A 72,089-nucleotide genomic window follows, 5' to 3' on the forward strand; every position below is an offset into this window, starting at 1 on the left:
AGGACCATGTTATCTTTTGCGAAATTACCACTCTACTTCTGGGCAGAAGCCATCGAAACTACATGTTTCATTCAAAATTGATCTCTCATTAATAAACGATTTTCAATAACTCCCTAATAGATTCTGAATAAATGAAAACCTAATGTCAAGTTCTTTCATGTCTTTGGTTCCAGGTGTTTCATCCACAATTCTAAAGAACAAAGAAACAAATTTGATGTAAAGGCTGACGAGGGAATTTTCTGGGCTATTATCGGACTTCTAAGGCATATAGGGTTCTCAACAAGAAATCTAAAAGGATTGAAGAAACCTATTATGTCACGTTCGATGATGACTATCTAAAGAAGTATCAGACGTCAGATCGTCAATCTGAGGAGATCTTTCCTGTGACAAATCCAATAGCGATTCCTCTCTCAAATCTCTGCGAGGAATTAATTAACCTGTTTGACGAGCCAGAAAAGGCGATCTTTTCAGAATCAAAAGCAGCAGATAATAAGGAAGATGAACTAAAGAATATTTTTGTTAACGCTACGAAAGATCTTGGCAACGAGCCACCCAGTCCGAAGGCCTCTGACATTCCATCTCCACCACTAGATACGATTGCTACAGTTCAGGGGGAGTGTTCCACATCTACCTCAACATCTAGTACACCTATTTAGGGAGAGTATTCAACTCCTCAAGTCAACCACGAAAGTCCGATCCAGGGGTAGAATCCAATTTTGAATGAAGAGCCTCATGCACCATTCCAGGGGGAGAATGAGAACGAAAATAATGATTCAGATGCTCAGTCGGAATTTGAACATGTAAATGCAGAACTGGATCCATCCTATGTTCTGAACTACCCTCCACTGGCTAAATGGACCAAGGATCATCCCAAAACTCAAGTAATCGGGGCGGCTTCTTTAGCAGTTCTAACAAAAGCTCGGCAAAAGGCGAATCAAACTACATTATTTTCAAAAAATGGAACTTTGCATGTTTAATTCATTTATATCCAAAATTGAGCCCAAGATTGTAAAGGTTGCTCTTGATCACTCAGATTGGGTGCAAGCTATGTAAGAAGAGCTTAATGAATTCGAACGTTACAAGGTATGAAGATTGATTCCAACTCCGAAGGATGCTTTTGTGGTCAGTTTAAATGGGTGGTTTGGAACAAGCTTGACAAGGAAAGGAATGTTATCCAGAACAAAGCTAGGTTTGTTGTGAAAGGATACAACCAGGAAGAAGGCATAGACTACGAAGAGACATTCACACCAGTTGCAAGGCTTAAATTTGTTTGCATTTTCCTCGCCTATGCATCTCACAAAAATGTTCAAGTCTATCAGATGGATGTAAAATGTGCTTTTGTGAATGGTGAGTTAGAAGAAATGCTCTACGTAGATCAACCACTAGGTTTCGTGAATGAGAAATATCCATACCATTGCTACATTTTGGATAAGGCTGTGTACGGTTTAAAACAAACTCCTCGAGCATGGTATGAAACCCTTACTCGATTCTTAAAAAAATCAAAGTTTAAACAAGGATTGGTCGACCCAACCTTCTTTCGTAAGAAAAATGGTGACCATCTGATGATTTTCCAAATCTATGTGTATGATATCATTTTTGGGTCAACCAATCCTATATTGACTGCTAAATTCTGAAAGTTGATGGAGACTACATTTGAGATGAGCTCAAGGTCCTAATAATTTTTTCCTTGGTTTAAATATTAGATAGAGTTTGGTGGCGATTTTTATCAACCAGGAAGCCTACACCAACTCATTACTTGCGAAATTCAAAATGGTTGGAGATTCAAGAGTCAAGGTACTGATGGCATTTAGAACGAGGCTAACATCGTACTTGGACCAGCCTGCAACGGATATTACTCTCTATCGGAAAATGAATGGATCTTTAATGTATCTGACATCCATTCGACCAGACATAATGTTTTTTGTTTGTTATTGTGCTAGGTTTGAGGTGAATCCTCGTGAGCTACACATGACTGTTGTGAAGAATATTCTGAGATATCTTAAAAGATCATCTTCTCTCAGAATATGGTATCCTTCAAACTCCAAATTTTTTGTGTAAGCTTTTTTGGATACTGATCTAGGTGGATGCAGTCTCGATCGTAAAAGTACTTCTGGAGGATGTCAGTTTCTAGATGGAAAACTAGTCAGTTGGCAATCAAAGTAACAAACTTGTGTATCCCTATCAACTGCAGAAGCTGAATACATCGCAGCTGCATCATGCACTTCGCAATTCGTCTGGATAAAAAGCCAACTTTGAGACTATAGTATAAACATGAAGAGGAATCCACTATATTGTGATTCAGAAAGTGCTATTCGGATTTGTCACAACCCAGTGCAACATTCCAAGATGAAAAATATAGCACTGAGGTATCATTTTATAAAGGATCACGTAGAAGATGGGAACGTTGAAGTATATTTCGTAAGATCCTCTGATCAACTTGATGATATATTCACAAAATCCTTACCTAAAACAACTTTTAATAGATTTCTACAAGGTTTACGAATGATAGAAGCAGAATCTGTTCCAAAACCATCTTCGTAATCCGAATGCATCTCTTAAGTTCTGAACCGGTCCGAACCCTCAGAGGTACTCATAACTCACTGTTCACATTTCCGAACGGGTCCGAGTGCTCACAACGCCTCAGAGTCTACTGTTCATCTAGGACTTGGAACTTCATGTATCCTTTGTACATTATGTATTTTTGGGATTTTATTTTCTGTTTTTATTTCTTTTTCAAAAAAAATTCAAAATAAAAAAATATTTTCTTTTCTTTTTTTTTTCTTTTTCAGAAAAATTTCAAAATACAAAAATATTTTTCTTTTCTGTTTTTATTTCTTTTTCAAGAAAATCCAAAATATTTTCTTTCTTGTTTATATTTTATCTTTTCAGAAAATCAAAAACTCCAAAAATATTTTTGTGTTATTTTCAAAATTCATTTTATCCTAGGTACTATTTCGTCACCATAATTCAAAATAATGGGGCTGGTATATAACTCTGATTCTATGTGCTCGCTAAGTGTCCCTAGAAGCATGTTGATGCATGTTGACTAAAGCCTCTGAGACTCTATGTTGAAGCCTTAATGAAACTTTCACTCCGAATGTTTCTTCCCAATCAGGCTAATATTTACATAAGTCATTGAGCTACCTTACTCTTCTTATATTGAGTTAAGAGTTGACTACTTAGTCATTCACAATATAGCATAGGTACATTTTTATCTTCGAAACCACCTAATCGTTTCTCCATCACCTTCACTTTCACATTTGTAACCTTTAAGACTCTCAGCAATTACCACTGAGGTTTATGGTTACACAAATTCTGTGTTAATGATCTTCAAATTGTTTTCACCGCGATTTGAGTGAAACCCATAATCTGAATCCGATTTATGTATTGACGGTGAACATTTAATAAGTTCTAGATTTTTCACTATGGAATTGACGACATTCAAACCTCGTGGTTTGCACCTTGAAATCTCATTATTTATATTTGTGTGAGATCTTAATGGAATGCTCTCAACCTAAGACATTCCTTCCCAATAGATCCAATTTTTATTTTTTTGAGATTTCGATTTTTTCTAGCTTCCTAAATGAATCCTAAGCATATTTATTATTATGGCTGCACTATTCAGATAAGTACTTCTTCCATTCTTTCGGACTTATTTTGAGTTCCAGAATTTGGTTGAAGATGAAACCACCCTTAAGCCTAAACGAAAAGAAACCTTTCACTTTTTCTCAACAAACAGATGATCGTAATTCAACGAGAAGTCATGCAAGCACTTTCGGGTCTCTTTTGATTCCGAAGGAAGAGATCGTTGCCCGTGATCCATCTGCTTTTATGTTAATTTTATATTGACATGATATAACCCTATATACATATTTGTTTTATTTCTTTATCTTTGCCACCCTCTTTCACGAAAACCCTTGTGATTTTCTAAAAGTCTGGTTTCAGTTATTCTGAATAGTTACTTTCAACTTCGGAGAACAGGTATTGGTAAGCTATTACGAATGTGTAGAACTGAAACGACGGTTTTCAAGGGATAAAAATTTGATTTGGGCATGTGAAATGTTCAATCTGTTCTTGACATCACGCCTGTCAGTTACAACGCCTGACACACCCAAGTTGTCATATCTTTTTAGGCTACTTTTATGGGATTTGGAAGCGCCAAATGTCGGATTTATCTCACCAGTCACACCATGTAAAAGGGAAATCAATTTCTTGATTATCATTTACCACTTTCAAAGCTTTTTAAATTCTCCGGCAAGAAAAACACCCTTTCTCTCAAACACTGTTCATCTTTTCCATCTTCCTTCATGACCAATTCTTCTGAAACTCCATCTGTAGCTGAATAGACTGCTTCATCGATGCTACTGAACATCAAAGCCAACCAAAACATCATCTTGGATCTCGACTCATCCAAATATGTTGTCTCTCTCCCACCGATGATTAAGTGCCTTCGCCACTCTTCTTTGGCTCCGACCCTTACCATGGTAGAAAATGTCCCCTCGGTTCATCTCTCCAAGTCATACTCACCTGCAAGTTATCAGGAAGGTGAGTCTATGATTAATTTTGAAATCGATTTCCAAAAAACCTTCATCACCAAGTCTCAGTTCAGCCGTTTGCTCCGGTTTTCTCAAGCCAGGGATCTTGTTGATCTGGAAACAATATCATCCACTGCAATTCTGGAGATGTTTTTCCAGATGGGGTATTTGGACAACCTTACCATTCTCTCCAAGTTTAAGAAACCCAACCTTCTTCCTATGTGGAATGGTCTCTTCACTCTTCTTTTCAAAAGCTTCTCAGAGTGGGCCACAGGCTCAAACAGTGCAAGTAAGATTTTCTGCACTATTATCTATGGATTATACCATGGAATCAACCTAGATTATGCTTCCATTCTTTGGGCACAACTGGTTTAGAGTACTCTTTCCACAACACGACACCCATAAATTTTGTGTGCTCGATTCTAGTTCGTCATCATCCAGAGAGCCATCACTCGACTCAGCATTCTGGTGACTGAGCGATGTATAATAGCAGCTATCCCAATCTTTCATACTTTGAAATTCATCGTATCTGATCCTACGAAGTTTGCATCTATTGGATCCATTCCAGAGGCTATGCTTAACTGTGTTCCAACAGACAACGAGCTAATCAACGAGTACTGGAAGAAACCTGCATCAGGTCCTCGCCCTTTAACACTTGAGATGCGAAAGGATTTGGAGGAACCGAATAAGCCTAAAAGGGTAGGTAAGCGAAAGGCGAAGGCCGGTCCTTTCGAACTAGCTCAAACTCCAATGAAGAAAGTTAAGAAGGCCGCTCGCAATCTGAGATCACCTTCTTTAGTTGTCGAGGAGGATTCGAAGTCTCACACTATTTCTGAAGTTCATAGAACTGAGCAAGTCCAACACGAAACTGAACATACAAATGTGGCTTTGCAACCAATGGTCTCGGAACCCTCTTCTACTCACTCTATTCTAAAGGTATCGTCTCTGATTCCTACTTTTGTTCCTTCTCCTCCAACATCTCCTACTGCTACTTCTATGCCTATTTCCACACCAATCACAATCACTCCTTGTCCTAATGTACTTGTTGGTGTTTCGCAACCACAAATTTTAGTTGCTCAAACAACTCCCCTTTACACCAAATACACTGCAACAACCACCACCACCACGAGTTCACCACCAGTAAAAGTCAACCTATTTAATACAGGGGCAGGTGCTTCTAGTGTTACGATCGGTCCTAGCCTTACCCCAATCTCACCTATATGCAATGATGATCCTGATACGGCTTTTGGTGACGATCAGGATGATTTCCAAGACTTCCACTACAACCCATTCACTTTTCACGAGGAAATTCATAATGATGCATTGATGAAGAAAGGGAAGTTCAAGGCCCTTAACGAAAAGTTGGACACTCTACTTGAGTCTTTTAAAACATCGTCAAGCAATGAATACTCATGTGAGTCTGTCAAAGCCTTAATTGTCACACCAACAAACCGAAACGGCGAGAACCGTTCAGGGGTAAAGGACGTTAAGTATAATATCAAAACAATTGCATCATAGTAATCAAGGTAAACACAACCATTACATTAAATATATATAAGATATTTACATTAGTTTGATACATAATTTGTATACATCAAAAGTATAGCAAAATATAAAAGACGTAACTCTATACGCTCTGTCTCTCAAAAACCTGCGGAAGTACTTGTCTACTAATCCCATGAGAATACAAGTGGTTTTGAAAAGAATATCAGCATTAAAGTTGGTGAGTTCATAAGCATGTTTTTGTAATGAAAACCTGTTGATGAATTTGTGAAAAATGTTTGTATGTTTCCAAGAAAATCCAATATTTTCTTTAGTAAAAAGGTAGTCTTAAACCCTAAGACCAATTGTAAGTTCGTTATTGAATTCTGTTTTTGTGTATGAAAGTACTTGTATGAAATCCCTGGCTACCACCATTAATGTAAGTAATGAATCGTATGAAAACCTGGCTAACACCAATATGTATAGTATGTTCTGTATAAAAACCCTGGCTAGCACCAGTATGTATAGTAGTTTTATTAGTTAAAATAAAACTATTGAAGAATGAAATCCCGTCAACAAAAAGTTAGTTTATACTGTTGTGAGTTCGTATAACCATACTTGATATGACCTAGTGACCTCTATGACGTTCTTCAGGCGTCAGACGTTATGGCATTTGTCACCCCAGGCATGACTTCCTAACTGTAGCTAGCAGTTTAGGTGTGGGATAGTCAGTTCCGAATAAATCTATTCACAAATCTCACGCTCTCCCTCCAGGAGACTCTAGTTATACTATGATAGGATTTTGCCTGCACCCCGAAGGGTACAATTGAAGTGATGTCTCACAACCCTTATTAACTAGTTTACGTGTAATGTAATGTTCTCTTGTACTTGAATCTATAGTTATGTCTTGTAGAGTAAAAATAATTATACTTAAATAATTATTTAGTACAGTACTCTTGTGTTCAAAAAATAGTATTGTATACCATAAACTAGTTTCACCATAAATTAAATTTTTGTTATGATGTACGGTTCTTGAATTTGTAAAACGGTGTATTGAACTCCAAACTATACATATTATAGTTTTGTATATATGTTTACTTGTATGTCTTAAATTCTATAAAAGTTCAGTGATGTATAACATGTATGGCACTGAAAACCTTGCAATTTGTATATTATAAACTACCTGCATGCTCAACATGTTACATAAGGGATTTAAATATTTGAATATTTATAAAATGTAGTGATTTCTCGGTTTGTATCGATTGAAAAGGTTTTAAATCTGTATATTTGAATATTTTTATAAAATGTAGTGATTTCTCGGTTTGTATCGATTGCAAAGGTTTTAAATCCGTTTGAAATCATTTTGTATAAAAGCAGAAAATTCTAATATTTTACTTGTATTCTCCCCTGAAAACATTAAAAGTAGTTAAAATCTAGGGGTATGAACTCACAGTGGATTGTGTGTATGTTCCGGACAACGAGACTGAAAATGAGGACCCTCGAGTTGATGTACGTGGCAATTAATGGAATCCTAATAATAATTAAACACATATTTGTATTTAAATTAGCGAATCCATTAGTTAAAGTGTTAGAAAACACTTGTTTTTGGTTAAGGAATGTTACCGAGACTCGATTGAAGAGTAAAAAGTGGGTTTACAGCCAAGATTTCGATTGGGGTTGATTGCGGCCGTGAAAGGTTTTTGGCGGTGAACTGTTCTCGGCCGTGAACTGAGTTCGGCCCTTGAATGGTTTGCAGCCTTCGAATGGTTTGCGGCATGTTCTTGGTGTTCTTGGTGAAATATGAATATTTGAGGGGTTCATGACTGTAAATCCTTCAACGAAGGTTGTTTGATTGTTGAAAAGGTGAACTATTGAGACTTCACAACAACATCTAAAGATGGATTAGATGATTTTTGGAGGATAGATTGAGTTTTTGGTTGGTGGGTTTAGAGAGAGAAAGTAGTGTTTCCAGCCAGACTTGAAGAAATGAGGGTCAAATATATATATATATATATATATATATATATATATATAGACTGGGTTCACGGTCGGAGGTGGGGTCCTCAGGCCGTGAATGGTTTACAGCCGTAAAATTGGAATGCACGAGACTTGGCTGATTTTCGATGAAAAACTTGATTTTTCACATGATTTTAGTCCCAACACTTATATAAATTTAATTTATACAATCTAATTCATTCTCAACCCTTACGAGCTTGACAAAATTGGCAAAATAAATAAAATTCGAAACTTTTATTTAACAGGATTTGACTTTCGTTGACTGAAAAAGGTTTGGGTTGTCACATTAATCGAGACTTTTACCAAGGAGGATGCCAAAAGCCTCGATGCTTCCAAAAAAGCCTGTGAAAACTCCGTGAAAACTGTTCGTGAAACGACCGAAAAAGTCGATAAACAATTTTCGGATGTAAGACAATTTATGGAAGAACTCCGAACCTTTTCGGAGCAAAGCACAACCAATGCGAATAAGGTGATTAGGAGTCTCGGCGACACTCTTCAAAACGAGAAAGTAGCTCTTTAAAAGATTCGCACTGAGATTCAGGCTGATAATGCTGACTTGTAATCATCTATCTCTTTCAAAATTAAGAAGCTCCAGGAGGACTTAGCCATCAAAAACAAGCTTATGGATCAGCTGGCTATCAAAACATATAAAACGAAATCTTTCCATGCAACTGTCGCATGCGAAATAGCACATTAATGAGCTTAAGTCTAAAAGGGTCGTGTTAAAAAGTTGTGCTGGCGAGGTTAATCAATATTTTCTAAATCTTGTTGAAACTCATGAGTCTTTACTCATGGTTTCAGTACGACAACATCTGGCTGACAAAATCAAACCTGTTTTTTCAATGCTAAATTGGATAGAGGGTGTTTCAGAGTCTAGCTCTTTGCCGAAACAAAGGGAGAAGTCAAGAAAACAGCTACTGGTGATTCAAGTGCACATGAACAAAAATCACAGTCGAAAGCAAACGACAATCAGAAGGGTAATGAAGCTTCTGGATCGAAAGAAAAAGGAAAATTGGTGGATGATGATGATGAAGAAGAGGATGAAGAGTTGAAGCTTAAAAGAAAGAAACGTGACCAAGAGCTTGACAAGAATTTGCAAATTGCAAAAGAAGCTGAAGTAGCTGAAAAAAAGGTTGGTGAAGGATAGGTTACTCTTGAGACTCAGAAGGCCCTTTTCCTTCCTTGGAACTTGGAATGGATTCTACATGAAGCTGTTGACAATCCAAGTGTTTATTGGTTGGAGCCTATTGTATCATTTGATTTGAACAACTATTTGGATTCGCAGCTTGACTTTCTAATTACTTTGAAGGCTTTTCTGTTTTGCAGTTTTGACAAGATTGAGAAAGCTCCCATTACAGACTACAATGTTAACCATTCGCTTTTCTCTTTCTACCTTAATCACGAGAAGCCTCTGTATCAAACGTGGAGTTCAATGAAAATTACAACTGTGGAAGTCATCGGGCCAATTGAAACATAAAGCTTAATCAATGCTCGATTAAAGTTTATCCGTGGAGCAAAGAGTTTAGTTTTTGAATTCACTTTAGCAGACTTGTCGTTCCTTAACCCATATGATTGGATTTCCTTGGTCCATCTCTTGTTAAAGGATAAACTGTTGGATTGGTGTCTAAGTCCATAACTATATTTGGTATGTACTTGACCCAACTTGGCATGGTCCATTTGGGTTGCATGGCATCGTGACAATTGGATAGACAAGATGAGGAAAAAAAGGATACTAGTGATTTATATTAATATATTATAAGTTATAATATATTAATATATAATCATATTATTTAATTAGTATTGATCAAGGGTTAATTTATAATTAATTAAGTGATCAAAAGGAACTAATTAAATATGGACTCTTAGATATATATATATATATATATATATATATATATATGTGTGTGTGTGTATGTGTGTGTCTGTATGTGTGTGTGTGTAGTGGGCCAAGTTCATTTAGGTTGGGCTAAGCTTTCATGGATAGTCCTTGGAGCTTTAACCCATGGATCCTATGGAAATCAAAGGTCATGGATATTAGGGTTTAACCCTAATCCTCCACACTGTATAAAGAGTCCAATGGTGCATAAAATTAGGGCGAAAAAGATGACTAGTTCATAGTAGTGACGGCATAACCGATTTTATGAGATGTAAACCATGTATCCTTTACCCTTACAAATGTTCATGGTATGTCTTCTAACTTGTTTTTATTACCCAAGTATCAAATATTGTATGCTATATAGGGTAATACCTAGGAATATTCATATTTGTATGTATAATAGAGAAAACATAGATTCAAGGTATTTGGGGTTGCATGTACACCATAAGAGACTTAGAATGCTCAAAACCCATTAGTGGTATCAGATTCTAGGCTTGTTTTCTTGTTATACTTGCAAAATTGGCTGAAAATCGAAGTTTGTATGGTGTCTGGACAGCAGACTCGCCGAGTCCATGAAGGGACTCGACGAGTCCAAGGCAAAACTCATCCAACTCGCCGAGTTGGTTCATGCACTCGACGAGTTGGATCCCTAGACAGCATATCTTCGACTGTTTTGGCTGGAATTGGACTAGGAACATTACCCTATGCTTTTTTTCAACTTATAAACCTGGTTTTGATGTTGTAATGTTCATGCTAATCCAATTCCAAAGATAATTATCATTAGATTCATGTTTTGTATTAGTTTAATGGATAGGGTAATTACATGAAAAAGTTTGATTGAAGTATCTTGTTCTTATGAGTTGCTTAGATTAATAGGAATGTTATGTGAAATTGTAGTTTTCAATCCAAATTAATCTAAGAGTTGATTCTAAAATGTGTGTTTGTAACTTTTCCTTAAGTTATATGAAAAGTCACATTTAAGATTCATAAAACTCATAAATACTTCAATAGGTTATGAATAAAGAAAATTCATATTCTTTTAATAGTTTAAAGTCTTCCATAACTTGTCCGGAAGTCATGGAACTTGAAGAGTTTTTTGAATTAAAACTATTTTAAACACATAAGTTATGGAATTGAAAAGTTTTTGAATAGCTCAAAACTTGCCTTCAAGTTTTGGAATTTGAAAATTTTTCTTTCATGAATACTTTAATTACAAATTAAGCCCTTAGGATTTTGAAAGTTAAAATTCAACCGTTATACTGGTGGAGGGTCGTTAGCCACCGTTTCCTTTACTGGTGGAGGGTCATTAGCCGGTCTATAAGGGGGTATAAGGTTACTACCTATAAAATGGCAGTTTAATGGGTGTCCACTCTCACCCACCGCTTCCTTGACTGGTGGAGGGTCGTTAGCCGAATGGGTAGGACAAGGACTATAATTCTCCTTTCATTACAAGTATAATGATAAATACTAAGTAACTAAACACTTATAAATTCCCAATGTTAGTTACTTTGGAAAATGTGAATAAGGTGCTAATCCATGAAATTACACTTTGCACTTTGTTTGAGCTGTTAGTGGAGCGTGTGTGGTTAACCAGCACACTAACTGGTTTTAACAAAGTAGGCAAAGGGTTTCTTAAAGTTAACTGGCACATCGGTTGAGTGATAAACATTTCAGAGTACCAAGTAATTTGCATGGTTACTTCACACCTTGTTTTATGATCATCAACATCCCAGTCACAAAACCTGAAGGGCACAATCGAGATTGAAACACGCCATTGAAAATTTCAATGAATCTCAAAAGAATCTACGAGTTTCAAAACCAATTAAAACCTAATAAATTATTTCATTTTTAATGGTAAAAATTGGTGAATCGTCATTCACTTACCTTCAAATATTTTATAGCCTGGATTACGACACCCCTCTTCCAAGTTATAAAATATTGTGTTGGGTCCTAGCCTTAATATTTCATATTGGGTTTTATATTAAGGACATAAATCAACTTACTTGAATATCTCCTATATTAGATGTCTGGTTTAGACATCTATGATCATCCCAAATATCTTGGAACAAGCTTTCCTAATGAAGATGATGTCCCATGGTTGGTTCATGGAAATCATACTTCTTTTCTATCACCTCCTCCAATTATTCTCCCTAACCCACAAGTTCTTGAAAAGCTTAAGGTCACTCAGGCCCTATTGGCAAGCAAAGTCTATGTGTGCTCAGATCTTGGAGATAAAGTCACATATTGACAAGCCAGGAGAGTTGGGTGTCAAAGTCTTGAGGAAGTTGGATGTTCAATCACTTTGTAAGTCACATAACAAGTTCCTTTGGGACCACTATGAAACAGACTATGACATGACCCTTAATTATCTTATCTATTTGCTTGGTGCTGTTGAATCGGAAATGATTTGAGGAACAGTAAAGCGAATTTGATTAGAAGATCAACTTCCCAAAGGTTTAATGGACATTGACAATGGTAACATTGGATACCCAGTAAAAGCTTTCTCTTCCCAATGGAAAGGGATCGCCCATAGTCAGCTCGGTTGACCAAATGGTGAAGAGAAAGGCTAAGTTTGAGATAGTCCCATGTATCATTACCAAAAAGTCCATATGTTTCTATTGCCAAAGGAAGGGAAATTGGTTGCGAAGCTGCCAAATTTACCTTAAAGATCATAAGGATGCTAAAGTCAAAAGTTTGACTTTACTTCAGGTAAAGTCCACAATCTAACTCTGTTAAGTTCCCAGTTGATGATTCTTAATACAAAAATGTGACTCGGTTGCATTTTGATATTTAGCAGGATCAATCAAAGTGAAGGAAACTTTAAGAAAAAGTATGCTGAATCTGATCGCGTAGATGGATTTCTATCGCATGGTTTGAAGATCGGATTCTTGAGCTACTTCTTAGGAGTTATGATAGATTGCTAGGAAACATGTAATAGCATAGTTTTCTTTTCAAGTTGCATTGTAAGGAAAAAGTCCGCATTTTTATAAATTAAATAAAAGTTTTACTATATTTTATATCTCCTTGCAACGGAATTTATGAAAACTTGATGTTTGTATGTTTCTAGCAATATTGGAAATATGAATTTGATTCTTTCATCTGTGGTAGTGTATAAATTTAGCAGGTAAGGAAAGAGTCTCATCACCCAAGGTTCAATTGGACCGAAGCTTGGAATCATGCAAGTTTTATAGTATGATGAATGAGAATTTTCATCTTTGGAAAATTAAGATTAATTCCTTGTTCACATGTATATGTGAGTCAAGTGAAGGAATAAGGGATCAAGCACACATTCGTGTGCATTGGTTAGGTCCACTACAAAAGATTGATAAAAATATTCGTCATGATTTACTAAAGTTTAGTAAATATGGTTATACTTACAAGTTTAAGTATAATTTTGAAACATTGGAAAGTTCGATGTATGGCAGAACGAATGAGAAGAATAAAATTAGGCAGAAAAATAAAAGTTTCTCAAATCTGAAAAAAATGGGAGAGTACTTTAGTATCATGTTTTGTGATCATGTTAATGATTAAGAAACCATATCACAATTGGTCCTCTAAGGATATCTTAGTACATTCCTATGGCTAAGAAGTGGAATCAAGAATTGCTGAAATGGTTAAATCAAGAAGATGATTCATACTTCATTCCAAAAACAAGTCTTGAGTCATACTCCAAGATTGTAATTTGAGTGACAGTACTAACACTTTTCAAATGTAAGAGTAGCATGTGTCTTACTCTTGTACATTTGAAATTGGTAAGTTGTGATGTTTTGGATAAAACAAAGACCAACTAAGGCCAAGTGTTTGTCTTGATAAAGAATTTGCACTATCTATTGAATATTTGGCAAGATAGTCTTATATGTCAAGAGGATAGTGGGAATCTTAAAGATCCTGAAAGAATTGCAAGTTCTAATAAAAAATAAAAACATGTAGTTAGACACTAGCACACGAGGTGATGTTTATAACCTATCATGTTGACATATTGACATTTATGTGCCCATTCCAGTAAAGTTGACTATACATTTGAGTTGTACATGTTCTCAATTGCTTGCATAATTACTTGGAAGTAATGGCAGGCCCTGTACTGCCAGGTGGCGAGAAGTTAAGATTGCACAAGTTCAATCCATATGAGTTTGGATTTGTCACTAACCTAGTCTTGTGATTATCGTTGTGACAAATTCATGTGGATAAGAACACATACACCAGAAAAACTAAGGGTCATAAGGTTTCTCTCCGATTCATGAAAATGATGGTAAGGAAACACTTCCACCAAGTAGATTTTAAGTAAGATAGCAATTGTGATCTTTGCATTCTCAAAGTCATTAGTGGAGCGTGCGTGGTTAACCGGCACACTAACATGGACTTATAAGAAATTGCAAAAGTCTAAACAATCGAGACTATGATTACAACATCCTTTTTCATAGTTCTAAAATTATTTAGACACACCTGTGAGCTTTCTAAGATAAGGTGTATGATTTTGATAAAGTCTTATCAAAGAAATCTCGTATTAGAAATCTAAACTTTCGTAAGAAAGTCAATAAAGTATTGATTTCTAAAAGTCCAACTAATTTCTGGATAAATGTCAAAGCTAGTGGGATCATAAGTATTATGCTAATAATCATCATGTTAATGGGAGCATGATAAGTATGACAAGTATTGCAAGTTAGCAATGTTAATTATAGAAAACAAAAGCTTTAATTCATGAAGTTGTTGGGGTTGAAAAATGTGTTTTGTTAAAATTAAGGGAGAGGAAATTATACCTCATTTTAATTCTAAAAGGCTTAGATTGAGATTTTAATCATCTTTAGTCGAGGATATATATATATATATATATATATATATATATATATATATATATATATATATATATATATGTGAATTTTATGTTCGAGTGGCTCAACACAAGGAAATTCTATATATGGGTCCATTATATGCGTTCTAAAATTCGATTATGATTAAGGCATCGCTTTTCATAATCTAAATTATGAGAACTTGGAAAATAGACATAGAAATATTATAGCAAAAAGACTGGTCTAGTATCATGTCTTTATGTGAGACATCATGAATCGTGTCCCATATGCTTCGGATATAGGATCGTTTGCATGTGCTATAATATTCATCCTTTCTAAATTTTCAAAAATGCTTTGGGCATTAAGTGGGAAAAATATAGAATTGGATATGACTAAAATGATTAAGCAATTGTTGAGGACAATCTAAGGTTTACCAAAGATTGTTTGCTCAAGGACAATTGGAAGTATGGTGTAAATTTTGGAGAGGACCATATTGAAATAGTCTGGAAAGAGGCAACTCTTGTTTAAGAAGTGATAGTCAAAATGGGAATATGGAGTTGTCTCCATAGGTGGAAGCAATCTGTGTAAGATTAGAAAAACTTAATGCAAGAAGCATGTTCAAAGAAATGTACTTTGAATATGAGACTTTGTTTCCTTGGAGTTGATCTCCATTGGAATACCCTGTAATGATTGTTGACAAGTCTTTGTGACTTTGTACATATTCATTACAAGAGGGTCAATGCATATAAGTTTAAAATCTAATAGATTTCGATAAATGATAGGAATTTGGAATTCTCACATTTACGATAAAGATTTGGGAGTGTGAAATTAGAATCATTGAAATTATATTCAATTGGTCTATTTCACAAAGTAAAGATCATAGACAAACATATAGTGCATACTTAGTGTATGGAAAAGCTATTGTTTAGAAAAACATAGTGTACATGCTTGGACCATGGGACAACTAGTGTTTTTAATTCAAGTATAAAGTTGATAAAACCGAAACAATGAATAATGAAGTAATCAGTATGGTGATAAATAAAAAGTTTTCTATTTATATTCATAGGTTTTGATACCATATTGGATTCAATTATTCTTGTGTTTCATTTTGCATGTTTTTAACTTCCAGAATAAACTAGGTCATTCTTCCCGAATGACTAAGTTATTCAAACCATCGACAATCGGTCATTTGTTGGAAGTAGATATGAATCAAGACTTTCATGAGTTGGATTGTACATGTCTAAGATGTTGGACATAGCAAAGAGGTGCTACAACACTCATGAGTACTCATAAGTTCTGAGTATTGGATTCAACCCGCGCTCATTTGAATCGCTTCATGGATTTTATCATGAGTGATCATGAGACGATAATATCTTATATTCTTCAAACCTAGAGATATGAGTTGTTACTATGAGTTGGTTATACATTGATTTCTCGAAAACGCATTGGTAACTCAATGTTATAAAACGTGCATTTGTGTATGATTCAACAAGTAGTAGAACAAGCCATATAAGTCCAAGTTTATACATTCCTTTTATCTTTGGGATAAAAGAGATGTATGTGGGCCCCTCAATGATTTAGCGATGACACATGTGAGTGCTTGGCCAAGCCAGGAGTGATTTGATATGTTCAATCAGTCAGTCATCATAAATCAGAAATTGGGAAACAACAAATGGACTGAGAGAATGATTTATAATCCATGTCTCAGTCCATATGATATCTAGAATGGAGGAATATACGATCTCTTATCTAATGGACAAGTCATTGACGAGATCAGAGTTCAGTTACAACGTCAGAGTTCGACAGCGGCTTAAACAACTATGATTGCCAGTCGGTTTTTAAAGTCATACTCAATAATAGTTTTAGACATATCCAAGTGGGAGACTTTTCAATTAGTGTCTAAGTCTATAACTATATTTGATATGTACTTGACCCGACTTGGCATGGACCATTTTGGGTTGCATGGCATTGGGATAATTGGATAGACAAAATGTGGAAAAAAAAGGATACTAGTGATTTATATTATTATATTATAAGTTCTAATATATTAATATATAATCATATTATTTAATTAGTATTGATCAAAGATTAATTTATAATTAATTAAGTGATCAAAAGGAACTAATTAAATATGGACTCTTATACATACATATATATATATATATATATATATATATATATATATATATATATATGTGTGTGTGTGTGTGTAGTGGGCCAAGTTCATTTAGGTTGGGCTAAGCTTTCATGGATAGTCCATGGAGCTTTAACCCATGGATCCTATGGAAATCAAAGGTCATGGGTATTAGTATTTAATCATAATCCTCCACACTATATAAAGAGTCCAATGGTGCATAAAATTGGGGCGAAAAAGATGACTAGTTCATAGTAGTGAGGGCATAACCAATTTTATGAGATGTAAACCAAGTATCCTTTATTCCTTAGTTATTCCAAATGTTCATGGTGTTGTGTGAACCATTTGAGGTGTCACACCCCCAAACCAAGGATGGCGGAAACGTCCGGGGGTGGAGGACTTCATGTAGAGTATCACAACAATGAATATAATAGTGCTCAAAGTAAATACAACCAACACAAATATAATTGGAAACGTTACATCAAAGCACATGTTTACATGATTCACATCAATTACATTATAATACAAAATGAACTATTTGACGATTTATCGTCCCATCCTCAAAACGTTGTTGATTTCCTGTTTTCATTGAATTCTTGAGAATACAAGTAGTTTTGAAAAGTGTCAACACAAAGGTTGGTGAGTTCATAAGAGATTTCGTTGGAAAAGTAAATCGTTTTCCTTGTAAAAGCGTTAGAATATGTATCCAGAAAATCCGATATTTTCTTTAAAATCTGCGTAATGTAGTCTTATGACTGAAGACCAAAATGTATAAGTAACCTTTCTTATCAATAGAAAATGTTATGCACTTAAATGGACATGAACGCATTTGAATTAAATGAAATTTCTGTATGTTCTCATGTTCGTTAATACTTTATATATATGTAGTCCTAAATTAGAGGACCGAGAAATAACAAGTATTGACCATACTTAAAAGTATAAATGTGGTTTCAAATGATGTGTAGTCGTAACTACCAAACCAAAAGTGTACAGTAATATATGTACTCATAGAGATAAAAGTGATTTTAAATCGACATAAAACTCATTTAGGTTTTAAAAATAAAATCCCGTAAACTTATGGATTGTTATATCCCTATGTGAGTCGCTATAATCATACTATGACTATGTGAACCTGCCACGACGTTCTCAGGTGTCGCGAAAAATAAAATGACATTTGTCACCCGTAGACCTGCAGGTCCAACTGTAGCTAGCAGCAAGGTGTGGGGTGTCAAACCCAATATAGATCTATATACAAGTATCACGTTCTCCCTCAAGGAGATTCTGATTATAACTACCAGGAATTATATCCCGCACTCGGACGTACGGGGAGAGAGAGAGAGAGAGAGTCTCACAATATAGGTTAACAAGTTTACGTGAAATGTGTGTGAATATAAATCTTTCTTGTATGAATGTACCCTTTTTGTACGAGTGCGTTGAGTGATGTATCATAAACTATACCTATTATAGTTTATCTAAAATGTATGTAATATGTATGAACTCTTTTATGGAAATGTATTAGTGTTATGAATTTATCAAACTATAGATTAACAAATTTACGTGAAATGTGTGTGAATATAAATCTTTCTTGTATGAATGTACCCTTTTTGTACGAGTGCGTTGAGTGATGTATCATAAACTATACCTATTGTAGTTTATCTAAAATGTATGTAATATGTATGAACTCTTTTATGGAAATGTATTAGTGTTATGAATTTATCAAACTATACTTGTTATAGTTTAATATACGTGTTCTAAAATGAATGAATAATATTTATTATGAATGAATTAGTTTCAGTTCATGATGATAAACTAACAAAGAAACACATTCAATAATTAGAACTTATGATTATACACTTTGCTCAACATATTACAAAGTGTTATGATATTTACATGCTGTTGGCTAAATTTAGTCATTCTGCCCTGTTTTGGAAAACTCATAGAAAAATCATACGAAGTCGAAAACTAGATCCGTAAGTTCTGAGAGTTCACAAAATGTGTCTAGTTTACTCATAATTTTTATCACGATTTTTAATGACCTCCAACTTGGGTGAAAAAGTCTATAATCACAGACTGGTCCGGATTGTTGTTTGAAATGATAGGCAGTTTTGTAAAAATCACCATAAATTGTAGAAAAATCGTATGGAGATGTGCAAGTAGTCATTTTAAAGCTAAAAACTTGAACTATTTTCACCTTGTACAGTTTTGAAAACAAAATTGTTTAAGATGCCCAAAACAGTCCGTGAATGGAGTTGAACTTTTCTGATGAAGGCTGTTAGAAAATTTTAGTTATGTTCTTAGTGTTTTAACTTGTATTCCCCCCCCCCCCCCTGAAAACTTGAGAAAACATGAAAATGTAGGGGTATGAACTCACCTTGAGTGATTTCAGTAGATAAGTGTTGAAGAAGAGAAGTGTTTAACCCAAGAACACTTGAAGAATCACTTGAAGATTCGAAGCTCTAACGCTAATATGATGGAGTTTGTGTAAGATATTCATGATTTGAGTAGAATGAAGTGAAATAATCATAAGGAGGATGATTTATACTTACTAGGAGTGGAAGAACACTTGAAAATCAGCCTTGAATCTCGAAATTGGAGTGGGAAAAGTTTGAGAGAAAAGTGGTGTTTGATACTTAGTGAAATGAGGGCAAATGAGAGAAATGAGGAGAGAGGATGTTTGTTCCAGCTCTAAAAACGTGGGAATGAGTGTAAATTGAGTGTAAGGGACATTGAAGTGACTTAGGTAAGGTGAGGAGGTGTGGTTAGTCAAAGAGTGGGTGTGGGGTGGTTGCTTGTGACATTGGATAAGACAAAGTCAACACTCCACCTTTAATAATTCACCCATTTGATTTTTATTATTTAGATAATGATTTTCACCAAAATATGTTTAAATTATGAATATTTAGAGTTTATTATGTTAAAATATAATTTCTGGAGAAAATCCCGCTTTAAAATCACGAAAAACAGGCTTAAAATGTTAAAAATATCAAAAATGGGCTAAAAGTGACAAATTTCCGAATTTTGGCCGAGGTTCGGCCTTCTGATGCTGAACCGAGAGAGAGGGAGGCAGAAACCGAGAGGGAAGAAGAGGGAGAGGGTAGGAACCGAGAGGGGAGAAAGGAGAGAGAGGGAACCGAGAGAGGAGAAGAGAGACTGAGAGAAGAGAAGAGAGAGCAGAGACCGAGAGGAGGGAAGAGACAGAGAGGCGCGGGAAGACAGAGAGGAGAGAAAGAAGCAGAGACCGAGAAGCGAACAGAGGAAGCGAACAGAGAGTGAGAAGCGACAGAGGCAGAGGCTCGGTCTCAGCTACAGTGGCTCGGTCCTCCGGATTTAGCCAACAGAGGCTCGGTCCTCGCGTGTCTTAGCCAACAGAGGCTCGGTCCTCGCGTGTTAGCCAACAGAGGCTCGGTCTTCGGTGTCTTAGCCAACAGAGGCTCAGTCTTCGGTCCTAGGGCCTTTTTTGGGTTCTTAGTCTCGGCCTTAAGGAGCTTCGGCTCCTTAAGAAGGGTTTCGGTTCCTAAGGTCCCGTTTTCTCGTTTTTACCCCGTTTTAAGCCGTTTTTGACCCGGTTAAGGGTCGGAATGACCCGAATGATTCCAAAAAGTTACGGGAAACTTTTGAGAGAGATTTGGGAGAGATTTCTCACACTTGGAGAGATTTGGGAGAGATTTGACATTCTTGGAGAGATTTCTCATACACAAAGATATTTGCGAGAGTTTTCACATACTTGGAGAGATTTGGGAGATATTTGACATTCTTGGAGAGATTTCTCATACAGAGAGATATTTGAGAGAGATTTCACATACTTGGAGAGATTTGGGAGAGATTTGACATTCTTGGAGAGATTTCTCATACAGAGAGATATTTGAGAGAGATTTCACATACTTGGAGAGATTTGGGAGAGATTTGACATTCTTGGAGAGATTTCTCATACAGAGAGATATTTGAGAGAGATTTCACATACTTAGAGGGATTTGGGAGAGATTCGACATTCTTGGAGAGATTTCTAATACAGAGAGATATTTGAGAGAGATTTCACATACTTGGAGAGATTTGGGAGAGATTTGACATAGAGAGAGATAGAGTGAAAACGATTGAGAGAGGATCCATGTGTGACAATTGTGAGTGTCCGGCATCGCAATGCATGGTTCGTAAACCCTGTTAAGCCTTGTTTAAGGATCTTACACATTCCCGATGAGTATGCATCATTGTTTTATCAGTTTGGCTCGCCACGTACTACAGTTTTAGGTTAAGGAGATCTAGATGTTCGCACTTTTTGCTTTATGATTTCTCATTAGAATAGAAGTTATGTAGAAGTTTCATAGTGTGAATTTTAGTACTCATGGGCAAATTGAGTCAAACGGTTTGACTTGCTGACTTTAGTTGACTTTGACTTGACCGAAATTTGACGGTTGTCACATGAGGTGTCACACTTGGGGCACTCGGCTCTTAAGCATCAAGGAATCAAGCTATATAAAAAGGTATGCCTTCTAACTTGTTTTTATTAGCCAAGTATCAAAGATTGTATGCTAGATAAGGTAATACCTTGAAATATTCATATTTGTATGCATAATAGAGAAAACATAGATCCAAGGTATTTAGGGTTTCATGTACTCCATAGGAGTGTTAGAATGCTCAAAACCCATCAAAATATAAATTCAAACCCATCGTGGCACATCTGAAAAGGATGTTGGTCTCTTACATTCAAGAAGTTGGGAAAATGGATGTAGAGATCGCGGGTGTGATCTGAAAGAAACCCACTGTGCTGCCTAAAGAAGCATTGAATGATATCAGCAAGATGAGGCTGAGAAAAATTGAGAAATATAATTTTAGTGTGGCGTTTCAACAAAGTTCTAGAGATGGTACAAACATTCAGAGGTGTTTATTCTACATACTAGACAAGCATCTTTATTCCACATCCTGTCTAAACTATGTATTGGGAATAACTTAATAGTACAAAGCGAACAATGCTTCCGCCAAGAAATGCGTCGTAGACATTATAAAATGGTAAATTCAGGTTCACAACACCTTGCTTGGTCTAATGCCAAAACTATTCAAGGTTCAGAAGCGCCAACAGAACTAAAGAATTTCCTTTCTTAATTGACACAAAGGGGGAGATTGTTGGGATATTTTATGTTGTGTCAGTTGTTTTGAATACTATAATAGTACATTTTGTAATGGGTTGGGCCTGTCTACCTGATTATTTGTGATTCTAGGGTTATACTATTAATGGTACATGCGTACACCATATTAGGGTTATCAATTGTATTTTCCATACATTGCCTTTACAAAGAAGTTCTCATCGAGCTCTTCTAAGGCATTGATTTATAATCATTCAACACAACTTTGATCGTTTCTTTTGTTGTTTTAATTCATATTACTATTTAGAATCTGTCGATCTATTATTTATTGTCTCAACATATTCCCGATGATTAGGTTCAATCTTCCATCATCAACATCCTCACTCCTTCTTAAACCCTTCATGTCAATGCAAATGTGAAAACCACATCCCGTATCAAGGACCCCAAGAATTATCAAGTTGTGTGCTATTGATTTGAATAGCGTAAATACATGATGAAGAACCAAATGGCTTGATCTTTCCTTCCTTTCAACTCTTGTAGGTATTTCAGGCAGCTTCTCTTCTAATGCCCCTTTTCGCCACAGTGAAAGCAAGTGGCCTATTTAGGATCACGGACAACTGGAACATCAAATTTGGCTTTTCCCTTTGACTCGCTATTAGACGTTCCAACGTGGGCTTCCCTTTCCAATTTGGTTAGGCCTTTGCCTTCTTTTCCTTTCCTTTTCCATGATTGACGTCTAAAAAGAGTAGTTGTTGCACTAGGGATATGAGACTTTTTCCTTCCGACTTCATTAGTTTGCAACAAGTTGTGGAGTTAAGTCAATTTCATTTCAGTGTTGTTCAGGTGATAGGTCAAGATTAACGGAGCTTAACCAGTCAACAAAGAGTTTAAGACCATATCAATGGCCAATTCCTTATCAAATTTCACATAGAACTTCTCTAGTATTTCCACATGTCCCTATATCATTTATACGTGAGAACACATAGATTCTCCTTCCTCAAGCTTACATGCCATTAGGGACTTGACAATCTCATATCGTTATTGTCTTCCCTTTTTATGAAACAATTCAACAAGAGCGAAGTTCGTCTCGTGTGGCCAATAGTCGTCATAGGAATTTTGTAGGTCGGATACCATAGTTGCAATCATAATGCAAGCTAACTTTTTGGCATCGTCAACATGTTGTTTATGAAGAGCAAGTTCTTTAGGAGCAGCGATCAATTCATCAATCTCAGGAATAACGTTATCGAAAACATGTTCGTTATTCTTATAATATAGATTTGTTTTCATGTTACACATCCAGTCCATATAGTTTGGACCAGAGACTTTTCCTTTGATATAATTGATAGGAGAGTTAAATTTGAATTTGGAGTAGAGCTTTAAGTAGCAGGAGCATCACCATTTCCAGTTATCTATAGTAAGAGAAACATTTTACTTAGTTGATTAATCCTTAATAGTTAACCCAAATTAATATTCAATGCTAGGATCCTAAATACAATTTGAAATGAGAAGAGGGATGTCGTGTATGAATTTATTAACGTAGGTAAGACATATTACCAATTTCAATCTAATATGAAATTCCTAGATCTTTTGAGATTCATTAAATCTTATCAATGGCATGTTTAATCTTTGATTATCCTCTTCTATTTGCGACTGGGATACCAAGGATCACAAACAAGATGTGAATAACCATGCAGACCCGCATGACATACTCGAGGTCGTTTATGATATCACATTGATGTGTTGATTAATCACACACACTCCATTAATAATCGTAAATTCGAGTACTTCATCATTTCATCTTTATAGTCCAAAATTAGTATGTAGGTTACCCACACACTCTCCATTGACAATCGTAAATTTGAGTACTTCATCATTTCATTTTTATAGTCCCATTGACAATCGTAAATTTGAGTACTTCATCATTACATAAATGATGTACGTTTTCAATGATTGGCATACATTTCTCAATTTTTCTAAAGTAACCAGAGTAAGATTTTGTAAAAGGTTCTATTACTTTATATATTATGCTTTCAATATTTTTTATGTCCTATCAAATTCATTCGACTAACGACCCTCCACCACACAATGAAGCGGTGGATGAAAATGACACTGATTCAACAGTTATTTTATAGATCGTTTCCTTATACCTCTCTTATAGCATGACTTTGTGAATAAGATGTACTAGAGATTCGACTGACTTTTAATGATAAATATAGTAATAAAGTCTTAAATATATGTATAGAGTGTATTTTAAACATTTTAAAATTTCAAGTTTACATTTTAATTATCTAAATTAACTATTAGTTAATCAATCTTTTAACCATTTATATGATTTATCTTTATCTTTTAATTAACAAGTTAATTAAATTAATTAAATCATATAATCCAATTATGGATTTAATATTTATCTTTTGATTAACTATTAACTAATTTAATATTAAAATCCATAATGGATAATTGTATTCAATTATCTTATAATTAAAATTAGGTTTCCATATTTAATGCCTTAAAACTAGGATTAGGGTTTTAATTTTACCAAACATTATCGAAATTGGATTTTAATATTTAAAATATTAAATAATGACCAAATTAAACCCTATAATCGAATTAGGCAACCCAAACACAAAAAACAGTACTTTTCAGAACGCGACGTGACCTTCAAATTTTTTTTTAAGTTTCATCTATTATGCACTCTTAATTACAAGACATGACACTAATATCAGTGATGGAATTTATAGGTTACAAATTCAATGTACATGCGGAAAAATTCACTTAAACACTTAAGGTACATACAACCTAGAGGATCTATGTCTTTATAACTAATACCAACATACTATGAAACTGCAACAACCCTATGTTATAATCAAAAATTAAAAGTTAGGGTTACATACATTTGATATTGTTGTAGAAAAAAATACCCTTGATTTTCCTTGTAGAACTTCAAAAAGCTTAGCACCAAAAGTATAATGCCTCTAATGGCTCACACCCAAACCCTAGAAACTAGAAGACAATTGAGGAGAAATGAGATAAGATAGAAATTTTGGCTAAGGCTTCACAAGAGAAAGATATGGTTGAAAATACAAGGTTTAAAACCCTTTACATAGTTGCATGGAACTCTCTTATGGACCCCCAAAACCATCCAACCTTGTAAGCTTCTGGAATCCTTCCTTTTGTTCAACCATTAAACAACTACAACTCGATACTTGTGCCTTTAATTAGTTCCAATTAACCCAAAATTATTTCCTAATTAACTCTTAATTAATTATTATAATTTCTAATTAATTTATTATTTGCATAAAAAAGTTAATAAATTATTTACTCTTTCTCTAAATGTCATTCTACACCATTTCTAGCTATCAGGGCGACCCAAAAAGGACTTTGATTTTAATTACAAGAATATACCAATTTAGTTATGATCTTAGACACTTTAATCCAAAATTGACAACATTATATTATATTTTATTTACAACTAGCTTATGAACAATACAATTTTTACTTTTGACTTTGGATTATAATTTCTTTTTCATAAATCTTTTGGATATTGATACATTTAATCCTTATAACTTTTTAGATTACATAAAAGGTCACTACGAGGCTTTTTTATAGAAATAGTCCATATGTTTAAGATTTTCGTATGTTGGTAGGTTTGACTACTGTTTAGAAATTAATTTATTAACATTGTATACATTAATTTACAAAAAAATGTCCATGTGCATTTTTTTACAAACACTACCAATGTGTTTAAAAAACTATATAAAAATAGTTTGTACCTAATAGAAAATTTGCAGATTACTCCTCCTGCACCCCACAACATATTATCATGTTTCTGTTGGATTTAGTATCTAAGCCCATAACTATAATTTGTATGTACTTGACCAGAGAGTAGCATGGTCCATTGGGTTGCATGGCACCGGAACAATCTGAAGGATGGACTTTTGAGAAGAGGATATTTATGATTTATTAGTATATTATAAGTTATAATATTTTAATATGAAATCATATTATTTTATTAGTATTGATCAAGAATTAGTTTGGAATTAATTTTGTGATCAAAAGAGACTAATTAAATAAATGGGGATTGATTGTGTAAATCATTCATTCTTATATAATGGGCTTATGATCCATAATCCTTTATGTTGGGCTAAACCCATTTGGTGACACATGGGTACTCCATTGAGGTTAAAACCCATGGATCATGAGGAATGTGGAAAGTCATGCACATTAGGGTTTACATGGTGTAATCCTAGTTGTGTCACACTATATAAAGGACCCCAAAGCTACCAAAATTGACACTTAAGTGAAAGGAAAGAGGGCTAGCCGATCTTGTGCGCAAAGTATACTTTTTTGAATTTGTTCCAATTGCTGGTGGTGTTGTGTGAATCATTTGAGGCACCACACTTGGGGTGCTAGGCTCTTAAAGGCTTAAGGAATCAAGCAACAAGAAAGGTATGTCATTCTACTAGTTTTTTATTACATATACTTCATAGTATGCTAGTTAGGATGAAACCTTGGAAAAATGAAAGTTTGCATGTATAGTAGAGAAAACATATATCCAAGGTTTCTAGGGTTGCATGCACACCTTAGGAGTGTTAGAATGCTCAAAAACCCTTCAGTTTCGTCCCTACATTGTTTTGTTTCCGCACTTTGACTACATGAGTTTTGTATATTTGTAGGTTTACTACATATACATTCATAGTTATGCAATTTCAACTCCACAAAATAGGATTTATAACTTACTAGTTCAAAAACTTATTTAGAATAGTATTAAGTTAAAATTTAAAAAGATTCATCCAAGATTTGTTTGAAGAGGCAAATTAAAATGATGCAAAAAATATATTAATATGTATTTTATATATGTTAATGGTATCTATGTAGAGCATTATGGTAAAATTTAACGTTTTACAGTTAGCCCTCGAAAGGTTGTAGAGGCTTTAATATTTTTTTTCTAGCGGTAATATATATATATATATATATATATATATATATATATATATATATATATATATATATATGGTGAAGGTGGGTTACACCTGATCCCATATCAACTTGGGAGGAGAATGAAACATTTTCTTGTAAGGGGTGTTGATACCTTCATTGTTTTAACATGTTCTAAAGTCGTGAGGGAAACATATCCCATAAGAGCTCTACAATTAAGCGTGTCCGGGCGAGAACAACCAAGAGATAGGTAACCACTTAGGAAGTTTTTTGTGCCGAGAGTCTAAAGCGGACAATATTGTGACGCGTGCCATAGGGGGATATTATAAATGGTATCATTGCTAGGGCATGAGTTGATGTGTTCGACATGGACGATGAACCCTATAAGGAGGGTGAAGGTGGGTTACACCTGATCCCACATCATATAGGAAGGAAACCGAATGCTTTCTAATAAGCGTGTGGATACCTTCCTTATCACAACACATTTTAAATTCGTGAGGGCAACAGATCCCATAAGAACTCTACAGTTAAGCATGCCAAGGCGAGAACAATTCAGGGATGGGTGACCCCCTTGGAATTTTACATGTTGGGAGTCCAAAGAAAACAATATTGTGATACATCCCAAATGGGGATGTTAAAAACGGTATCAGAGTGAGGGCATAGGTCGATGTGTTCGATAGGGACATCAAAACCTATAAAGAGGGTGAATGTGAGTTGCACCTTATCCCAAATAGGCTTAAAAGAAGAACGAAACATTTCATTATAGGGGTGTGGATACCTTCCTTGTCACAACGCGTTTTAAATTTGTGAGAGAAACAAATCTCATAAGAACTCAGCAGTTAAACATGCCCGGGTGAGAATATACATACATATATATATATATATATATATATATATATATATGAAGAGAGAGAGAGGAGGAGAGAGAGAGAGGATCATTTGAGAAGTCATAGTTGTTGGGTTTTGAGCAATCTAACACTCCTAAGTGTACATGCAACCCTAAATACCTTGGATCTATGTTTTCTCTATTATACATGCAAATATCAACTTTCCAAGGTATTATACTATTCTAGCATACAAAACTTTGAATAACACAAGTTAGAATAACATACCTTTTGTTGGTGCTTGTCTTCATGGAGCTTGAGTGCCTAGTGCCCCAAGTGTGACACCTCAAATGGTTCACACAACACCATAAGCACTTGGAATAACTTAGAGAGAAATTAGAATACTTCATGAAATCGTTTTGCCCTCACCCTCACACATAGTGTACGATTTCTTGAGCCATGGGATTCTTTTATATGGTGGATATTAGGGTTACACCATGTAACTCGTGACTTTACCCATTCCTTATGCTCCATGGATTTTAACCTCCATGGAGCATCCATGGGTCACCCCATGGACTTAGTCCAACATAAGGAATCTTGGATCACAAGCCCACATATATAAGAATGAATAATTTACACAATCAACCCATATATTTAATTAGTCTCCTTTTGATCACTTAATTAATTCCAAATTAATTCTTGATCAATACTAATTAAATAACCTCATTAATATATTAGAACTTATAATATATTAATAAACCTTAAGTGTTATTTCTCTCATTTTAGTCTATCCAAGTGCATGATGCCATGCAACCCAAATAGACCATGCCGGGTCTGGTCAAGTTTTACCAATTATAGTTATGGACTTAGACATTAATCCAACAGTCTCCCACTTGGATAAGTCTAAAACTATTATTGCAAGTATGACTTCAAAACCCGACTAGCAATCGTAGCTCTCAAAAGCTTCTGTCGAACTCTGACCTTGTAGATGAACTCTGACCTTTGTCAATACTTGTCCATTAGATAAGGGATCATATATTCCTCCCTTCTAGATATTATATGGACTGAGACATGGATTATAATCATTCTCTTTGTCCATTCGTTGTTTCCCGATTTCTGATTTATGACGACTGACTAATTGAACAAATCAAATCAGTCCTGGCCCGGCCGAGCACTTCCATTTGTCATCATCAAATCATCGAGGGGCCCACAGATATCGCTTTTATCCCGAAGGTAAAAGGAATGGATAAACTTCGACTCATATGCTTGTACTAACTATTTGTTGAATCATACACAAAGGCACATTTTATAACATCGAGTTACAAATGCGTTTACGTGCAATCAATGTATAACCAACTCATAGTCAACAACTCATATCTCTAGGTTTGAAGAATATAAGATATTATCGTCTCATGATTCACTCGTGATAAAATCCATGAAGTGAATCCAAATGAGCGTGGGTTGAATCCAATACTCAGCCCTTATGAGTACTCATGAATGTTGTAGCAACTATTGAATTGTCTAAAGCACTTTAGACAAATCATACAAGCCAAATTCACGACAGTCTTGATTCATATCTACTTCCAACATATGACCGACTGTGGATGGTTTGAATAACTTGGTCATTCGGGAGAATGATCTAGTTATTCTGGAAGTCAAAACATGCAAAGTGAAACACAAAATAATACTAGTCCTATATGGCCTCAACACTTTGAGCGTAAATAAAACACCTTTTATCTAAGCACCATATTGATCACTCATTATTCATGTTTCGATTATTCAACTTAATACTTGAATTGAAACAGTAGTGATGCCATGCTCCAAGCATGCATACTATGTTTCTCTAAACAATAGCTATGCCATACTCCAAGTATGCACACTATGTTTACATATGGTCATCTCTTTGAGAAATGTATATCAATTGAACATGACTTCTATGATTCTCATTTCACAATCCCAATCCTTATTGTAAATGTAAGAATACCAAGTTCTTGTCATTTACCGTAATCTATGCAATGATCCTCTTGTAATGATATTCACACAAGTCACAAAGACTTGGCAACAAACATTACAAAGTATTCCAATGGAAAGCAATTCCATGGAGATGAAGTCTCAAATTCAAAGTACATTCCTTTGAACATCCTTCTTTGCATAGATTCAAAGAATAACTTCCACCTATGGAAACAATTCCATATTCCCATCTTGACCATCACTTTTGAACAAGAGTTGCCTCTTTCCAAAATATGTCAATAAGATCCTTACTCTATACTTCCAATTGTCCATGAGTAACCAAACTTTTGAAAACCCCAAATTGTTCTCGACAATTGCTTAATCATCTTAGTCATATCTAGTTCTAATCCCTTTTCCCTTCTTAACGCACTAAGCATTAGGAAAATTTAGAATGGATGAATATTATAACACATGTAATCGATCCTATATCCGAAGCATATGGGATACGATTCATGCTATAATATTTTTATTTGCCATGTTCTCATAATTCGAACTATGAAGTGGGATGTCGTAATCATAATCGAATTTTGAGAAAGCAACATATATAGAAATTCCTTATGTTGAACCATTTCAACATAACATTCATATATATTCTTGACTAAAGTTGATTAAAATCTCAATCTAAGCTTGTAGAATTGAAATGAAGTATAAATTTCTCTCCCTTAATTATAGTAAAACAACTTTTTCAAAGCGAGTTGAAACTTTTTGTTCTCTATAATTAACATTGCTAACTTTCAACATAATCATCATGCTCCCACTAGCATAATGATTATTATCTAACTAGCATAACACTTTATGCTCCCACTAGCTTTGACATGTACCTAGAAATCAGTCAGACTTTAGATACTAGATTGCCCTGATAAGACTTTATCAAATCATACACCTGGAGTCTAACCCTTTCCTTAGATAGCTCACATGTGAGTCTAAACTTTTTCCATTCTCATTAGTTAGTGTGTCGGTTAACCACACACGCTCCACTAACGACATGAGAATGCAAACTTCACACTTGCTATCCACTTAAATCTACTTAGTGAAAGAGTTTCCTCACTATCATTTTCATGAATCGGAGAGAAACCTTATGACACTTAGATTTAATGGTGTATGTGTTCTTATTCATGTGAATTGTCAAAACCATAGTCACAAGACAAGGATAATGACAAATCCAAACTCATATGGACTGAACTCAATCTAATTTCTTGCCACCTGGCAGCTCAAGGGCCTGCTATTGCTTCCAAGTTGTTATGCAACCAGTTGAGAACTCTTAGAACTCCAATCCAAAACCAAATTTAACTGGAATGGGCACAGAATATGTCAACACGATAGGTTACAAACCTCAAGTCGTGGTCTAGTGATTAATAAAACTCTTGATTAGTTCTTGGATCTATCTTAAGATCCTTTTAAGACTCCCACTGACCTCTTGACATATAAGATTCTCTTTGTCAAGAACCATTCCTTGACAAAAAGAATATTCAAGAGTTAGTGCAGATTCTTATCAAGTTAAACACTTCTCACAATTGGTCTTAGTTGGTCTTTGTTTTATCCAAAACATCACAACTTACCAATTTCAAATGTACAAGAGTAAGAACACATTTTACTCTACATTTAACAAGAGTTTTAAACCTTTCTTAAGATTATGTCACTCAAGGCTTAATCATGGAGTATGACTCTAAGATTTAATTTTGGAACGAAGTATAATTTATCTTTTGATCTAACCATTTCAACAATTCACGATTCCTCTCCTTAGTCAAATAAAATGAACTAAGGTGTCCTCAGAGGATCAATTGTGACATGGTTTCATAATCACTAAGATAATCATAACACAAAATACACAAGTACTCTCCTATCTCTTCAGATTGGAGAAACTTTTATCTTTCTGCCTTATTTGATTCTTCTTTTTCATTTTGCCATACATTTAAACTTTTCCAATGTTTCAGAATTACACTTAAACTTGTAAGCATAATCATATTTACTAAACTTTAGTAAATCTTATCAACCTTTGTGGTGGACCTGACCAGCACACAACCAAGTGTACCCAATCCTTTAGTCCTTCACTTGACTCACATGCGAATGTGAACAAGGAATTAGTCTTAATTTACCAAATATGAAAATTCTCATTCATCACACAATACAACTTGCATGATTCCAAGTTTCTATTCAACTGAAACTTGGGTGATGAGAATCTTTCCTTATTTGGTAAACTATGACACTACCACAAATGAAAGAATCAAATCCATTTCCTATATTGCTTATCAATGGAAACATATAATCAACAATTTTTCACAAATGCCATTGTAAGGATACTTAAAATAAATAAAATCAAAACCATTTTTCTTTTATTTTAAAACTTTGCGGAAAAATTAATCCTTACAATCCATATGGAAAACTTGTTGTTATCTATTCCTAAGCAATATATCATAACTCTTAAGTAATAGCTCAAAATTCTGATCACCGAACCATGCCATCGAAATCCATCTTCTCGATCAGAATCAGCATAAACTTCATTTAAGTTTCTTCACTTTTTCTTTGATTCTTAAAACATCAACATGTGACCTCGTCACATTATGCAATAAGAATCTCAGAATAGAAACTTAATAGAGTTAGACAATGGACTTTACCTGAAGTAGAGTCAAACCTATTGACTTTACCATCCTTAAGATGTTTCAGGTAAATTTAGCAACTTCGCAACCAAAATCTTTCCGTTGGCAACAAAATCATATGGACTCTTTGGAAACGTACATGGAACTATCACAGACTTAACCTTTCTCTTTACCATTTGGTCAACCGAGTTGACTTTGGCCGATCCCTTTCCATTGGGGAGAGAAAGTTTTTCCTGGACCTCCAATGTCACCATTTTCAATGTCCAAATAGGTTTGGAAAGTAGACCTTCCAATCCAATTTGCTTTACTAATGCTCCAAATCATTGTTGATTTAGCATCTTCGAGAAAATAGGTAATATCATTAAGGGTCTTGTCGCGACCTGTCATTAGGGAGTGACTGAAGAACCAAGTCAGCAGCCAGCTACCTCGAGACTTCGACACCCGACTCTCCCGACTTGTCAATATGTGGCTTAATCCCCAAGATCTAAGCACATATAAACTTTTCTTGCCAATAGGGATTGAGTGACTTAGAACTTATCAAGTCTTAAAACTTGTGGGATAGGGAGATTTATTGGAGGAGGTGGATTAAGTGAAGTATGATTTTTGGTCCCACAAATGCCCAACAAAGGGATTGGTCTTTCACCTTCATTGCCATTTGGGATATCATCTTCATTAGGAAGCTTGTTCCTAAAAATTTGGGAAGACCATAGCTGTCTAAACTAGACATCTATAATGGGAGAAATTCAAGTTAGTTGATTTAAAGTCCTTAATACAACACCCAATATGAAGTATTAAGGCTATGAACCAATAACCTATTTATAACTGGAAGAGGGATGCCGTAATCCAAGTTATAAAATAGTTAAAGGTAGGCAAATGACGATTTACCAATTTCCACCATGAAAACGAAATATTTTATTATTAGGTTTTATTGGTTTTGAAACTCCTAGATCTTTTGAGATACATTGAACTTTTCAATGGCATGTTTGAATCTCGATTGTGCCCCTTCAAATTTGTGACTGTGATGCTGGGGATCACAAACAAGGTGTGAATAACCATACAAATTGACTTGGTACCCTTAACAATATTACCTAATCGATGTGCCGGTTAACCACACACGCTCCACCGATCTATAATAAAGTCAAGTTACCCTTTTCCACTCTTACTAGTCCATATTAGTGTGCCGGTTAACCACACACGCTCCACTAACGACTTGGTAAGGTAAAAAGTGTAATTTTATGGGCTAGCACATTTTTCACATTTTCCTAAGTAACTAAGATTGGGAATTTATAAGTGTTTAGTTACTTAGTATTTTTCATTATACTTTTAATGAAGGGAAGATTATAGTCCATTCCTACCCGTTCGGCTAACGACCCTCCACCAGTCAAGGAAGCGGTGGGTGAGAGTGGACACCCATTAAACTGCCATTTTATAGGCAGTAACCTTATACCCCCCTTATAGATCGGCTTCGTGAATGAGGCCTACTAACGGTAAGATTGACTTCCTCTTATACATATCTATATAATTAAAATTATAATAATAGTATAAGGGTTGAATTTTAAACTTTTTTAAAATTTCAATGTTCAATTTTGGAATTAAAGTATACATGAGGAGTAACTTTCAAATTCCAAAACTTGAGGGAAAGTTTTGAAACTATTTCAAGACTCTTTAAATCATAACTTATGAGTTTAATGGCTCATTAAAATGAAGACTCTTCATTTTAATGTAACCCCTTATTCTTTAAAAACACTTTAAAGAAGTGTCTCTTCAACATCCATAACTCGAGGACAAGTTATGGAGTCATTAAAGTATTTAATGGAAAAAACTCTTACATTTTATGTAACCTACAAAACTTTTATGAGTTTTTAATATTCATAAATATGACTTTTCACATACCTTGAAGACAAGTTACGAAAACATATTTTATGAACTTCTTTTAGACTAATATGGATTAAAAACAACTAAAACATAATTTTTCATTATCAATCTAAACTAACTCATAAATCAAGGAAACATAAAATTCTTGAAAATTCATAACTTGAGGACAAGTTATGAACTCCATAAAATTTTCAACAAGATCATGAATTATATCAACAAACTATTTGCACACAATTCCTATGATCTAACAAAACTCATAAGCATGATCATTCATAATCAACAATTTTCAAGAATAACATGAACACATATAAACTTGAAACTTCTATTATGGCATTGAAATTGGTTTAACATAATCATTACCACATTCAAAACAAGTTTTATAAGCCCAAAACAGTCAAAAGTAATGATTCTAGACCAATTTCAGCACCAAAACTCAAAAATATGCTGTCTGGGGGTCCAACTCGTCGAGTGCATGAACAAACTCGGCGAGTTGGATGCATTTTGCCTTGGACTCGGTGAGTCTGCTGGGCAGACAACACCAAAAGTCGATTTTTAAGCAGTTTAAGCAAGTACAACAAGAAAACAAGCCTAGGCTCTGATACCACTATTGGGTTTTGAGCAATCTAACACTCCTAAGTGTACATGCAACCCTAAATACCTTGGATCTATGTTTTCTCTATTATACATGCAAATATCAACTTTCCAAGGTATTATACTATTCTAGCATACAAACCTTTGAATAACACAAGTTAGAATAACATACCTTTTGTTGGTGCTTGTCTTCATGGAGCTTGAGTGCCTAGTGCCCCAAGTGTGACACCTCAAATGGTTCACACAACACCATAAGCACTTGGAATAACTTAGAGAGAAATTAGAATACTTCATGAAATCGTTTTGCCCTCACCCTCACACATAGTGTACGATTTCTTGAGCCATGGGATTCTTTTATATGGTGGATATTATGGTTACACCATGTAACTCGTGACTTTACCCATTCCTTATGCTCCATGGATTTTAACCTCCATGGATCATCCATGGGTCACCCCATGGACTTAGTCCAACATAAGGAATCTTGGATCACAAGCCCACATATATAAGAATGAATAATTTACACAATCAACCCATATATTTAATTAGTCTCCTTTTGATCACTTAATTAATTCCAAATTAATTCTTGATCAATACTAATTAAATAACCTTATTAATATATTAGAACTTATAATATATTAATAAACCTTAAGTGTTATTTCTCTCATTTTAGTCTATCCAAGTGCATGATGCCATGCAACCCAAATGGACCATGTCGGGTCGGGTCAAGTTTTACCAATTATAGTTATGGACTTAGACATTAATCCAACAATAGTTTCCCAAGAACCTGAGAACTAAAAGTGGAGCGTTAGATAAAAAAACTAAAGGCCATGATTAAGGGTGGTATTTTTGTAAATAAGATGAAAATCCAAGAGATGGGGGCTTCAAAATTAAATGGCATTAGGGGCATTTTAGGGTTATAGAAATTGAACATACACAAATCTCCAGATCAACATTCCTCATCAGATCTTACTCGGTCATGCACACATATAGTCATCTTCATCACTCTGTTTCAGATCTAGATCCAATATTGATTCATTTTTCATGGCTGCTGATCATCAATCAATATGAAATCCCAAATCCTCCAAAGGTTGAGATTGATCTCGTTTATTAGGATGCCAAAAGTCTTCATGAATAGTTGGCTCAAAATCAGATCTTAAATTATCCCCACTCATTGAATGCTCTTCCATGTTTATTGTTCCCTCTTTCCTTTGTCCCCCAACACCCCTCCCCTTGCATCATCGTTGCTACACTGGAGAATAAGGACCATGAAGACCAATGGCCCTAACACATCGGCCATCGCAATGCTACCACGAAAACTGAAGTTGTAGGAAGACAAGAAGACTACTCTGAGCCTTAAGGTCTTGAAATCGTATGTTCGAGTCTTTTCTCTCTTCTCTCAACATCTAGAATAATAGAATCTATAAGCCTTCTCTTATTTTCATCGATTTTGACATTTTGTGTAAGTTTTGAGTTTGAGTTTGTTGAATCAGGTATTGTTATCAATTGAATGATTTGAATTTGCATTCTTTCATATGAATTTGCATTCACTACTAGAAAAACAGCCTTTTACGACGTGCAATTTATGATACGCAGTGATTTACGATACGCAAAAGTGTGTGATCTAAAAATAATGTCATCTCTGTATAAATTTTAAGGATCTAGGGCGCGCATTCTTGCGAGCCCTTAAATTAGTATCTAAAAAGAAAACACGGAAGGCGCCTATAATAAAATGTGTATCGTCTGAGGATGTCGCTTTATAAATTTTAATAGAAACGCGCGTTCCATCCTTTAATAGGTAGGGTAAAATGAAATCCGAAAAAATTAAAAACCCCACCTTCCTTTTTCTTCCTTTCCCTCTTGACCTAATTATCAACACTCCTTCCTTCCCCCTCCCGACATTGACTGCCGCCTACTTCTTCCCTCACACTTCCTGGTCGTCGACATCGATCAAGGCAGCACGCCACCAGCCAACAACCTTCATTCTCTCCTTCTCCTTTTCTCTGTAAACCCTAATCCACCTCCACCACTACCGAAACCCTTTTGTTTATCCTAAAGGAATAACACAACCAAGCTCGTATCTCAGATCAAGTACTCCGGCGTGGAGTTAAAAATTGAGGGCCCTCTTCAGATTCACATCCTCGCTGACGTGCAAGTATCATTATCTAGGGCTTTTTCAAGGAGTACTCTACCTCAACTCACCTGTGACCTCAGATCATCTCTTTCCACCGACGACCTTGGGCTCACTTCACCTCACCAGAGACTGCAACGATTGCTCAAGTTTACAAGCCCTAGATTAGATTAAGGTAAATCTTGGTTTACAAGCCCTACTCTATCATGACCTCGACACTCCTCAACAACACCACTAATTGGATCTCCAGAAATGTATAGGGCCTTGGTACTATTAAAGACGCTTCTAAATGGTGGAGTATATTAAATGTCTCTCCTATTTGGCAAGATTGAATATTCTACCTTCTCGCTCTTCTTTGTAGCCTCACTGCGATTGTCGCTATGGTGATTTATCTTTTTGATTTTGTTACAGTTTCCATGATTTGTTGAGTTTCATGTTTTTGTTCCTAGGGTTCGTTTTAGAGCGTTACCTTTTTTCCTACCAGTAAAACTGAGAAGTTAAGTCGCTAAATTCGATTGATTCATAACAGATTCTGATCTCTATATTTACTCTTGTAATAATTGATTAAAATGAGTAGTATGAAGAAGATTACTCATAAATTTCATGATTTTGTGACATCTACAGATGCAATTGATTCAAATTCAGCAAACAGTACAAGACTATGCTATCAACAAAAGTATCATCTACAACATGTATTTCTCGCTATTATTTTGTGTAAAATAGAATAATCGAATTCAGCAAACAATACACTTTTTTTTATGTATTTACCCTTTTTCAGATTCCTGTGGACAAAGTCAAAACATATTCCTTTCAGCTTTTCATTGAGTAATCAAATTGCATTGGTTAACCATAATCTTCACAACCAATGACATCATTGTCAACCATATTCGGTTCATGAATACTTTTCCTCTACAAATAAAAGATCATCTTCCTCTTTTAGTGACTTTTTCTAGAGAAAATTGTGCTTTTAACTTTGTTACATTTTTATATATTATGTTCCAAAATTTATCATTTTTTTTATTCAACAGGTCAAGTTGTGACTGCAGGGTGAGACAAATAGATAAAATGTTGGGATTCAAGGTCAACAAAGACTCTTACCGCTGTAAATACTGTTAATACAGGGGTCAAATCTATATCACTAAGTGGTCCCTTTTCTTTATCCTCTGCATTTAAAAATTTGATATCTTCATCTTGCAGTGCCAAATTCGTTAACTTTGTGATGATGTTTTTTTTTTTATTGTGTAGATTATTTGATTTCAAAGGTGATCAAGGTTCTTCCACAAGAGATTGAGACACTAAGAAAACCAAAATGGGATGATGTGTTGGTGAGCCAATATTTTTCTGATCTAAAAGAAGTCAAAAAACAGGGGCGAAAAGAGAGAAGGAACAAGGAAGCTCAGGGTGTTCTTGCAGCTTCAACTGCTGTTGCTGCAGCTTCTTCCAGGATTTCATCTTTCTGGAAAGATACAATTAAAGAATCCGCTCACTATGAGGTAGTTGACTCTCATTCTGTTAAAAAAATAGTAGAATTAGATGCAAGAAGTAGCAACATACTTTCATTGATCTGTTTTCATAATGAAATGAAGTTATATTGATTCTTATTTTGTGTTCAGAATAAGTTGAAGATAAAAGCTCTTGGAGGGAGATCTGCAGTTCATTGATTCTTCACCATCAACTTTAGATTACAAAGGGCATTCTAGGGTTTGTGATGTTTTCAGACAGGAGGAAACAGTTTTGAATCCGGTTATTATATGTTCTAGTTGCAAGGTTAGCTTAACCTTCAATAACGGAAATGAATAGTTCTAATCTCTTTTTTTTATTATATGGTGATTAATAGTTCTTTTTCAATTTTGTATGTGAATCCTAATGCCCCTCCTGACCTTGGTAGTATGCTTAGTTTCTGATACAAAACAAAACATTAATACTTATCACTTGTCAATTGTCATACTCAATTGGAATCGGAATTCGCGATACCATTCCATGGTAAAAATCTTTACCTCAACCCGTGGTTGTCCTGCAAGAAGCTTAGAAACAGCTGTGCTACTGCATGACCAGCTTCATGTCGAGCCACTACTGCTTTCTCAGTGCCTTGTAACTTGGTTGTTTTCTTTTCAATCCCCTGTTTATTATCAAAAAGTAAATCATATAATGCATATAAAATCTTTTTAATTTACAAGAAAAAGAATATAATTACAGCAATGGAACTCTCCACTGCTTGGATAAAGTCCATTTTCTCCACCACTAGTTTACTTTGTCTCCCTGCCAACAAAGCCGCTTCATTTACTAAATTAGCAAGGTCTACCCTGCATACCAAACCAAAAAATATATTTCAAAAAAAGAACAAGGGTAGTTTTGGAAATAAAAAAAGATGATTTTTTTTATTACCCGGTGAAACGGTGGTCATGGAAGCAATTTTAGCAAGGTCAACATTCTCTCCCAAAGGGAGCTCTTTCTTGTAAACATGCACATTCAGAATAGCTTGTCTTCCAACCCTATCCGGTGTTTCTACCTAAAATAACAAAAACTTAAGTTACCATTTTTGTTGTTCTTTTTAAAAAAAAAAAAATAATACAATGTTTCCCTTGTTTGCAGCCACAAAGTTGGCGCATGTAAAGGTTGGTGAGATTAATACGAGTTTCTTCCATCCCATTTTTTATTTTTTTCTTTTTTCATTAAACTTTATTTTTAATAAATAATCGTATCATATAGTGCAATTATGGTCACTGTCAAAGCACATTTCATCCTACTTGTGGCAAAAGTACTGGATTCTTTATGAATGTGAGAACAAGTGGTGGAAAAATACAACACAAGGCTTACTATGAGACGCACAGGTGGAGAGGACAAAGGTGATATATTATTATTATTATTTACCATAACATTAATCACTATCAACCTTCTTGTTTTTTTGTTTCTAATTTTTATCAAATATTATACTAGTTTCTTACAATACTTTATTTGTTGCTTATTCTAGTCCGAGACTCAAAAACATGGAGTTGAAGAATGGAATTCTCTGAATAAAGTCAGGGTAAGTTATATTGTTGTTTATAAAAACATTATTTGAATCCAAAATCATAATTTTTTTTTCTTAAAATTGTCATGCAGGTTGAATTGGAGAGATTACGCCTCATCTGTGAGAGAATTATCAGACGTGAGAAATTGAAGGTAAGCCACATATTTGATTATACATACATACATAGACTAACTGATGGGATTCTGTTGATGATTGTAGCGTGAATTGGTGATTTGTTCACATGACATGCTTCGTTGGAACAGAGAGTCAGTATGTTTATCTTCTTCATCTATACCCCCCCCCCCCCCCCCCCCCCCCCCCGGGTGGGGTTTGCACTGGTTGTGTGTCACCAGATGTTAGTTCAGAATCAGCTACAACTTCCTTAAGAGGAGGATACACAAATAGCTACAAATCATGCAGTGAAACCATCATCCAAAGATCTGATGACAGAGCTTGGACACCAAATTCTTTTCTTTACAAGTAACTATCTTTATCTTCTGGGATATGCATCTCACAACCATTTGTTTCTATGACCTCTTATGTTTAGAAAATAGAGAAAAGTGGAGCTGCTTGTTTGGATAAACTCATTATGACATTATGTGTGATTTCCTTCTTCAAAACTCAGTCAATTTTATTGCACCATAACTAACTATTTCCATCAACCAAATTGTTATCATATCTTGAGAAATATACAATCTTTTATGTAATAGGTAGAAAACTAGATCTCATGCTTATGCCTTTTTGTTGTAAATGACATATTAATTACATGTCTTGTGGTTTATTGTAAGTTACATATAATGATGATGAGATTGTTTTATTAATTAACTAGTTGATTGTTCCTAATGCAATTTGATTTTCACTGATTAGGTGCGAAACAAAAGCTGGCAGAATTTATCTTTGAATCGGGTAATATGTGCTGTGCAGATTGTGGAACTCCAGATCCAAAATGGGTGTAAGTCCTAATTTTCAGATGCATGCTTGTAGTTCGACATCAAAAATAAACCCTCTCCTCTTTCTTCATAAACTCCATGTTTGGGTGTCCAGATCTATAAGTTTTGGAGCATTTATATGCATCAAGTGTTCACGGGCACATAGAAGCCTTGGGGTTCATATATCAAAAGTAAGCCCTTGTTTCTTAATTTCTCAACTTTCTCAACTTACCACATCAATTATATACCAAATATTTACAATGAAGTTGACTCCACACTCCACACATAGGTGTTATCAGTAAATCTAGACGAGTTGACACATGAAGCACTCAAACAGTGTCCTTATGCCAAGAAGCACTCAAACAGTGTCCTTATGCCAAGTATCAGCCATGCATTTCACAACAGCTGTAAAAAGAAAGACAATGAACACAAACCACCTCCTAAGACTAGCAACTCAATGGTAATTACTAATTTGTTTGTGTTAATTGTTATAATATTATATATATATATATATATATATATATATATATATATATATATATATATATGTTTGATAATTTATGTATAGGTAGGTATGATTCCTTCTAGACCTTTAAAACTTCTCAACACTTCTAAGTTTATCTTCTAAATTCCCATTGCATCAACAGAAAGCCTACACCCAACAATCCCATCTATACTTCCATCAGAAACCATAACAGGAAGCTCCCACACAGGCAAAAGTAGCCTTGAATCACACAAACAAACCCCTTCACGAGCCCCTGAAAACACCGGTTCAACTTCTTGTACAACTAAACCCACCAAGGGCAGCTTCACCAGATCCTCAAAAGCCTCATTAGCTTCATTAACACATAGCAGCAACTTCACCAGATCCAAATCAGTTAAAAAAGTGTTCCAATATTTCCCTTGGTGTGTTGGACTCCAACAATTGAATACAAATCTACTTAGGCCAACTGTTTTGAATAACCCGCACTTAAAGGATTGTGATTGCCACAATGTGTATACACGGGCTTCAATAATAACGTAGGCCAACTGTTTTGTAGATATGGTCAAATTGACTTTAAAATTCAAACTACTCCCACCTTTGTATAAGCATAAATAGTCATTAAACTAGTCTTAATACTTTGATTATTTAAACTATCTTTTGAAATGAACATAAACGTTAATCAATGGGCCATGGATTTTGATTCAACGAAAAAAGATCCCATACATTCCATGGGTCCATGGGCCCATTAATTATCCTAAACAGGGCTTATAAAAAATAAAGACAAAGTTCATTCAATTATTTATAAAAGTACTAAATAGAAGCATTATGTTGTGTGCAGAGAAATAATGCAAGTTGTAAGATTCTCACCTTAATTTCAGTGAGGTCATTCCTTTTTCTTTTTGTCTGATTGTGTTTTTTTATTTTATTTTAGTTTTAGTACTTAACTAATCATTTTCTTTTTATTATGTTTCACTTTCTTCTTCATTTTTTTTGTCAGTTTTGGGTCTTGTTTGATATGATGGAATGGAATGAGCATAGTAATGGAATTGATTGTTACATTCCATTATCATGTTTGGCTTGATTGATAAAATGGAATGAGACATTCAAACATGTTTTTTTGTTATGTACAGTTAGATAAGTAAATGGATATAAATTGGCAGATAAGGAAAAAAAAATATTATTTTATAAAATTGAACTTTATTCAGCTAAGGCCTTATTGTTTTGTTGTGTTTTGCAGATAATTCATGATTTAGATCATCTAGCCACAAAGGTTTGTAGGAACTACATCGATCGTCTTCTCGGAAACCAATTTTGGAAAGGATCTTGCTTCTCTTTATCCCCTCTGGCAGAAGATACAAGTAAGTTCTTTCATTTTTTGAGTATTAAGATTAATCACAATTCTACAACTTTTTTTGTGTCATCTCAACTCTAACTTAAAAACCCAAAAATCTTTGTATCTTCACCATAAGAAAACCTTTTCCTCGTGTTAGTCGTCAATGGGTCCAATCCCATTATTATGCTCATTCAATTCCATCATATCAAACAGAACCCAAAACCTATAAAAAAAATGAAGAAGAAAGTGAAACATAATCCTATTGGAATTTGGTTTAGTTTTTATGTTGACACATATATTGAAGCTGCATACAGTCAGGTTAGTTATAATAAATTTTATTTCAATGAATGGATCTTCATTAGTGTCTTTTCACCAATCTTGTCCCAATGGTAACCATTACAGCACCTCTACATTAACAGTTGATCTGTTGTGAACCAAGAGTTGTTGTGGAAAGAGAAGTGCTTTTGGAAGACTTATCACTTTGAACTAGAAACTCATCCCTTGCACCACTTTCTGAATGCAACATTCCATACTATAAGTAGAACCCCACTAAGCGTACATCAATACAAGGTCTTTTTTAACACCTAAACATATTAAATTTCATAATTATTATTTATTACATTAATGCTTTTAATTTGTTCTTTAGTTGCTTACACCATCAGTTCTCATTGGTCGATTGGTTAATGCCCACCAACATCTCCTAGCACTAAGGATATCAGATTATCTTGGAATACACCAAGTTTTGTGATATTTCCAATACCAATGATAAGGAAGAATTACAATCTGATGTTATGGAAGGAGTCAATCTCTTTGGGAAGTAATGGAGCCAAAAGAAGGTAGTATACTCTAGGTGAAGTTTGTTATTATTCTATTGGTGATTTGAAGCATGGATTTGATGCCTCCTGCAAGTGAAGTTACTTAGTTGGAATTTAATGTACATAGTAGATTAGATGCAAATTTATATATGGTAAGAAATAGAATTGTATGACATTAAATTTATGCAATGGATTCTATTTTTTGTATATGATATTTTATTTTCTATTATGAAATATTAAATACAAATTTAATTTGAGAATAGGTAAACCGATAAAGAATATTTTTTTTCTGAACATTTAAATTATGATACGCAAAAATGTGTGTCATCTTCATTTATGACATGGCCTTTCTTGACAGGGGCTTTCTTGATACGCATTGCGTGTCATTAACACGCGCGTCGTAAGGTTACGACACACGAATGTGTGTCGTCTTCCTTGACGCGCATTGTGTGTCGTAAACGCGCGTCGTAATTGCGCGTCGTCTCTCTTTATGACAGGGCCTTCCTTGACGCGCATTTGCGCGTCGTCTGAGCCTTTTACGACGCGCAATGAGCGTCGTAAAAGGCTGTTTTTCTAGTAGTGATTTACTGGATGACTTGAATCTGTTTTGCAATTTCCTATTTTGAGATTTTCAGATTGTGTAAGTTCTGGTTTTCAAATTTTATATCTATTAAACGACTTGAATTAGAGAATTTCCTTATAGTTTTTTATACAACTCGTTTAATGCATATATGCATATTTTATCGATTTCTGCAATTGTTTGATCAACATCATATTACATGTTACAATAAAGAATCATTTGCATATTTTCAAATAGTACATTAAAAAAATTGTATTCAAGTTAATGTCAAATATCTCATATATATGAAAAGTAAGCATATTTTCATAACTAAATAATATATATATGCAAAAATTTAGATATCAAAGTGCATATATGACAATGTATAATAGATTACAGGAAATTGTTGTTATTTGTTAAAATTCACACACACACACACACACACATATATATATATATATATATGATAGTAAGTTGTTATTGTTTATAAAAGTGCATACATATACTTACATATGTGTATATTTGTGTGTTTGTATACATCTAATTGCATATGTGATTATTACAGGATATATTCACATATGAATCAAATATAATTCACATGTAAATTAAATATGAATCACATGTTATTCACGTGTAATTCACCAGTGAATCATATACGAATTACATGTTATTCACGTGTAAATCTCATGTAATTCACATATAATTCACACATGATTCACATGTAAATCACAAGTGAATCACATATGAGTTACGTATGATTCATATGTAAATCACAGGTGAATCACATATAAAATACATGTGATTTACATATAAATCACAAGTTAATCACATATGAGTTATGTCTATATGCCCACATGCATTTTGTGTGAGTGTTCTTCGTTAATTAATATTTAAAAAATTTCTTGTGAATATCTCATTTGTATATTAAAAAATACAATCACATATGAAAATCACATTATATAATCACATTTGTATCTTACATGATATATACACATTACTTTTGTGAGTATTATTGCATTATTCATTTTTAAAATTTTCTTGTAGATTTGAAAGAATTTTGTTTAAAATGAAGTGGTAAAAACTGATAAATTGAAGAAAATATGGAAATATTGACAATAAGAAATGATAACACTTTGAAACTTTGTAGCATTTTTTATATTTTATTTTATATAAAAACAAATACTTATATTATTGTGTTTATAAATTATTAAATAAAACAAGTTTTTTTATGATTAAATATGAGCATTATAGTTTAAGAAATATTCATATACGAACTTGAAAAATATGCATATACGCACCTGAAAATGTTTTTTTTTTTGGTTAAAAAATTATAGTTTTTTTTTTTAATATTTTGGTTTTTTATATATTTATTGTTGTTTTTTAAATTTACGTTTTTATAAAGATGGTAGTTTTTTCAAAAAAAATTCAATTTTTTTAATTTCATTTTTCTAAAAATAATTAAAATCTGTATTTTAGAGAAATTAAAAATTATTAATTTTATAAAAAATCACAAAATTTTGATATACTATGTTAAATGTTAGACATTTTTCTTAATATTTCCAGTAACACAAATTTTTTTAACATTAAATAAAATTGGTAAGATGGTGATCATGCCCTTAATGAGTTAACTTTGATATAACAACCCATATTTAGTTCTCGGATTCTCGTAAAACTATGAGTTCTCAACGGATGTTTTATATATATATATATATATATATATATATATATATATATATATATATATATATATATATATATATATATATATATATATATATATATAACTAGGTTATTGTATTCTAACTATCTATTGTGAGGATGTAGTGTTGATCGTGGACAAATCATTTTAGTTATTTTAAGAAATTAATTAATACTTATTATTTAATTAAAATAATTGAAAAATACCATCTAATTTCGGTATAATGATATTTTAGTCAATTAAGATAAATTTAAAAATGAAAAATTCCAGATTTTTGAGATAATTAATTCTCTTGGATTTAAAAATTCTGATTGTTTTAATTAATTCGATTTTAATTGTAATATATCGTTCTTTTAGAATACTCTAAAAATGAAATTTTGTTTTGAATGTTATGCTTTAAGAATACATATCATTTTGTTATATACGAATATGTTACACATGATTTTGATTTTTACAATTATAATACATATGAATCTACCATACAAATATTTTTTCATGCATTCAAATAGAATAAACTTCATCGTCTATGAGAATCCAAATATATTGGATCTTCTACCAGAATCCAAAATACGTCAATCTTGTTTTTGAATCTGAAATGCACTTGAGAGAATTCATTTTCGCAAGCTCATTTCATTACAACCATAGAAAAAGTTCACATCACCTGGTCTTCTTTAAGAATCTTGAATAAATGAAGCAATTTGCTTGTATTAGAAAATTGTAACTAAAGACATTCTGATAGAATACATTAATACAAAGATATTCTGATAGAATATACTACATAATGTAACCAAAATTTCACAAAAACAAACCCATAGACAACAAAAACTCGTTTCACCTAAAATAAAAAATGACAAACATATGCCATAAGAACAAAACAGCTCCAAAACACTTTCAAAATAGAAACAATAAACCATAATCACAATTCCAAAAACTTTCAAAACAGAAACAATTCCTTACCAAATAAGACTATAAGCTATGTATATTAGATGATGCGAACAAAGAGAAACCGGAGGAACTTCAATAAGCATGATTTCTCAATTTACTTCTGTAAAACAAATTACTTTAATAATCATGACCCCCACTCAATTTACTGAAAGCATTTACTTTTGGAAAAAAAATTCCTTTTGATAACTCAATTTCAATAATCATACTTTCTTATTTTGTATACAACCGATAAACAATTAGGTCAAAAACAATTAAACAAAATTACTATGTGCATTCGAGATGGCGGCTTCTAACACAACCTAAAATTGAGATGGTAGAAATCAACTTTACATAGATATAAATGAGGAGAGGGAAGACACTTACCATCGTTAGAACGATTTCGTTTTGTTCGAAAGATATGTTGTCGATTTGTAGGAGAATGATTGCTCTGTGCTTTTGGAAATCGACATTAGCGTTTGAAAACGATTGCTTGGTGTTCGAAAGAAGTCGACATTTGAGGTGAAAGGAAGACTTCTCTGTGCGTTTGGAATGATTCCTTTGTACGCATGGTGGAGGCAAGTCAGAATCGAGATAGATCTTTGTCGCAGTCCATCAGTGTTTGTGGGAAAATAGGAGAAAGTGAGGGTTTAGACAGTGGTATGATTTAATGGTAACAACTCATTGTTTTAAGGGTGTTTTATGTATATCTATAATTTATGTTTAGATTAATCTCCTTCTCCCTATTCTTATAAATAAATAAGTCTATTATCATGTTAACAAGTGTCATTATATTAGAATCCTCATTAATATTATATGTCCCTATCATGCCACTTGTCAACATATTAATTATCCATTCCAAATTTCAAATTTTAAATTTCCCACCCTAATTATATTGAACTAGGCGAATACCCGCGCGTTGCACAGAAATACCTATATACTTGAAGTCTTTACATATATAAGTTTTTTTTAAATATGGCAATAACATTTTTGTTAAATTTGATATAATAATTCGTATACTAAATTGATATAATATATTGATTATTTTGCATTATATGATAATATATCCATCTATTATAATTTTATAATCTCAATCGTTTGAATGACTTCTATCTGTGAGTTACACATGAATAAAATTAAATATAATATATGGTTTAATGTTATTTATAGTTGTTGTTATTATTAATTAATTTTTAAAAATTTATTTGCTTAATATTTTAATTTATATCATTATACTTATTTAAAACATCAAACATTGTTTTTTGATTTTAAAGCTAACAATATAATCATTTATATAGAGTTATTTTTAACTATTGTCATTGTAAGTTATTTTAAGCTGCTTATTTGAAAACTTTTAACGATTATAAAAATATCTTTACGAAATAGTTTACTTAAATAGAGATTACAATTTAGTTTTTGTATTTATCACTACAATTTATCACTTTTAACTATTTATAAAATATTATGTGGTTTTTTTAAGTGAAACTAAAATTTATATTTAAGTTGACATTGTGATGTTATATTGAAATTAATAGTTTAAGTATTTTGTCAAAATTGTTCAAAGTTGTAGTTTTAAACTGATAATAGTGTACATAACACAACATATTAAATCTAATAAATTAAGTATAATATGTTAAAAATTAAAGACATAACTTTATAAGTAGAAATAAAGATATTATTAAAACTAAAATTTAGTATATTTATGATTACACTTTAGGTTTGATATTTATTTAACCTTATTAACCAACTTATAATCATTATTAGAAAGACACTACAATTAATCACTTCTAATTATTTACAAAATATTCTTTGGGTTGCTTCAATTCAACTAAAATTTATATTTTAGTTGACCATGTAATGTTATATTCAAATTAATAATTTTAATATTTTATACAAATTGTTCCAAAATTGTATCTTTAAAATGATAATGGTTTACATCCAACAATATATTAAAACTAATAAATTAAGTATAATATGCTAAAAGTTTAAAAAACATAACTTCATAAGTAGAAGTAAATATATTATTTTAATATTAAAATTTAGTTTATATATGATTACACTTTATGTTTGATATTTATTTAACCTTATTAACCAACTTATAATTATTATTAGAAAGAAATTGAAAAGTCATGGGAGTTTCAAATGAATGTGGTGAAAGGAATAACACATGGGAGTTTCAAATGAATGTGGTGAAAGGAAAAATGCTTCCTTTATAATATAGTATGATATGATATGATATGATATGATATAATATGATATGATTTTAAATTTATTCACATTAGTTATATTATATTAATAACATTATACTAATAAAAAAAATTAATACAGATTATAAGGTGATATAACTTCATATATTTATTTAAATCAACGATTATAACTATATATAACTAAAAAATATTTCTTAAGTAATAATTTATTTAAAATAATTGATTAATAATTTTGATTTTCTAATATAAAAGTGTAATTAATTTTATAATTGTGATTCTCACGTATTATAAACCAGTAGATTATGATAATATAAATCAACATTTTTTTGTTATCTCTCTCTCTCTCTCTCTCTCTCTCTATATATATATATATATATATATATATATATATATATGTGTGTGTGTGTGTGTGTGTGTATATATATATATATATACACATACACAGCGAGAAGGGGGGGGGGGGGGGGGGGGTTCATGATCAAACTTGGTTAACAGAGAGAACCAACGAACTAACTGTTAACCATCAGATCGGATTAATATAAAGTTCTTAAGATCAGATCGGATTAATATAAGGTTCTTAAGATCAACTCATATGATTAAATTAGGAACATAGAGATAATTTCTGATTAAACATAAATTAAACGAGGAATTGCGCATGTGTACATCATAACTACTTTTAGACATTAAAAAAATAAATTTTATTTAATCTTGCAAATATTTCATCGTTTTCAGATTATGAACCTTAACGTAACAAAGAGAGTTGATAAGTAAATCATTCCTCCAAAAATTATGTTTGACGTCAAAAATTTATCAAAAGAAAATTTCAAAATGTTGAAGCTCTCTTTCAAAAACAAAAAAAAGGGATTCATTTTATTGATGCATTGTTTGTTTCCTATTTGTTTCAGATAAACTTTCAAAATCAGACTCATAGATGTTTTTTTTACATTATCGTAACACAATTTACAACAAACTAAATGGTAACTGAGTTCAATATTTTAATTTTAGATAAACACAAAAATTCATCATTCATTCATCTATCATATGCACAATTATTTGAATATAAAACATTTCAAATTTATGTTTTCTAGTTATATATAAAAAGCATATGTATGAATAAAAAAAGAAATGGAATAAGTGATTCCATTCCATTAAATGATCATGTTTGGATGATTTTGTGTTACTTATAAGAAATATAATCTAAATACTTGAAAATTGGAAAGGAATCGATATCAAGTTTCAGGTTAATTCTATTATATTAATAAAAACATTTCAATTTCATGTTTCATCGTTATTTTTATTGGAATACTTGTGATGTTGATTATTGGGAACTAATAACTGCTTGGGATTGATATATTTTGGATTTATACAAAATTAGGTTCAGATGGAGATGTAGATGGATTATGAACGATTATACACTTAATAACGATTTGGTCAATAATAATCATAAAGTTGTATCATGTTCTGCTTATGATCGATTATACACTTAATAACGATGGAGATGTAGATGGATTATTAATGACTGTTGCTACTTATATATATATATATATATATATATATATATATATATATATATATATATATATATATATATATATATATATATATATATATATATATATATATATATATATATATAGTTCCTGTTGGAGATTTATGATTACACTGGACCATTTTACCCCTAATTATTGAGGATTGTTGTTGCATTTCAAGTAGAAAAAGAACTTACATGTATTGTGGATGGAGTACCAGTCACAAAGCTATACAATTAGCTGCAAGATGACAAGCTTCTTTACAATAATCAAATAAAATGGTTGGGATTTGTTTTTCTCTTATCGTCTTCTGAAAATACGTTTTCAATTTCAGTCATAAAAACACACTAAATGCATAAATATAGACAAAAGCAAATAAAAAATAAACAAATTGGTAGCCATCTTTTGTAGATGGCAATACGAGCATTTTGAGAAATTATTAAACTAGGAATAAATTACTCTCCATAAAGAAGTAATTCATTTAGACATTGTTTGTCAAACAAAATATTACATATCTATAAATGAAGTTTTTGAGTATATGGTATATTTATTCATATTAATATATATTCATATAAATATATACACTTGCATATAATGCATATACATATTCATATGTCGATTTGTCTATATATATATATATATATATATATATATATATATATATATATATATATATATATATATATATATATATATATATATATATATATATATATATATATATATATATATGTATATTTTGATGCATATACATATAAATATATACATATGCATACGATGCATGTAAATACACATATGCATATAAATATATATATATATATATATATATATATATATATATATATATATAATGCATGTGCATATGCATATGTACACGCATACACATATATTAATATGTATATATGTTTATAAATCTATGCATATGCATTTGATGGTTTTTGTCGATCAGATACACTTCAAGTAAAACAAACAAGAACAAAGTTAATAAGGTTTCGTTTAGTTACGGAAAAACAATTTTGATTTTCCGTTTTTTGTTTTCCCTTTTCAATTTTCATTTTCCATTTTCATTTTTCATTGAAAAATTTAGAGAACGCGTTTAGTTAAACTTATTCATTTTTCATTTTCAGTTTTAGAAAATTAGAAAACGTGTTTAGATGTCAATTTTTCTATCGGTTTTTATTTTTGAAAAACAGTAGTGGTAGTAGGGTGTGGGTGGGGGCGGTGACGGTAGCGGGTCGGCGGCGGTGGTGGTGATGACAGGCGATGGTGGTGGCGGCGTCAATTTTGTCAGTGGTGGTGATGGTGGTGGTGCTAGTGACGGGTTAGTGGTGGTGGTGGTGATGGTAGGTCGGTGATTGTTGTGGTGGTGTTGGGTGGGTGGGTGGGGGTGTGAGTGTGTGTTTGTGTGTGTATGTGTGTTTGTGGGGGTAGGTGTAGGTTTGTGTGTGTGGGAGTATGTGTGTCTGTGAGGGTAGGGGTAGGGGTAGGTGTGGGTGTATGTGGGGGTGTGTGGGTATGTATGTGTGTGTGTGTGGGCTAGTGTGTGTGTGTGTGTGCGGGTGTGTGTGTATGGGTGGGTATGTATGTGTGTTTGTGTTTGTGGGTTGGTGTGTGTGTGTGGGTGTGTGTGTGTGTGGGGGTGTGTGTGTGTGTGTGTGTGTTTGTGGGTGGGTGGGTATGTATGTGTATGTGTGTGTGTTTGTGGGTGGGTGTGTGTGTGTTTGTGGGTGGTTGTGTGTGTGTGGGTGGGTATGTATGTGTATGTGTGTATGTGTGTGTTTGTGGGTGGGTGTGTGGGTATGTATGTGTAAGTGTGTGTGTGTGTGCGGGTGTATGTGTGTGGATAGGTATGTATGTGTGTGTGGGTGGGGGGTGTTAAGGTGGGGGTAGGTAGAAGTGGATGGGCTGAAGTGGGTGTGTGTTTATAGAAAAATTTTGAAATTAGAAAAATATGGAAAACAATGATTATCAGCTTTCCAAAATTTTCCAACTTCTTTGTAATTTTAGAAAACGGAAAATTTTCATTTTCAGTGAAAATTTTAGAAAAATAGACGAACTAAACGCATTTCCAAAATTCTCATTTTTCTTGGAAAATTTTTCCGGAAAACGGCCCATTTTTCCGCAACTAAACGCACCCTAAGCAATTGAAGAAAAGAAAACTAAATAACACAGAGAATTCACCAAGTTATCTTTCATTAAGAAAGGGGTTTTCACAAAGACGATTACAACACCAAGTTGTGGGTTGCATTAGGGTTTCACCCTAATGTTGAATATATACTAATTTATACAAGTGTATCCCTTGATTTAAGGGGTTGTATATAATCTATACTAAGAACAAATCCTTATCATAAAGATATATGATGTGCTATTTATTCTATATTTTATGTATCATAACCAAATAAAAAAAAAAAAAAAAGATTACATAGAATAACTATCTTCACGCTGACGCTAATGGACTTGATACACTGATGCTGATAGTGATGTAAATGATGATGCCGACAGATAGCATGCAGAGTGTTTGACTCATCAGATCATACGGTGTGACCTTAAAATCTCTCCCTTATTTGACGATGTCAAAACTAATCTTCTACTTCAAAGTCATCAGAAGAACCATTATAGAACTTGTTAGCTTCTTCCAATATCTCAAGCTTAACCCATCTGAATTCATCAATTTGAAGCTCTTCTAATGTTTTACTTAGATCTAAAGACATCAACACATGATATCCTCTTTCTAGTTCAAAATGACTGAGTCCTTCCAAGAGAAGATGAAACAAATTTTCAGTGGGAGCAGCAGGAAGATCATAAGTGAGTTGAAAGCACATGTTATTTTGACTGTCAAGATAGAAAATGACATGCTTTGTTTCTTGAATGAACATGTACTGAACTTGTTCAACACATGCTGGTAGTTTGTTGTTGATGTACCTAGTGCCATAAGGAAGAAGAAACATGGCATTTTGGGATTGTCTAGGAGCGCATGTTCTTCCTGAGGAGGATAGTCTAGATGCACCAGCTAATGACACAAGCTTCAGCTTATTGACTTTGTTGCGTAGCTTCTGAATTGCCAACTTCAACTCCTAAGCATGGATACCCTTGTGTTTGTTAATAATTTCTTTAATTTGCATCCACTCGTTGTAGCCAAATTTGACTAGCTCACGAGCTAATACAACTTCAGCGTACTCATACTTAATCTGTTTCTTTACCAAATGAAGCTGTAGAGACTCGTTCCTTGGTTTGTTGCATCTCACCTTGATAACGGGATCATGCTTTGTTCTTCGAGTCAGAACATCTCTAAAATTCTTTCAGTTGATCTTGTTGTTCAACTCTAAAACTCTATGTTGTTTGTCCACGCTATTAATGAAGAGCTGAATTTTCTTGACTTGATCATTATTGCTTTGAACATTAGTACTTTCTTTAATGTAAACAAGAGATTGAGCAAGTTTGGCTGACAGACGTTCTCCTTTTCTAGCTTCTTTATTTTTTCGAATACCAACATTATTGTTTATCATGATTTCTCTTATTTCATTAAAATTGATATCCCATATTTTATCCTATTCATTTAGATCAAAGATGAGCTTGCTTTTCTTGGAAGGAGGAAGTGTTGAAGGATCACCAGCAGCAAAAGAACTTCCAGATTAAGCGTCATGAGCTCCCCTCTGAGAAGGAAGCCTTACTCTTTCGAGGATTAATCTGGTCAATATCAAACTCAATGTCACTATTAGTTCCTTGAGGAACTCCCCCACCCAAAGTGTAAATCAGGGTAGAAAACATTCAAAGGAACAACAAGAACAACATCCTATGGCATGAATCCAAGATCAAGAAACCATTCATATTCATTGGTATGTGATTAATCACCAGTGTAAAGAATGGGATGATCACCAGTTGTTGAATCAGTGTTTGGAATGTCATAAAAAAACAATTTCCTTTTGAAAAACAGCTTCAACACTTCCCGTTTCAAACATCTCAGGCTAAGATGGAGTTGGTACAATCATCACTATTTGCATTTGCTGATCAGCGGTCTCTTGATTATTCTCCCCCTTTTTGGTAGCATCAGATTACATAGGAAAACCAAGAGGTAGTGAAGGAGTACAAGGAGGAGGATGAGATGGAGGAGGAGGTGGTGGAGGAGGAGGATCTGATGATAAAGGTGGAAGTGCAGGAGGATTATCACCTGGAGAGTTTGGTGGGGTGTCATCAACATCATCATCACCCAAAGCCATAAATTTATTCATATCATCCACATCCTACTCAACTTTAGACAATCTTTATCCTAACGATTCAGTTATTTTCACTAGAAGAGAAAGTTGGGAGAGTACAGTTGTTTCAAAGTTGGAGCTTGATTCCCCCTGATAAATAGTGGGAGTGTGAATAGGTTTTGGCATAGGAGGAATAGTCCTAATTTAACGAAAAGGAGGTTCCAATCTTGGAGAAACCTCATCTTGGATCATTGGCTCAGTGGTTACCATAAAATGTGGGGTTGATCCATGTTGTGCAGCATCACTTGTAGATGGAGTGGTTGAAGAAGTGGAGGAGAATCGAATGTGCTTGTTCATCCTTTAAGGAGAATTCATATCCTGAACAAAGTCTTCTATGTTGATGACAAGATCATCTTGTTCAATCTCTATGTCTTCTTCTTCATTATCAGTGCTTTCCTCATCATCCTCTTCTTCAGAGTCAGAGGATTCAACAAAATATGGTTTTTCACTCCATTTTTGCATATTTTCAGTAATATGCAAATCATCTTCAGTAGGAGCCGTATTAATGATCTTTGAGGAGAGGGCAGGAATTAGAATGATAATCTCATGACTTTCAACATATCCTTCCTTACGAGCTAAGATCAATCCAAGCCAATAGGGATAGGGAACATACACTGGCTTCTAGTTCCTAGTGATGCATTCAATCACTTGATCAAGAAAAGGTTGAGAAAACTCCAATTTTTTGTTGTACACAATAGAAAATAAGATCATTCGCTCAAATATATTTAGTTGATCCAAACTCCTAGGTTTGTGTCCAAGGCACTTGCCAATGACACCTATTAAATACTTCCATCCTACACTAAAACACTAACAAATCGTGTTTATCTCGAGTGGTGCCCTGAAGATTGAAATTGAACCCTAATTTTTCACGAACAGACTTACACTTTTCTTCCGAGTGAGTTTCAGAGTAATTTTCTAATCGAGGAAGATGAAGAGCATTTTAAAAAGATTCTACATTAGTAGTAACCCTATATTGACCATATCTAATGGTTCCATTAATGGTTTGAGCATTAGAATAAACAAATCATGAATAGTAGAATTCACATAATTGGTTAGGGTAGAATGGGTCTGGGAAATTGTAGAAAACATATCTAAGATAACAAATCTTGACATAGTAGAAAAATCTTTGATTCTCGAGTTTCTAAACTGCTTTGGGATGTCATCAAAGAACGCCACATTGTTTTCTTGAGTGATGATGGGAGAATTAGGGGGATGTGAGCCTTTTGGGGACAAACTCATACAGAGATTTCGTCACGCTTAAAGCTTAAGGAATATGATGATTGAGAGTGCCTTTTCTGAAATAGAGAGCTAATTGCCTGAATAGATTGTAAAAGTGACCTAGGACAGAGTATTCCCAATTTATACAAAAAAGTTTCTTCCCTTTTACATAATCATGATTGAAGGGATTTGCATCGTAAAAATTTTGTATCCCAAGATATTGATAGATCTTTTAATCGTCATCCAAAAAGTGACCGTTGAGATAAGGAAATTACATCACTGAGACATGGCATCAACGGTAGTTGTAACGTCTGGGTTTCAGGGCTAAGCATTTTAGACAATGTAATAGTCTAGTTCAACTCTTGTAACTCTTTTTGAAGTAATAAAGATGACATATTTGAGTATTATGTGAATTATGTATATTTATGTGCTTATTATTTAATTATAAATGTATAATTAATAAAGAATAAAAATAAGCATCAAAATTAAAATGTGATATATTCCCTATATCTCTACATAAAGTTGTAGTGGTCGAAACAAGGATTCCGGGGATATAAAGAACGCCAAAATCGGAGTTATAACGAAGAAGTTATGGTCCGCCGAAGTTTTACGGCAAAACCGGCACGACACTGGGAGACGTAAATAGTGAATTTACGATGGAGGACTTTTTAGCCTTAGTGATCTAAATGAAATTCGTAGAATATCTTAAACCAAGAAAATCCATAAAAAGAACGCCCAAATCTAATTTTGTATGAAGAAATTATGATTTTTCTAAGATTCGGCTTACAAATGCACGACCCGAAACTCGAATTTTAGTTCGAACAGTTTTTGACTTACGCGACCTAAATGAGAGTTGAAGATCTCATTAATAGGAACTCAACAGTAAAAATATGGACGAAAACGGAGTTCGTATGAAGGAGTTACGAATCTTTCGCGGTCATTTAACAGTGTAAACGCCTCCTATTGTTAATTTTGAGATCGGTCGAGAATTAGCTGACGGAATCTAAACGAAAGTTGTAGATATTGATTTTACCTACGCGTGGACATAAAGAATGTCGAAAACGGCGCTCATATGCAAGAGTTATGATTTTTCTAAGTTTGAAGGCTGATACGCGATAGGGGGTGACGTGGCACCACCAGAATTGGACACGTGGCACCACCAGAAGGTTACCACATGCACCAAATCGGCGAGTAGGTCCTCCTACTCAGCGAGTCCATCAGTCAGCACCCCTATAAATAAAGGTGTCGGGCATTCACTTCTCTTCACACCTCCCAAACTCACTTTCTCTCTCTAGTTTCTCTCTCTAGCCTCCCTAACCCCCCTAAAAGCCTAGGTAAAACCCCTAGCACCCGAAGGAATCCCCGAGGCTCCCGGAGTCCCGAGAAAAGAGCCTTTCGGCTTGGGAACACTACTCCAGCGAAGCCCGGTTTTCGAGAAACCCGTTGTAAGTGAGCTACGCCTAACCTATCTTTAGTTTAGCTTACGTTTTAATATAGTAATGTTATTAGGACCTTATAATAAGTACATGGGTTATTATTATGGGTTATATAAGTATTGTTTAACGCTTATATAATAATAATTTCTAGACTATTAATTAATCGCGGTTATCGTTAGACTAAACCCTAGTGGTATTGGTACTAGGTTTTATCGAAGGAAAATCGTTTTGAGAGTACCGAAGCACTGTCCGAGTGCTGAGTCACCACCTTTCAGGTGAGTGCATAGTTACTTTCAGCTTACACATAGATATGAAGTATTTTATAAACTACATGCTATGTGTGCATATTATATGTATACTTGCTATCTATGCTGGATGAATGTCTTTATACAAGTTTTAAATGAATTAAACTGTATATGTATTTTATATCTACAAAATGTTGGGGTAAAACGTGGGTTGATGTAATAAGATGATGTGTGATAAAATTATGAGAGGCCTCGATGTTGTTGTTGTTGATCCAGTCATCTAGCGGAGTATAGATGACGACCATGGACTCTTCTAGACAATCCAGTGGAACGCTGGCAGGCTCGCAACCTGTAGGTGTTTGTGAACGATGTATTCACCGGTGTACTCCATCCTCCACATGGTTGCCTTTAGGACATTTATTGCTGAGGAACCCCCTTTGCAGTAGTGTCCATCCCGATGATAATCCTTAGGATAGGTCCCTTATGATAGGTGTTTAGGGACGTAATGTGAGGATAACGGGAAAAGGTAATCGGGTTATTGTTGATTGATGAAATTAATAAACTTATTTATTGTGGGTTGAAAATCCTATGTGCTCACCAGGCTCCAAAGCCTGACCCACTCAGTTTTATGTATTACAGGTAGTGGCGCATGAGCATAGATGTGGTGTTTTGGATGAGGGATTACGGATGTAGGTCTGTAGATATGAAATAATGTAGTAAGGCTTATACTGTATTGTTTATACTTATGTTCTGTATCGAACATGCCATCTCGAGTCTTTTAATGAAATAGATTTCTAAGGAAATGCTTTTGATAACTCTATATCATAAAATTGTTTTGGGACAAATTCCGCAACTCTTTTATTAAAAGATTACTCTGATTTTTTAAATAAAGTATAAACAAAACCGGTCTTTTCTGGCCGTGATTTTGGGGATGTCACAGTTGGTATCAGAGCATTAGTTTAAGCGAACTAGGAATTTGTAGGATTTCTAGACTTAAACTTAGAATGCTAAGCGATGATTGTGAGGTGTGAGCACTAGCTTATTTTAGGAATTATGCTTAAATGGTTTTATGTGCTAAATGCTTTGTGCCTGATATGCTGTCAATTATTCAGATCTATGGTCTGTTGCCGACCCGATCTGGAAACCTTATGTGTTTAGGATTCTGAACGTACGAGTACGATATTAGAACTAGCATGTAAACGTTTTGGAAAGATAAGGATGATTTGAACATCAGTCCTAAATAAAGATCTAAATTCACCTTATTTGGTGTATAGATCAAGATGGCAAGGACCTGTAGCAGAAACGTGAACGCAAATGGGGATAGGAACCAACCCCCAGTGGTTCAGCAATTACCTGTTGTTGAAGAAGTTGTACCTGAGCTAGTCACCATGGCTGGAGTTCAAGCCATGATTCAGGCTATGCTAGTTGAACAAAGGGAAGAAATGAGACGGATGCTCCACGAGAATAAGGATGAACCTACCATACATGTTGAACCGACGAAGCTAGTTCCCGAGCGATCTGAGGAAGGGAACTACAGCCGCCAAGTGAGCCAAATAGGGACTCAAGGTGAGCTAAGGGATGGCCTAGAAGGGAGAAACAACAAGGATGGGCGAATGTACAAAAATTTATTGGGTGCGAAACCACCAAGTCTCTTAGGAAGCCCAAAGATTGTTGAGATCATGGACTGGATCTCCGAGATGGAGATGGTGTTTGAGAGTTGCGACTGCAGCGAGAAGTAGAAGACTGTCTTCGCTGTGAGACAATTGAAAACTGGAGTCTTGAGCTGGTGGAAGCTATTGGTAGATACAATGTCGCGAGGAGAAGCTCTGAAAATGTCATGGGATGAGTTCTTGGAACAACTGAAGGCGCAATACTGTTTAGAGATAGATCTGATTGATCTGAACAATGAGTTCCAAAATTTGAAGAAGGGGAAAATGAGCATCGATGACTTTGCTGTTGCATTCACAGAAAAGATGAAGTTGTTTCCATACCTAGTGCCAACCAAACTTTCCAAAATTGAGAAGTTCGCAAACGGACTGCTGGCTGACTCTGGCCCAATAGTCAAGATGGCAACCACTCTGAAATAAGTCGTTCGAGCAGCAAAGAATGTGGAGACCCAACAAAAGTAAAGAGGTCTAGAAAGGGCTGAGGTTGGTGAGAAATGGAAGTTCGATGGATCCTCGAAGTCCAACAAGAAGAGTAGATTCTCGAAGTCTGGTTCGAGAGGAGGAGGATCAGAAGCAAAGTGGTGTGACAAGTGTAAGAAGAAGCACTCTGGGAAGTGTGACAGAGGGGTCACTTGTTTCAAATGCGGAAAGCCTGGGCACTATGCTAATGAATGCACCCTTATCCAGAAGGCCTGTTATGGGTGTAATGAAGAAGGGCACATTTTGAAGGACTGCCCAAAGAAGAAGGAGGCAGGAAGACCCAACATACCACCGAAGCCGAAGGCGAGAGCCTTCCAGATGATGCTCGAGGCTGAGAAGGAGGCAACCGACATTGCTTCAGGTACCTTTCTTGTAAATGGTTTGCCTGCAAATATACTATTTGATTTCAGAGCCAACTACTCCTTTGTGTCGCATAAATTTGGTGGGAAATTAGCATTACCTGTAGAAAAACTTGATAATGCCCTGATTGTAGAAGTTGCCAGTGGCAAATTCATACCTATTAGTAATCGTATTAGGAACATCGTCATTGACCTAAACGGAAACAAATTCCACGAGGAGCTATTACACATAGAGTTAAACGGTTTCGACATCGTTTTGGATATGGATTGGCTTAGCGCCCACGATGCTGAGACTCAATGTCGAAAGAAGATAGTAAGGGTAAACCCACCCAGAAAGGAATCATTTATGGTGTACGGGGACAAACGCAGAGTGAATTCTGGAATCATCTCCCTGATGAAAGCCAGGAAATGTTTGTCCAAAGGATGTGCATCATACTTGGCATTCGTAATCGATGCTAAGAAGGAGAAGAAAGAGGTGCAGAATATACCGGTTGTGTATGATTATCTGGAAGTCTTTCCCGAAGATCTTCCCAAATTACCACCTGATAGACAAGTGGAGTTTCGTATAGACTTGTTACCAGGAACAACACCGATAGCAAAGGCACCTTACCGATTACCACCGACGGGGATGAAGGAGCTCATGACGCAACTTCAGGAGCTGTTGGACAATGGTTTCATTCGACCTAGTTCATCACCCCGGGGAGCTCCGGTGTTATTCGTAAAGAAGAAGGACAGAAGCATGAGAATGTGTATAGACTACCGAGAGTTGAACAAGGCAATGGTGAAGAACAAGTATCCATTTCCGAGGATTGATGACCTATTCGATCAGTTGGAAGGTTCGAACTACTTCTCAAATATCGATCTTAGGTCGGGATATCATCAGCTGAAGGTGAGGGAACACGATATTGAGAAGACTGCATTCAGAACTCGATATGGACACTACAAGTTCTTGGTTATGTCGTTTGTACTAACCAATGCTCCTGTAGCATTCATGGATTTGATGAACAGGGTTTGTAAACCATTCCTTGATAAATATGTGATAGTGTTCATCGACAACATTATGATCTACTCGAAAAGCCAAGAGGAGCATGACAAGCATCTACAGGAAGTGTTGAAGGTGTTAAAGAAAGAGAAGCTTTACGCCAAGTTCTCTAAGTGTGATTTTTGGATTCGAGAAGTCCAATTCTTGGGTCATGTGGTTAACCAAGAACGGATAATGGTTGACCCAACAAAAATCGAAGTTGTAATGAAGTGGGAACATCCAAAGAGTCCCACATAAATTCGAAGCTTTCTAGGTCTAGCTGGATACTACCGACGATTTATCCAAGGCTTTTCTTCGATAGCTGCTCCATTAACAGCTTTGGACACGTGGCACCACCAGAAGGTTGCCACATGCACCAACTCGGCGAGTAGGTCCTCCTACTCGGCGAGTCCATCAGTCAGCACCCCTATAAATAGAGGTGCCGGGCATTCACTTTTCTTCACACCTCCCAAACTCACTTTCTCTCTCTAGTTTCTCTCTCTAGCCTCCCTAACCCCCCTAAAAGCCTAGGTAAACCCCCTAGCACACGAAGGAAGCCCCGAGGCTCCCTGAGTCCCGAGAAAAGAGCCTTTCGGCTCGGGAACGCTACTCCAGCGAAGCTCGGTTTTCGAGAAAATACGCTGTAAGTGAGCTACGCCTAACCTATCTTTAGTTTAGCTTACGTTTTAATATAGTAATGTTATTAGGACCTTATAATAAGTACTTGGGCTATTATTGTGGGTTATATAAGTATCGTTTAACGCTTATATAATAATAATAATAGCTAGACTATTAATTAATCGCGGTTATCGTTAGACTAAACCCTAGTGGTATTGGTACAAGGTTTTATCGAAGGAAAATCGTTTTGAGAGTACCGAAGCGCTGTCCGAGTGCTAAGTCACCACCTTTCAGGTGAGTGCATAGTTACTTTCACCTTACACATAGATATGAAGTATTTTATAAACTACGTGTTATGTGTGCATATTATCTGTATACTTGCTATCTATGCTGGATGAATGTCTTTATACAAGTTTTAAATGAATTAAACTGCATATGTATTTTATATCTACAAAATGTTGGGGTAAAACATGGGTAGATGTAATAAGATGATGGGTGATAAAGTGATGAGAGGCCTCGATGTTGTTGTTGTTGATCCAGTCATCTAGCGGAGTATAGATGACGACCACAGACTCTTCTAGACAGTCCAGTGGAATGCTGGCAGGCTCACAACCTGTAGGTGTTTGTGAACGATGTGTTCACCGGTGTACTCCATCCCCCACATGGTTGCCTTTAGAACATTTATTGCTGAGGAACCCCCTTAGCAGTAGTTTCCATCTCGATGATGATCCTTAGGATAGGTCTCTTATGATAGGAGGTTAGGGACGTAATGTGAGGATAACAGGAACGGGTAATCGAGTTATTGTTGATTGATGAAATTAATAAACTTATTTATTGTGGGTTGAACACCCTATGTGCTCACCAGGCTTTCAAGCCTAATCCACGCAGTTTTATGTATTATAGGTAGTGGCGCATAAGCATATATGTGATGTTTTGGATGAGGGATTACGGATATAGGCTTGTAGATATGAAATAATGTAGTAAGGCTTATACTGTATTGTTTATACTTATGTACTATATCGAACATGACATCCTGAGTCTTTTAATGAAATACATTTATAAGGAAATTCTTTTGATAACTCTATATCATAAAATTGTTTTGGGAAAAATTCTCCAACTCTTTTATTAAAAGATTACTCTGATTTTTGAAATAAAGTATAAACAAAACCGGTCTTTTCTGGCCGTGATTTTGGGCATGTCACAATAGTAAACGTCAGCGTAAGTGATAGAGTATGGCTTGTGATGGTTACCCAATAAGTTTGTGATGCCTACTGTTATTGCGGGCTTAAACTACCATTTACTGACATAGTATTGCAAGATCTCATCAGCATGTGCCATCATACGCTGACTCATTAATAACTTTTATTAGAAGAAAATCTCAAGAGCGGTATGATGCATGTATTACATTCTGGTATGCAATGTACCTATCGGAAAAGAGTGTCGACGTTTATCAGTGTATGGCTAATACATTGAATCATTAACTTCTTAATACAAGAATTATTATCAAAGAGCGGGTAGGTATGTGTAATATATCATGGACAATGATATACCCATCAGCACAAATTTTTCGAATTCTCATCAGTGTCAGATATCTTACGCAGAACCATAAAATTCTAAAGAAGACTATATAGAGAGAATGGATTGATACATGTGATAAGATGTGTTGTTTTAGCTTAACCATCGGCATAGATATTTCAAGCTCTTATCAGCGTATGGTACATTACCTTGAATAAAGCTTTAAAGAAGAAAGAAAAAAGAGAATGGATTACTTCAATCATTCTAAGATGGAATCAACTAAATCATCAACAGTAATAACCCATCAACAAGAAATGGTTCAATATTGCATCATAGAGTTAGTTGGAGTCTAGAATCAAAGATTCAGCGTCAATTCATTAAGTCACCATGTCATACGTCAGAATAGGAGGTCGAGGACATTAATAACCCTTTGTCATTTGAGGACCAGAAAAGTAACTCTTATGTTGATCACTATGCAATCAGGGTAAGCCATTGGGTTATGCTCAATGTTTCAGCAGAACATAAGTCCCGGTGCATACGACAAGCATGGTTCAAGGGATAGAGTCATGTAAAATAGTTAACTAAGGATAAACACCCAATCCTTTCTGTTATTTTTTAATTGGAGCAGGCAATATCACTTACAAAGTTTAGATGATGCTAGGCAATCAGCGTGAAGGAGGACTTAATGTTCTCAATAGATGGTCTTCTTGATGAGATACTTAGAGAGATTTAGTCACATACAACAACATGCTTCTAGGGACTATGATTTGTCAAAAGTTACATACTTGGCTTATGAATCGCCACCGTTAAATCCGTAAAAATACTGGAACAAAATAATAATATACAAAATATACGAATACAAACAAAAGATTTAATAAAACGAGGAAATATTCTAAAAGCGAAATATGTAGCTTTTTCAAAAAGATGATAAAGACTTGATCCATCAAATCTTTTGAATTAAATGGCCATAAATGAACTTTCATTTTTCGAGATATCTAACCCTTGACACTGTCTATAAAAGAGAGCAAACAAGATTAACCAAAATAAGCAAAAACACAATTCATAGTAAATAGAGAAAATGCCTTTAATCGTTGAGGTTTTGTGGATTGATTCCAAACTCCATGTTCACCAAGAAAGAAAGAAGAATATGAACCAGTCTTTGTAACCTTCGAGTTATGAGATTCACCAAGACAAGACTCGAAGGTTCTACTTGTTGTGATCCTTGAAGGAAGTGAATGTGGGATTGCGGTCTTGTTGAAGATATCACTGGATTTCTGAGGGGAGTTGGTGTTGTAGTGAGAGAATCTATGAAGATAGATGTACTATGTTACCTAACTTCACCTCATTCGTTTTCAAAAAAGACAGGCTCTTCAAGAAGTGAGAGATATGTTCCCCGAAGAATGCTTAGTGACATAGTTCTCTCCTATTTGGTCTCATCAACATGATGCAACCAGACAATTAGCATGAGCATCAACGTCAGTGAGAGAGCAGTTGGTGTTGAAGAAAAGATGTAGAGTCAGAGTCAACTAGCTCCACAAGGAGGGTGATGTATTCAAGGAATGACAAACTGATCCTTTCAAAAAAATGAGCAAATCAGATAAGATCAAACTCGATAGAGAAGAACATGTAAAGGAAACGTTAGTAGAAAAATGTACAATGTATAGTTTTTGGTAAAATCAAAGTTAAAAGAAATTTTTAATGCACAAAATCAAAAAAAGTAAAATTGTAGCAGCTTATGTTCATAAATTTAAAAGTAGCGAAGCATAAACTCAAAGACACAAAATAGCACTGTCTAATAAAATCAAACCATATAAATATTGTTTTCCCTGAGTGCATTAAGCATAATTTTGTTTTCAGAGTCAAAGACCTTTCCTTCATGGCAATCGAAAAGAATTTTATTACCAGCATCACAAAGTTGACTGATGGAGATAAAATTACCTTTTAGACCCACGACATAAAACACATCCTTCAGCTTGATCGTCTTGCACTCAAATTTTCCAACACCGATAAAAATCCTTCCACTATTTTCACCAAAACCACCATTGGACCATCTATCTCTGCAAAGTTTGATAAGAGAGACTTGAAACCAGTCATGTATCTTGAGCATCCAGAGTCTAGGTACCAAGTATGTTCAAGATTTTAAATTGATCCTTGGATAGCTTGATAGGTATTAACGTCACACATGATATGATTATCATCAAGGGAAGCATTGACAATAGCCATTAGAACCTTAAAATTCAGTCCCTCATCTTCAGATGTCTCCTCTTCTTCCACTATTCTTCATGATCCTCTTGTTTTTCAATGAACGCCTTTGGAAAAGAGAATTTTTACTTTTGTATGTGAACCAACAGCTTCTTGTACATCACTTCATAATTCTCAGCACTTTGAGCTTCTTTCTTTTCTTTTCAGTCCCTGGAAAAATGGTCAAGGCTTCCACAATTAAAACAATTACCTAAGATTTTCTTTTCTGAAGGCGTATCTTCTTACTTAACTTCCTCCCTTGAACTGAACTTTGCTTCCCTTGTTTGATCTACTTTCTTCATAATGTTTGACAGTAAGTGCAACATTGGCAAAAAATTCATCGGTGAGGTTTTCATCACTCTCTTCACCCTAATTTAAGATATCTAATTTGCTGATGTGCTTCATTGTTTCCTTTTGAGAAACTAAAGCTACAATTTTTTTCTTGATTGATTCCTTCATGATATCTTTGCGAAGAGCTTTGGTCTCTTCGTAGTCTCAAAGGTTTCTAAACAAGGAGTTCAGATCCATGGTGTCGACATTTTTAATGTTTTTAAGAATATCGGTGTGATTTTCCCTGCTTTTTCCCAGAGGGTCCAAGAACTTCATAACTAACCAAGAAGAGTGCTTGAAAACTCTTAGCTTATGCATATCGTTAACCGAATAGTTAAATTTGTTAAATGTTTGGGTTAATGATTCACCTTGTTGAGCGAAGAAGTGCTCATATCTCCGATTGAGATTGTTGATGGTTGTGGCTTGTAATTCGACAGTGCCTTCATAAGCCACTGTTAGTGTTTCCATCATCTCTTGGCATGAGTCACATTTCTGCATATTATGATACACATGATAGGGAAGAGAGTTTCCTATTGCGGCTCTGGCTTTGACATCAAGATTAGTCAGTCTCTTATTATCGTCGTCATAGTTAGTCTCTTGTTTTTGCTTCAAGGGAACAACATGAGAATTGTTGGCCATAGGTTGATACATAGGAACGTGAGGACCTTTTTCAACAATTTTACGTATCTCATAGTCCATGGTTTCAAGAACAACCATAGCCTTAGATTTCCACATAGCGATCTTCTGTTCATCGAAAGAAGGAAACTTGTTGAGACCAAAGGACTTTGAATTACTGGAAGTCGACATGATTACTTGAGTGATTTCAAAAACTCGTTCTAATACCAATTAAAGGTTTATTTTGATCGGATACACTTCAATTAAAACAAATAAGAACAAAGTTACTGATATGGGCATATTTAGTTATAAAAATCATGCATGATCTTAATACTCTATGTTAACTTTATCTCAAATAATGAACCAAAGGTGCTTAATTAGCTTAAATATTTCATTTTCAGTAACAAAGACATTCTCGGGTGGAAAAGGAAGCGGAACTAGCTATTGGAAGCTTGGATCTTGGATTTTGAAGAAAGAAGGATGTTGTTGGACAGCTTGACCCCTCGTCAGTGTTTTGGCCATATCTCATGAACCGTAACTCCGATTGACGAGATTCAAAATGTTCTGAAAAGTAGACACAATTTCGGACGACTTTCATGTTTTGAGAAAATGCTGATTCGAAACATACTCGGCGAGTTGGGTCGATTACTCGCCGAGTTGGTCTGAAGTTTCGCGATTCTGGACGCGCTGACTTGCCGTACACGGGTTTTAAGTGACGTACTCGCCGAGTAGGTCACTGGACTCGCCGAGTAGCCTCTGTTTTGTGAAAATCTATATAAATGGACTTTCAGATCGATATCATGGAATGGAGAGAAACCCTAGGAGGCTGAGAAACGATTGGAAGTGCTGCTAGGTCGTGAGGAACTGAAGAATCAACCCTACATTCAATTGTGAAGAGAATCAAGACAATTTTGGTTTATTCTTAGTAACTTTTTGATTTGAATCATGTTTACATACTTTGATTTCGTTTTTGAGTTTATGTTTACTGCAATCATGAGCTAAAAACTCATAACTTCTGTTTAGGTAGATGAATTTGTGAACATGGATTGATTATTTGATTAGAATTAATTTTAATTGGTGATTATGTTTTATTAAGCTTGTTAAAGAACCTTATGTGTTGATAATAACTATTCTTCTGTTAATAAATCAGTAATTAAGTTGTATGAACATCTCTTAGTTGCTAATTTCATATGATTTACGTGACCACATAGTTGTATGGCTAGGAATAACGAATGTGAAACTAGAATTAACTTGAAGATAGGTAAGTTAATTTGTGAGCTTGTGTGATACACCATCAACAAGAGGTTAATTGAATCATCAATTTGATTAGCTAATTACAAGCCTTTCTAAACCCGAATCAATAACTAGGAAATTCGTTAATTTAGATGACTAGCCACTGCTTGAGTTAATTTGTTTCTTAAGGATTAGTAATAGCAAACGTGAAACTAATCATCTTAGTCGGTAGCCAATGAAGAATTAATCCGATACATTGAAATCATCCATGGGAACAAATGATTCGAACCTAAACAGAAGTCCTCTTTATTATTGAATTTAGTTGATTTTTATTTGCTTAGCTCTTAGTTTCTTAGTTTAAGTTCTAGTTAATTATTTAAGTTTCTAGTCTTGCAAAACTAGAGAAAACCCCCTTTCTATTATTTGTTTTATTTAGATAATATTAGCATTTATTTTAATTGTTTACCGTTCCCTGTGTTCGATACCCTACTTGCTTGAACTATATTACTAATCGATAGGTACACTGCCTTTCGTGTGTTTATTTTGTGTCTAAGTTAGTAGGATTAAAACTAGTTGGTTTCACACACATCAAGTTTTTGGTGCCGTTGCCGGGGAACGGTTCTAAATAGTTAATTTTATTTGCTAATTGTTATCATTTTTTTTATTTTATTTGTTGATTAATTTTTTTTATTTTATTTAATTTTTTTATTTTTATTTTTATTTATTATGTATTTTCCAAATCTCGATGCTTTTGATGCTTTTCTTGAGGAAGTAGTACAGGAAATTAAGCAAGGAGATGAGGAGTATGACTCAGATGAAGATTTGAAGAAATTTGGAAGATGGTTAGATAACATCTTGCCCAACACAGAAGTAACATCTGAGTTACAAGATGAAGAATTTAATCCAGAAAGAGACTTGGAGGAGCTGGAAAGATTGCTAGCAGAAGGGTTAGATGAAGAACAAGAACAAGCTGAATTGCAGGAACCAAGTTGTGGTTTGACCATTACCACGACATGGCCCCTTGTATTTTCGGTTTGTGTTTCGAAGCATGGGGTGACGATTCCAACTTTGGAGAAAGTTCTGAAGTGTGATCCATTTCTGATTAGTATCCGACCGGTTCCAACCCTTGTCAAGATTGTTGGGTTTCATGAATTTGAGCTTGTTTGGCCAATTTTAGAAGAAACGAGCCAAATTTTACACATTAGTCAAAAGAAAATATATAATGCAATGGATGGATGGGCATTGATTTTATTAGAAGTTTATTAAGTTGGGAGTCCAGCTAAAGACTAGCACAAAAAGAAGCGCTTGCGGGAGGCAACCCGTCATTAGAGTTTGCTTTTCTTTTTCTTTCTAAACTTATAGTATTTAGGGATAATTTAGGATTTTTATTTTGATTTATTTTTATTATTATTTGGTATTTGTTTTTGATCTTTTCAGAATATATGGTGAGGGATAGAATGAACGAATAAAGCGTGAGGAAATAAAGTGAGTGGTCGAGTCATAGACGAGAAGATTAGAAGATTTGAGTGATTTTATAAGTCCGATGGTTTTAACGGTTAAAAAGAAGTTGTCATTGAAGAATATAAGGAGGTGTATTACCTTAATACCCTCTTTGACCTCAAAATCAAACCTGAAGCAGAAAGAAGAATTTGCACGATCAGAGCCGAAAACTCGTCGAGTGCACCCTTATAACTCGACGAGTTCCAACGAAAATACACGATTTCTGCACATATGACGATTCAACTTGACGAGTCTCCGCATAAAACTTGACGAGTTGCTCATTTTTTTTTATCTTTGAGCCGACAATTTGATTCAATTCAAGGCGGCAATTGGCTATATTTTTGAAGACCATTTCTAGGCGATTCCAAATGCTTTTTCCACATATTTGGAGCTGTCAACCGCACGATACAAATGACACCCAAGGCATGGATGAGTTGTTCCCATGTCTAAAGTAAATTGAAGATGGAGCTAAAGAGAATAGATATCAACCTCGCCACTACTATCCCAGGGGAGTTTGTTCCAATTCTCTCCTTATTTTTGTTGCTCTTTATCATGCATGATATGCAATAGGGACATTGCATAAATTAAGTGAGGGGTAGGGGGTTGGTTGGTTACACTAGTTAATTTTTAAAGTTTTGCATAAAATTTGCTAGGATTAATTTAGAAAATTTTGGTAAAGCAATTAGGGATCATGCTAGTATTATATTTGATGATTGCATGAGAACCCAAATGTTTAGTTGAGCCTATATACGTTCTAGTGCATTTGTGGCTTCCTTATTCCAGTGAAATCATGGGACAAAAACACGACATCGCTTAGTTTGAAGGATGCAATATGTTTAGCATCGTGTACCAGAAATGTGTCCAGGAAAATTATTATCGTTAACCAATAAAGGTTGAAGTTGAGCGCCCCTGCTTAAGCATGTAGAGATTTTAGTGAAAAAAAGTGAGTTACATGTTAAAAAAAAGGGAGAATTACAAGAAAAAGTTTGAAGAATTTTTGGAGCATCAAAGTTAAGTATGAAATTAGAAGATCGAAAATTCTAAAGAAATTCAAAAGGTTGAAGATACCAAAAATCAAACAACAAGGTGGTGAATTCAAAGAAATTAAAGATCGAATGTCAAAGAAATGAAGAATTCCAAAGAGCTCCATAGTGGTATCATAAATTGTAATTTTCTAGATTATGTATGCTTGGGTTGCTCAACCAAAAATACCTTGAGGTTAAGAGGTTTTCTGAGGATGGATTCGGAGGGATGCATAAAATGAGCATTGTTCGGAAAAAGCGGGCGAATGTTTATGAGGATTGTGAGTATTTGGAGTATGGGGGGTTATTAGAAAAATTTTAGACACAAATGCATGCGTTGCGGTCTTGGCATAATGGCTGGGTTTGATTGGGATTGTCTTATGTAGTATTAGTATACTAAAATTCAGTTTTGCTTGGGGGCAAGCAAAAGTCAAGTGTGGGGTATTTTGATATGGGCATATTTAGTTATAAAAATCATGCATGATCTTAATACTCTATGTTAACTTTATCTCAAATAATGAACCAAAGGTGCTTAATTAGCTTAAATATTTCATTTTCAGTAACAAAGACATGCTCGGGTGGAAAAGGAAGCGGAACTAGCTATTGGAAGCTTGGATCTTGGATTTTGAAGAAAGAAGGATGTTGTTGGACAGCTTGACCCCTCGTCAGTGTTTTGGCCATATCTCATGAACCGTAACTCCGATTGACAAGATTCAAAATGTTCTGAAAAGTATACACAATTTCGGACGACTTTGGTGTTTTGAGAAAATGCTGATTCGAAACGTACTCGGAGAGTAGGGTCGATTACTCGCCGAGTTGGTCTGAAGTTTCGCGATTCTGGACGCGCTGACTTGCCGTAGACGGGTTTTAAGTGACGTACTCGCCGAGTAGGTCACTGGACTCACCGAGTAGCCTCTGTTTTGTGAAAATCTATATAAATGGACTTTCAGATCGATATCATGGCATGGAGAGAAACCCTAGGAGGCTGAGAAACGATTGGAAGTGCTGCTAGGTCGTGAGGAACTGAAGAATCAACCCTACATTCAATTGTGAAGAGAATCAAGACAATTTTGGTTTATTCTTAGTAACTTTTTGATTTGAATCATGTTTACATACTTTGATTTCGTTTTTGAGTTTATGTTTACTGCAATCATGAGCTAAAAACTCATAACTTCTGTTTAGGTAGATGAATTTGTGAACATGGATTGATTATTTGATTAGAATTAATTTTAATTGGTGATTATGTTTTATTAAGCTTGTTAAAGAACCTTATGTGTTGATAATAACTATTCTTCTGTTAATAAATCAGTAATTAAGTTGTATGAACATCTCTTAGTTGCTAATTTCATATGATTTACGTGACCACATAGTTGTATGGCTAGGAATAACGAATGTGAAACTAGAATTAACTTGAAGATAGGTAAGTTAATTTGTGAGCTTGTGTGATACACCATCAACAAGAGGTTAATTGAATCATCAATTTGATTAGCTAATTACAAGCCTTTCTAAACCCGAATCAATAACTAGGAAATTCGTTAATTTAGATGACTAGCCACTGCTTGAGTTAATTTGTTTCTTAAGGATTAGTAATAGCAAACGTGAAACTAATCATCTTAGTCGGTAGCCAATGAAGAATTAATCCGATACATTGAAATCATCCATGGGAACAAATGATTCGAACCTAAACAGAAGTCCTCTTTATTATTGAATTTAGTTGATTTTTATTTGCTTAGCTCTTAGTTTCTTAGTTTAAGTTCTAGTTAATTATTTAAGTTTCTAGTCTTGCAAAACTAGAGAAAACCCCCTTTCTATTATTTGTTTTATTTAGATAATATTAGCATTTATTTTAATTGTTTACCGTTCCCTGTGTTCGATACCCTACTTGCTTGAACTATATTACTAATCGATAGGTACACTGCCTTTCGTGTGTTTATTTTGTGTCTAAGTTAGTAGGATTAAAACTAGTTGGTTTCACACACATC

General features: G+C 34.5%; 2 protein-coding genes across 14 annotated transcripts; both read left to right on the plus strand.

The window, feature by feature from the left end:
- The first annotated feature begins 36,546 nt into the window (after positions 1-36,546).
- LOC145038190 (uncharacterized) lies at positions 36,547-38,716 on the plus strand. 7 transcript variants are annotated; one of them, XM_078986702.1, is made up of 7 exons: positions 36,552-37,251; positions 37,318-37,364; positions 37,493-37,560; positions 37,647-37,693; positions 37,897-37,970; positions 38,114-38,361; positions 38,482-38,716. In XM_078986702.1, the coding sequence occupies exons 1-7, from the start codon at positions 37,175-37,177 to the stop codon at positions 38,527-38,529; spliced, it is 609 nt and encodes a 202-aa protein (XP_078842828.1). In that variant the 5' UTR covers positions 36,552-37,174; the 3' UTR covers positions 38,530-38,716. The 7 variants fall into 7 exon arrangements, 1 of the variants encoding a protein (XP_078842828.1); XR_013679273.1 differs by lacking the exons at positions 37,318-37,364; positions 38,482-38,716 and having other exon boundaries at positions 36,548-37,251; positions 37,647-37,758; positions 37,897-38,013; positions 38,114-38,227; XR_013679281.1 differs by lacking the exons at positions 37,647-37,693; positions 38,482-38,716 and having other exon boundaries at positions 36,547-37,364; positions 37,493-37,544; positions 37,897-38,013; positions 38,114-38,227.
- On the plus strand, positions 38,521-43,646 carry LOC145038236 (uncharacterized). 7 transcript variants are annotated; one of them, XR_013679288.1, is made up of 14 exons: positions 38,521-38,635; positions 39,461-39,483; positions 39,578-39,714; positions 39,840-39,893; positions 39,971-40,030; positions 40,098-40,358; positions 40,746-40,830; positions 40,923-40,998; positions 41,097-41,267; positions 42,130-42,173; positions 42,529-42,649; positions 42,838-42,942; positions 43,027-43,194; positions 43,271-43,646. XR_013679288.1 is itself a non-coding variant. In XM_078986703.1 (11 exons), the coding sequence occupies exons 6-11, from the start codon at positions 40,322-40,324 to the stop codon at positions 43,306-43,308; spliced, it is 528 nt and encodes a 175-aa protein (XP_078842829.1). In that variant the 5' UTR covers positions 38,521-38,635; positions 39,461-39,483; positions 39,578-39,714; positions 39,840-39,893; positions 39,971-40,030; positions 40,098-40,321; the 3' UTR covers positions 43,309-43,646. The 7 variants fall into 7 exon arrangements, 1 of the variants encoding a protein (XP_078842829.1); XR_013679289.1 differs by having other exon boundaries at positions 42,130-42,145; XR_013679284.1 differs by lacking the exon at positions 42,130-42,173.
- The last annotated feature ends 28,443 nt before the right edge of the window (positions 43,647-72,089 follow it).

This window comes from Lactuca saligna, chromosome 1 (assembly GCF_052625555.1).
Source record: "Lactuca saligna cultivar CGN05327 chromosome 1, ASM5262555v1, whole genome shotgun sequence".
Taxonomy (NCBI): domain Eukaryota; kingdom Viridiplantae; phylum Streptophyta; class Magnoliopsida; order Asterales; family Asteraceae; genus Lactuca; species Lactuca saligna.

Bases quoted from the DNA above. Each gene is read 5' to 3' on its own strand.
- LOC145038190 (XM_078986702.1), top strand. From the start codon at position 37,175: ATGTCTCTCCTATTTGGCAAGATTGAATATTCTACCTTCTCGCTCTTC. The intron at 37,365-37,492 runs GTTAAGTCGCTA...TGACATCTACAG, and splicing joins CCTACCAGTAAAACTGAGAA to ATGCAATTGATTCAAATTCA. The intron at 38,362-38,481 runs GTAGTTGACTCT...TTTTGTGTTCAG, and splicing joins AAGAATCCGCTCACTATGAG to AATAAGTTGAAGATAAAAGC.
- LOC145038236 (XM_078986703.1), top strand. From the start codon at position 40,322: ATGACAGAGCTTGGACACCAAATTCTTTTCTTTACAA. The intron at 40,999-41,096 runs GTAAGCCCTTGT...CTCCACACATAG, and splicing joins TTGGGGTTCATATATCAAAA to GTGTTATCAGTAAATCTAGA. The intron at 41,268-42,528 runs GTAATTACTAAT...TGTGTTTTGCAG, and splicing joins CTAAGACTAGCAACTCAATG to ATAATTCATGATTTAGATCA.